The 72,089-nt window shown below is 42.2% G+C and overlaps 2 protein-coding genes across 9 annotated transcripts; one reads left to right on the top strand and one right to left on the bottom strand.

Moving 5' to 3' along the window:
* The first annotated feature begins 19,425 nt into the window (after positions 1–19,425).
* On the top strand, positions 19,426–59,776 carry SLC35B3 (solute carrier family 35 member B3). Of its 8 annotated transcripts, none has more exons than XR_010598740.1 (11): positions 19,426–19,586; positions 27,552–27,833; positions 30,363–30,484; positions 32,898–33,052; positions 35,637–35,744; positions 41,780–41,877; positions 52,100–52,192; positions 52,600–52,711; positions 52,868–53,023; positions 57,599–57,668; positions 59,118–59,776. XR_010598740.1 is itself a non-coding variant. In XM_065584939.1 (10 exons), exons 1-10 carry the CDS (start codon positions 19,464–19,466, stop codon positions 59,266–59,268), a joined length of 1,314 nt encoding a protein of 437 aa, XP_065441011.1. In that variant the 5' UTR covers positions 19,426–19,463; the 3' UTR covers positions 59,269–59,776. The 8 variants fall into 8 exon arrangements, 4 of the variants coding, with proteins under 4 accessions (XP_065441011.1, XP_065441012.1, XP_065441013.1 ...); XR_010598742.1 differs by having other exon boundaries at positions 52,580–52,711; XR_010598741.1 differs by lacking the exon at positions 52,868–53,023 and having other exon boundaries at positions 52,580–52,711.
* LOC135981625 (uncharacterized) lies at positions 46,657–48,808 on the bottom strand. Its single transcript, XM_065584943.1, has 2 exons — positions 47,877–48,808; positions 46,657–47,281 (listed from the first exon to the last, which is right to left on the bottom strand). Exons 1-2 carry the CDS (start codon positions 48,418–48,420, stop codon positions 46,779–46,781), a joined length of 1,047 nt encoding a protein of 348 aa, XP_065441015.1. The 5' UTR covers positions 48,421–48,808; the 3' UTR covers positions 46,657–46,778.
* Positions 59,777–72,089: the final 12,313 nt, after the last annotated feature.

Below are 72,089 nucleotides of genomic sequence, written 5' to 3'. Positions count from 1 at the left end.
CCAGGGCGCCAGTATAGGGCTTCATGAGCCAGGGCATTAGCGGGTAGGCTGGGTCCCCGAGGATGACTATAGGCATCTCCACATCCCCAACAGTTATTTTGTGGTCCGGGAAGTAAATACCTTGTTGCAGCCGTCTAAACAGACCAGAGTTCCTGAAAACACGAGCGTCATGAACCTTGCCCGGCCATCCCACGTAGATGTTGGTAAAACGTCCCCTGTGGTCCACCAGTGCTTGCAGCACCATGGAAAAGTATCCCTTTCGGTTAATGTACTGGGTGGCCTGGTGGTCCGGTGCCAGGATAGGGATGTGAGTTCCATCTATGGCCCCACCGCAGTTTGGGAATCCCATCGCTGCGAAGCCATCTATGATCGCCTCCATGTTTCCCAGGGTCACTACCTTTGGCAGCAGTACATCAACGATTGCCTTCGCTACTTGCATCACAACAACCCCCACGGTAGATTTGCCCACCCCAAACTGGTTCGCAACTGACCGGTAGCTGTCTGGCGTTGCAAGCTTCCAGAGGGCTATGGCCACTCGCTTCTGTACACTCAGTGCAGCTCGCAACCGGGTGTCACTGCGCTTCAGGGCAGGGGACAGCAACTCACAAAGTTCCAGGAAAGTTCCCTTCCGCATGCGAAAGTTTCACAGCCACTGGGATTCATCCCAGACCTGCAGCACTATGCGGTCCCACCACTCAGTGCTTGTTTCCCGTGCCCAGAATCGCCGTTCCACGGCATCAACATGACCCATTGCCACCGTGATGTCCTCAGCGCTGGGTCCCCTGCTTTCTGAGAGGTCTGTGCTACTCTCAGACTTCAGGACATCACCGCGGTGCCGTAGCCTCCTCGCCTGACTTTTCTGCATCTGCCTCAGGGAAACCTGTATGATAAGCTGCGAGGCGTTGAGAGCGGCCACAACTGCAGCGATGGTCGCAGCATGCTCCATGCTCGCAGTGCTGTGGCGTCCGCGCTGTCAATGACTGGAAAAGTGCGCGAAATGATTTCCCGCCGGCGCTTTCAGGGAGGGAGGGCGGGAGTGATGGACGGATGACGACAGTTACCCAAAAGCACCCTCGACACATTTTGTTACCCAGAAGGCATTGCTGGCTACACCCAGAATTCCAATGGGCAGAGGGGACTGCGGGAACTGTGGGATAGCTGACCACGGCGCACCGCTTCGAATGTCGATGCTTTCACCGTTAGTGTGGACGCACAAAGTCGAATTACTGTCCTTAGTGTGGACACACACGTTCGACTTTGCAATATCGATTCCAAAAATTCGATGCAAGTAAAATCGAACTACTCTCGTAGTGTAGACAAGGCCTCAGTGAGATGGTAATCCCTGAAAATTTTGTTTCAGAAACACTGACATAAGGTTATCCTGAAAAAAGGTGAAATTGACATTCATTGAACAGGAGCCTGAAACTGAGAATGTCAGTTTCACTTAGTTTCTTCCCAGCTCTCAGGCTGCTAGGTTCCCTGCTTCAGCAAGGGCTCCAGGGATTGGCAAGAGCCCTTCTCAGAAGCAGGGAGTCTACCAGGCTCTAGAGATCTGGCGCCAGCCATTGCTCTTCCTGTGGAGCAGAACCCTGCTGTGACATCGTGGTCAGGACACCCAGAATTCATTCTTTGCCTCAGCAACTGAGCTCCCTGACACACCAGCCTGTCTGCCTTGCCAGCAAACTCTTCTGAACCCTAAAGCTTGCCTTACAGGTTGTTATACGGCCCGGTGTGAATCACACAGAGAGCCAATTTCAGACTGACAAAAACTGGGCAGACACTCCCACACTAGTGGTTTGTTCTATAATCAGATTTAACCAAACCAGTCACAAATGTGTGCTCCTGGATCGCTATACTAGCTTAACACAGAGCCACAGGCAGTCTCCTTAGACCCTCCAGCCCATATTACCATCCAGACTAACTGGACTTTATGATGAAAGATTATTAAAAACCAAACACATTAGGTTCTTCCAGTCCCAAAAGACCAGTCACTTACCCCAGGTCAAAATATACCTCATATCTCACCAAAGACAACGCTGTAGTCAGTCCTTTATAAACTAACTAAAGGTTTATTAACTAAGAAAAAGAAATTAGTGTTATTAAATCGTTAAAGCAGATAAAATACATTACAGTTGGATCACAGCATATAGTCCAAAATAATAACAGGGATGTTAAATCTGCTAGTTTTCTATGCGTTTCTCTGGATTGTTCAAATAGTTTGGGGACCTCAGTCATTTTGTTCATAATCTCCCCTTGTTAGAATTCACCAGTCCAGAGATGCATAGGAAAGAGGTGGCCAGGAGCCTTTGCTCTTCCCGTTTATGTTGTGACCCTCCCCCACCCCCACCCTTCCTGGCATGCTCAGAGTTGGCTCCTGTCCCCAGAAGCTGAGCCTGGGCAAGCAACGGTGGCAGTGGCAGCCCGCTCCTTGCCCAGGCTCAGCTTTGGGGGACCAGAGCCAACTCTGAGCATGCCAGAGGGGCGGGCGGGGGGAGGGCTCCAGCTTGTTCAGCCACTGTTCCCAGAAGCTGAGCGAGGGCGGGGGACAACCTGCTGCTCTCTCAGTCAGCCACTGCGCTCACCGAGCAGCGTCCCAGGCAGCGTGGCTGAAAGAGGAGAGGTTCTGGCCCCACCTCTTCCCTTCTGGCTCTGGCTCCGCCCCTTCCTCTCCCTGCCCAGGCCAGCTGCGAGGGGCACTTGACCCTGCTGGAGCTGCATTTGGCCATTCGTGCAGCTACCATGAGTCGCCCCTTGCAAATCTTTGCTTGCACCCATCTGCAACTTGCCATTTGAGGTGTCGTCATCCTTGTTTACCATTTGTGATCTCTGAAGAGTTAACCTGTGGGCATTCCTCAACCTCACAACATTTTTGAGATACGAAACACATAGCGAAGTTTCATAACTTCATATAAAATGATGATCCACACATTCAAACAGCATACTACTACTTAGCAGATTACAACCTTTCCAGTGATACTTCACAAGGTATACTTTGTACAAGGTTTCACAATTTTGTAACAATGGTGACAATATTAGTGAAGACAGTCACCTTCCCCTTTAGTCTGCATCACACAAGTAAAAATTGGTGAACACCAATTCCCTAGTTCCCCAGAGATGTCTCTCTGCAATGTCCAGTCTCTCTCACTGACACACAGAAACAATCAAGATCGGTGCCTCCAAAGAGAGAGAACACACACAAGCCTGTTGGTTTAGCAGAGGACTCTCACTCCACTTAAATACATAGCACCGAGATGGTTTGTAAATAAAACCAGAATAAGTTTACTAACAAAGAACAGAGATTTGAGTGATACTAAGCAAGAATAACAAACAAAAAACAAAACAAAACATGCTTTTAGGTGACTACAACTTAATTTTTAAGCTAGTTACAATCTTTATTTAAGCAGGTTTCTCACTTCCATCAAGTTCCCGACAGTTCTTGCCTTTCTGGCCAATAGACTCCAGGTTTCATAGGTTCAAAGGATGCTGTACTCTCTTGTGACCACAGTGATGGATAACTACAAAGTCTTTTTGCTCCCCTTTTATCACTCAAAGTTTATTGTCTCTGCCTCAAGAGCCAGGGAGGTTTCTTGGGGTGCAGATTCTGTTCCCTGGGTCAGAACCTCACTTCTTCTTGCATCTGAAGAAGTGAGGTTCTTACCCACGAAAGCTTATGCTCCCAATACTTCTGTTAGTCTTAAAGGTGCCACAGGACCCTCTGTTGCTTTTTACAGATTCAGTCTAACACGGCTACCCCTCTGATACTTGTTCCCTGGGGTGACTGTTAAACAGTTATCTCCACCGCTCGTTTAGCTTGGTGGCTTAGTTTACCTTAAATGTAAGGATACAATTTAGTCACAGAGGTCACTGATTCCGTGACTTTAACAAACCTCTGTGACTTCTTCAACTTCAGCCCCCACCACAGCAGCAGAGTCAGGCGCTGAAGATGGAGCTGTCAGCCCCCATGGTGGCAGGGTCTAGAGCCCCCCACTGCAGTGCTCAGGCTTCGGTTTCCCCTCCCCCAGCAATCAGCAGCCCCCACCCCATTATTTTCAGTAAAAGTCAGGGACAGATCATGGGCTTCTGTGAATTTTTGTTTATTGCCCGCGACCTGTCCGTGACTTTACTAAAAATAACCATGACAAAATCTTAACCTTACTTATACATAAATGTACTTCCATTGTATTCTGCCAGTGACCAAAATGCTCAAACAGGTACATGGACATTCCTTTGTCTTGGGCAGATTGGGTTTTATGCTCTGCCTTCCAAACACATTTTAAGAACATATTTCCCGCACACATCTGTATCTCTCTGTACATAACTCGGACATACATCATGCAATGATTTTTGGTACCAGTGTGTCACCAGTTTACATATGATACTTTACATGATATCTCTGAGATATATATTATAACAACAGTGCGTTGGGGCAATGAGTGTGTCAGGCCTGATGTGAGTTACAGTATGGGGGCCCCTCTGCCAGTTGGCCTGAAGAGGCTTTTGGGGTCACAACTGCCTGTTCCAGCCAGGGATCCAGGAGCTGGCAGGCTGCCACGGAGGCTAGCAGCCCCTATAGTCCCAGCTCCAACCAGGGATCTCAGTGCTCGTGTCACAGAATGGGGAGTCTGCCAGCCATCAGTCCTGGCTCAGCTGTGGGTCCGGAAGCTGGAAAGTTTCCTACCTCAGCCATGGACCACCTGTGTTTTGGGGAAAGTTTTGTTAAATCTGCAATAGTTCAGCTAGACAAAGGTGGGTGAAGTAATATCTTTTATTGGACCAACTACTGTTGGTGAGAGAGACAAGCTTTCGAGCTTATACAGAACTCTTCTGAGAAACATACTCGGAAGGTATGTCTACACTTGAGTAAAAGACTCGCAGCACAGCCACAGCTGGCCCAGCTCCGCTGATTTGGGTTCGGGCTGCGGGGCTAAAAATTGCTCCCTAGATGCTCAGGCTTAGGCTGGTGTCTGGGTTCTGTGATCCTCCCCCTCGCATGGTCCCAGAACCCAGGCTTCAGCTCCAGCCCCAGCCCAAATGTCTACACTGCAATTGAACAGCCCCGAAGCCTGAGCCTTGCAAGCCTGAGTCAGCTAACACAGGCCAGCCACAGGTGTTTAATTGTAGTGTAGACATACCCAGAGAGTCACAGCTAAATACAAGGTGGAGCTGGTTGTTTAGCATAAGTAGTTAACACACATTTCAAGGGACCATTCAAGGTGAAATGGACCTTTTACACTTCTCCAGTCCTAGGGGAGAAAGGAAAGTAGAGGGGAAGGCAGCTGGGAGATGGGGTTGTTAGTTGGTTATAGATTGTTGGAATAAGCTATACATCTCTGTTCAGTCCATGATTTTTGGTGTCTAGCAAAGTTGTCCAATAAAAGATATTACCTCACCCACCTTTTTTCTCTAGTACCCTGAGAACCAACAAGGCTACATAACAACACTGTATACATAGATTCAACTAAACATGTAGTTGGCACCACACCATTACAAAGGGTACGACTATAGCCATGTGAGATTTTTTAAAGGAGAAGCCGGTCTACCTAACTATCAGCTTTTATACTGCTCTCATCCCCAAGGTACCAGAGTACCTCAAGATCCATGCTAAACAACCAGTTTCCATTAGTTCTGATGGACTTACTCTGGATTTTCACTGGGGTAACAGAGCCAAATCTAGGCCATAGTCCCTGCCCAGAAGAGCTTACAAATAAACACAGCTGACTTAAAGGTCAAATTTGGAAATGAAACTGATTGATAATGTCTCTTTAAACACTAGGCCATATTTTCAAAGTGATCTCAATTTGGCCTCTCTTTATACATGGCAATTTTACTTATGCAAATCATTGTGAGTTCAAATTTTCCCACACAATTATTGCACATAAATGACCAAATGTGCATGTGCAATCCCACTCTGTGAAAAAACTATGCTGTTTGTGCAAAAAGATTGGTCTTTATATTTGTATGGCCTATCATTTGTGTGCACAAGTGACAGTGTACAGACAATGTAGGTGTAATTTTGGAGAGCCATCAAAATTTAGTAAATTATCTGGCTAGGTACTCCTTTACATGTTTATAAATCAGTTTAAAATCAGTGTTAGTGTACTTCGTAAAGTCTGAGTGCCAGAACTTTAAATTCAAGGAAAGGCTAATGCATTTAGAACTGTAAAGTTAAATTAAAGTGCTTTATGATACATTTTAAACAAAATACTATATAATCATATCGCTTTTTGTACTATTAAAACTGTAATTTGGTTTCTAATACAGCCAAAGTCAGTATTATAAGGAACACATTTTAAATGTTAAAAAATAGGCTGAGAAAAATGGTTCAAGGACAGAGTGAAAAACTGTTAGAAACAGATTAAGCATATATTATACACTACAGAAGCCTAAAAAATAGGTGTTTTGCAGCCTATTTTTAATTGAATAATACTGTGATATCTAATTAGCATGAGTAAGCATGTGTTCCTAATTTAATAGACATTACTAGCAAAAATTGTCACCAAATATGTTTTATATGTGCTTTACCTATTTTGTTTTCAGTTCTGCAGTACCCACTTCCAACGCTAACATTAGTAAATATTTTTGTAAGTTTGTAGGAAAAACAGAATGTGAATGGTACTGCATTAAATAATCTTCAATAACATCATGATATTATTTCATAGATATTAAAAGTAGGTCCTGTGCTCCCTTGCTATGTATTGTGGCAAATTTCCTTCTTGTGCTGTCTAACCAGTTTCTGGGCTCAATCCATCTGACACTGAATCCAACAGAAACTGGATCAGACCAAAATTAGCATTTTTATCAACCTGTAAATTAACAGTTGCATAAAAGCCAGTCTTCTTGCATTCAGTCTAAAACTACAGTACAAATTATATAAAGATTGCATGCTTAATATGTTGTATCCCATAAATTTCTTCTAGAGAGAACAATGTGGTAAATTAAATTGTGTTTACGCTTATTAAGCCTCCCAGTCTCCATCCTTATTTATGCACATCAATTCTTAACCAACACTGTAGATTTTGAAATAACATAAATATTAAGAGTTGACAAACACAATATTGAGTTTAAGGATCAGCCTAATTACAGTGATGTTACTTTGTGCTTTAAACTGAAAGACAACAAAAGATATCAAATATTTCTCCCTGACTGGCATTGCAGATATTATAGATGAACCAGTAGGACAACTTTGTTGCTACTTTTATCAGGCCCACTTTTTTATTAGACAAGAAAAAAAACTGTATTAAATGGATAACTTTTGCAGGCACAGAGTAGATATTTATATCCTTTAATGTTTAATAGAGACTTTATTCTGTATCCTGAGCATGTTATGTTACTCATAGTCTACCAAACAATGGGATTCATTTGCCCTCTTTGAATATTTCAGATATGCCTATGGTTGAGAAAATCAACAAACTAGAGCTGTCGATTAATCACAGTTTTAATCGCACTGTTAAACAACAGAATACCAATTGAAATGTATTAAATATTTTGAATGTTTTTCTACATTTTCATATTATTATATTCTGTGTGGTAATTGAAATCAAAGTGTATATTATTTTTGTTTATCATTTTACAGTGCAAATATTTGTAAACAAAATAAATAGTATTTTTCAATTCACCTCATACAAGTACTGTAGTACAATCTCTTTGTGTGAAAGTGCAACTTACAAATATAGATTTTTTTTGTTACATAACTGCACACAAAAACAAAACAATGTAAAACTTCAGAGCCTACAAGTCCACTCAGTCCTACTTCTTGTTAAGCCAATCTCTAAAACAAACAAGTTTGTTTACATTTACAGGAGATAATGCTGCCCTCTTCTTATTTACAATGTCACCAGAAAGTGAGAACAGGCATTTGCATGGCACTTTTGTAGCCGGCTGTCAAGGCTGAATCCCCACTCTGTCACTACCCGCAAGGATTTTAAAAAATAATACTTGCCACTCCAGGCTTGTATTAAACTCCCAAGGTTACAGCTTTTCTCTGACCTTGACCTGGTAAACACTGCCATCACCCAAATGCAAAAAAACCCGTTTGGACCGAGGAAGGAGCACTTGGGAATTATTCCCTGTGAGGTACCCTCAAGCCCTTTCACCCTCCCTCCGGGGATGAGCTGAGAAAGAAAACAAAGGAAATTAGCTGTGACTATCAGCTAATCAAACAACAAGCACAAACCTCTGAGGACACCAAAAACCCAATCCTGTTTTTAAAAAGGTAAATTTTATTAAAAACAAAAAGGAAGAAAATACATCTCAAACTTAGGCTTTTTGCTAGATTTTAAAAGAGCAATTCCAAAAATTAAGCACCCAAAATAGCTTTCTTGGGGTTTCAGTTTAAGGGTTATAAGCAAACAAAACCATCTGGGGTTAGCACTGAGGAGATTCACAAACCAAAATAAGAAATAAACCTGATTGTGTCTAACTAAACATTCCCTATCCAAATAATTTCTTCTAGGTATGGAAGATACTTTTTCATACCTGGTTCAAACCTTACATTGCATTCCTGCTTATAGCATTGCTGCTCCGTGTCCCTGCAGCCCAGAGAACAACAGACAAAGGGAAAGTTTCTTTCCCCATTTTAAAAAGTTCTACCTTCCCATTGGCTCTTTTGGTCAGATGCCCACTCCTTTTCTTTTACCTGTGGGCTTGTTAACCCTTTACAGGTAAAGCAAGCAAAGCACAGACACCAAGAGGGATTTTACAGCTAATTGGCTGGCTGGGTGTCCATAAGGTATTTATGTGCCAGATATGCTAAACATTTGTATACCACTTCATGCTTCAGCCACCATGCCAGAGGACATGCTTCCATGCTGATGACTTTCGTTAAAAAAATAATGCATTAATTAAATTTGTGACTGAACTCCTGGGGGGGGGAGGAATTGCATGTCCCCTGCTCTGTATTATCCACATTCTGCCATATAGTTCATGTTATAGCAGTCTCAGATGATGACCCAGCACACGTTGTTCATTTTAAGAACACTTTCACTACAGATTTCACAAAAGGCAAAGAAGGTATCAATGTGAGATTTCTAAAGATAGCTACAGCACTCGACCCAAGGTTTAAGAATCTGAAGTGCTTTCCAAAATCTGAGGGATGAGGTTTGAAGCATGCTTTCAGAAGTCTTAAAAGAGCAACACTCTGATGCGGAAATTACTGAACCCAAACCACCAAAACAGAATATCAACCTTCTGCTGGTAGCATCTAACTCAGATAATGAAAATGAACATGCATCGCTCCGCACTGCTTCGGATTGTTATCGAACAGAACCCATCATCAGCATGGAACCATGTCCCCTGGAATGGTGGTTGAAGCATGAAGGAACATATGAATCTTTAGCACATCTGGCAGGTAAATATCTTGCAACGCCAACTACAACAGTGCCATGAGAATGCCTGTTCTCACTTTCATGTGACATTAGAAACAAGAAATGGGTAGCATTATCTCCTGCAAATGTAAACAAACTTGTTTGTCTGAGAGATTGGCTTAACAAGAAGTAGGACTGAGTGGTCTTTGTTTTATTTTTGAATGCAGTATTTTTTGTACATGATTGTACATTTGTAAGTTCAATTCATGATATAGAGATTGCACTACAGTACTTTTTGTTTTTTTACAGTGCATATAAATATAAAGTAAGCACTGTACACCGTATTCTGTGTTGTAATTGAAATCAATATATTTCAAAATGTAGAAAACATCCAAAATATTTAAATAAATGGTATTCTATTATTGTTTAATGGTGCAATTAATCGCATGATTAATCGCAATTAATTTTTTTAATCGCTTGACTACCCTACAATAAACCAATAATAGCTTTGCTTTGGCTAATTTGCTACCAGTTGAATACGGTGTGTGCAGTTGATGAGTTTATACCATTTTATAACTGAGGAATTAGAAACACACAAGCAATGAGAAGCATGAGTGAATGGTTTTGAATCTCAGTACTCTGTCATTTAGTCCATTGTAAATTACATTTTAGGTATCAATTTCTCTCCTTAAATGCAAGTAATTTATAAACATATTTCATTCAGAAACATTCACTCACACTTTTCATTGCTTGTCTGTTTCTAATTCCTTGGTTGTAACGTGGTATGAACCCATCAACTGCACACACCGTATTCAATGGGTAGCAAATTAACTAAAGCAAAGCTATTATTGGTTCATTGGTTTTCTCAACCATAGACATATACGGAATGTTCATATCAAGACTATGATATGCACAAGTTAAGATCTGGCCCAGGCCATGTGAATTTGGTGCACTCTATCCTAATCCTAGTGGACCAAAATTCATATCACTAATGCCACCTTCTCCGTTGGAACCCTTGCTAGCAATTTTAGCAGGGAGACCAAGAAACGAACGTGTGCAGAGACTGAGCTACCCGCTTATCTCTTGAGTTGGCATTTCCAAGCCAAGAATGAGGCACACTGGTTGACAGTGTGGGAACTTGCAGAGCTTTAATACTTCCACTGCCGCTGCTTGTGCTGTACAATATCCATTTTATGGATAAAAAGAGAACTTTGCTCTCCAGAGGTGTGAATACAGTGACTTTCATAAACCCTAACTTCATTTTAAAAAAACTATAAGAGAAAATGTAATTTGCTTTCTGGCGTTATCAGTACTCTATATCTGTGTTCATACTGCAGATAGCAAAAACATCTGTGAGATCAATAACAAACATCCTACTTGTGGTTCATATTTAGACTCCATTTAACGAGAACGTCCTCCAGCATATGTCTATTTTACCTTACAATTTCCAGTTTGGGTGAAATGTTAGAGTGAAAAAATAGCATGTTCCTAAAAGATAGACAGGGCACCGAAGGTTTGTTCTTATATGACAATGAACAAGCAGCCTAATTTGTACATTTTGGTCTAAAATCTACATTAAAAGAATGTTAAGATGGCAAAATCAAACACTCAAAAGTTAGGAAATACCAGAATTTAGTTTACTTGGGCATCCCTCCTCATCCCAATCTCCCCCTTCTGCACCAGGCTCCTAGTTCCAATCCAAGCCTCCTGGCCTAACCAGTCCCAGTCTCCAGCCCCGTCAAGGCTTCTCAGCCCAGCCCAGCCACTCCCAGTTTTTCCCCCACAACCTGCTCCACCAGCTCCCAGGCTGCCCCCTACAGCTTTCTTCTCCCAATCTGTCACTCATCCTAGGTCTGGCTCTTGTCCCCTCTGCAAGTGAGTGAGAGTTTCCTCTCCCATGCTGCATGAGTGGCAAAGACGGGAGAATTGAGAGCATAGATCAGTCTCCTTGCTCAGCACCCGCGCCCCCTGGATAAAGCATGATCAATAAAGATTAAATCTATGGAGTCTTATAGCACAAAGTGTGAGGCAACCGTAACTAAGGGGGGCACTACCAATTCCACATCAAATACGCATTGATTTATTAGACCTGTTTGATTCAAAGAAAAAAAAAGCCTTTAAAATAACATTTTAAATATAAAAAATTAGAAAAATATTTCCAAGCAGTTACAGCAGTTAGCTACATAATTTCTAAAAACAAATTAATTTCACACATTTGAAAATGTATACCTCATCTCTTCTCAAATCAGTTTGCTATTGTAGATTGACAGCTCAGAGACTTATTCCATGCAACACTGCAGCAACTAGTAAACTAGCAAACAAAAGCCTCTATACTACTACTATATCACTTTAATAACAGTTAAGGTTGAGTCAGGTCACACAGCATCCACCCAATATCTGAAAAGCATAGAAATAAGTAAAGGGGAAAGACTTGTGCGCTCTCTTACATTTTCATATCACCTACAACGCTTTTAATAATGTTCTTCAATCCTCCATAAGGCTTTTGCTTCCATCTCCAGCAATACATACCCCAATTTCATCAATCGTGCACTTTGTTGCAAATCCTTAACAGTTCTCATGTGCTTAAATTAATTATATCAGATCAGCACATTTGTTAGACAGTCCATGCATTTGGGAAGTTCTTCTGTTTTAACACTGCTGAAGTCACTTAACCTTCCCCCAGGCTACAAGGGTATTTGGCTAGAGTCCACCTCTCTCTCTTATTGTGAGTTCATCTTGGTGCCCAACCTTGCAATTATAGCTAAAAGGTCATAAAATACTCTATAGACAAAGAATCCCTACATATACCTGATATTTGAGCAATCAGCACACAAGAAGTAACAATGTGGACAAAGCACAGATCCTAGAGTGTTTTAGGTTTCTTCCAAAGGGGTTACAAAAAAATAAAATAAATAAAATAAAATAAAAATAAAAGAGACAATCCCATTAAAAATTGCAAAATGGGGGGATTTTGTAACTCTTATTAATCTCTCTCTATCTTTTCATTTTTCATTAAATTTGTTTTTAAAAAACTGATTATTCTGGTTGTAGTAAGGCTAGCCAGCAAGGGTTTGTGCAGCTTTGAATCCCAAATTGGATAAACAACTAAGGTGAAAGAGAAATGAAGATGTTAAGTCAGATGCCTGATCCTTGTTTCTTGAATGGTGCATAGCTTTCTATGGCAAAGGAGAAGACTATGTGATCCTCTGTAAAACAATTACTAATAAACACTGTTTAAACACAGATTCAGTAATAACTTTATATGGATATTTGCTATTCATGTATTTTGTAATTCCCTGCTCTTTACCATGTTACCAACTCTCTTAAGGTTATCACAAGTCTTGTGATTTTGGGAGTTTGCTGGAATTAGCTTAACTGGGAATCTCGCCTTTCATTAAAATAAATAAGCCCTCTTGCTTACAGAGAAAAGATTGAAAAAGTAAACCCTAAATGCTCCAACACTAGCAAACAAATAAAAAAATCCAGAATTTATTATTTTTAAATCTAATGATTTTCAAGTCAATTTTAGTATTTTTTTTTAATGCCTAGGGTTACCAATACTGTCTTCATGAAACTTTTAGGACTCCCTCCTGTGAATCATTAATAACTTTGGGCACAGCATTAATTAAAACATTGTATTTAACATGAACAACACCCAAATTACCTTGTATTCTCCTTAACTCCCTGGTTCCTATTAATCTATGCCCAAAACAGGCTTGCCTTATAATAACTTTTTTTTCCCCTTCATGCTTTCTGGAGCTAATCCTTTAAATTTGGCATAGCTCAACAACTTCAGCCTAAACGTAGCTACAGGTGAGTCGCATCTTACACGCATTTAACTTACGCAAATTCAACTATACGTGCTCGGCAAAAAGAAAGAAAAACAACAAGATACCTGTAAATAGTGCAGGCAATTCCACCCATCATTCCACTCAATGAGCATATGCTCCAGAGTGAGCGTGAGATGGGACACGTGAATCTGCTGTTCCCTCAGTCGGTCTCAGTTCCCGCGTGCCTCTCATAGTGTGAGCATCTCGCCGCACTGACTGTGATTCTAGTGTTTAAAGATACGTATTTTTCGTACAACATGGCCCCTAAACGCAAGCCAACTACTTTATCTGGTGCTCAACCGAAGAAACAGCGATCTGTTCCAACGCTGGAGGCAGGGCTGGCTTTAGGAAGTGTGAGGCCCGATTCGACGGGGCCCCGGCAGGGATGACTCACCCGGCGGCGCTCCTGGTCTTCGCTCCGGGTCTTCCGCCGCCGAAGGACCTGGTAGGGAAGGACCCACCGCCGAAGACCCGAAGACCCCGGTAGGGAACCACCCAGTGAGTACATCTCCCCACCCCGATCCGACCCCCACCCATGTCCTGCCCCCGACTGCCCCCCTCAGAAACCGCAACCCATCAACCCCACCCCCGCTCCTTGTCCCCTGACCACTCCTTCCCAAGACTCCCCAACCTAACTGCCCCCCAGGACCCCACCCCCTACCCAACTCGCCCCGCTCCCTGTCCCCTGACTGCTCCGACCCCATCCACCACCACCCCGACAGATCCCCGGAACTCCCACACCTACCCAACCCCCCCTTCCACATCCCCTGACCGCCCCCCAGAACCTCTGCCCGATCCAATCCCCCCACACCCGCTCCCTATCCCCGGGACTCCCTGCCCCTGCCTTATCCAACCCCTCCCACCCCCCCGGCCCCGGTCTCTTACCATGCAGCTTACCCCTGACGGAGCCGCGCCGGGGCCGGGGCCGGGCCCGGACCGGAGCCGCACCGCCCGGCTGGGGCCGGGGCCATGCCGCCCAGCCGGGGCCGGAGCCGTGCCACCCAGAGCTGGAGCCACGCCGCCCGGCCAGAGTCGGGGCCAGGGCCAGGGCCGGGCCGGAGCCGCGCCACCCGGCCAGAGTCGGGGCCGGAGCTGGAGCCGGGGCCGGGGCGCTTGGCCAGGGCCGGGGCCGGAGGGAGCCTCTCGCCCGGGGCTGGGGCCGGAGGGAGCCGCCGAGCCAGGGCCAGGCCCGGGCCAGAGCCGCTGGGCCGGACTGGGCCGCGCCGTGCCTCCCTGGAGCCCTCATGACCCCCCGCCCCAGCTTACCTGCCGCTGCTTGTTTCCAGGCTTCCCGCGCGAACATCTGATTCACAGGAAGCAGGGGAGGGGAAGGAAAAGGAGGTGGAGTGTTCAGGGGAGGAGGGGGAGGTGAGCTGGGGTTGGGGACGGGGCGGAGGAAATGTCGGTCTCCAACGTGGCGCATAAATATGGCCGCAACAAATCTAGCATCTGTGCCATCAAGATTCGAGAGAGAGAAATTCGTCAAGCTGTGGTATCAAGTGCTCCAATAACTGCTAAGGTGACGAGCCAGGTACGTGATAAGACTTTAGTGAAGACTGAAAAGGCATTGAACTTATGGCTGGAAGACATGAACCATAAACGTGTGCCTATCAATGGCAACACGTTGCGAGAAAAGGCTCTTAGTCTCTACGCACTGTTCAAACCTCCTGCCGAAGAGGGACAACCTTCTGATGAGAAGGAATTCAAAGCCAGCCAAGGTTGGCTTAACAGTTTTAGGAACCGCTTCAACCTCAAAAACGTGCAGACTATTGGTGAAGCTGCATCTGCCAATGAAGAGGCAGCAAAAGCCTATCCCGAACAATTAAAGAAAATCATAGAAGAAAAGGGCTATCTTCTGGAACAAGTTTTTAATGCTGATGAGACTGGGCTCTTCTGGAAAAAAATAGCCAACCGCACGTACGTTTCGAAATCAGAAAGACAAACCCCTGGCTTCAAAGCAGCCATGTGACTGTGTTGTTTTGTGGCAATGCAGCTGGGCATTTAATAAAGCCAGGCTTGCTCTACAGGGCTGCAAATCCCCGTGCCCTAAAAGGCAAGAACAAAAATCTCCTGCCTGTGTTCTGGCAATCAAATAAAAAGGCTTGGGTGATGGCAGCATTATTTCTGGATTGGTTCCACAAGTGTTTCATTCTGGAGGTCAAGCAGTACCTCAAAGAGAAAGGACTCGACTTTAAAGTGTTGCTGATCGTAGACATGCTCCTGGCCACCCTGCGGCACTCCGGTTTGTGCATAATGAAGTTAAAGTCGTCTTTCTCCCCCCGGATACCACCTCCATCCTCCAACCTCTCAACCAAGGCGTGATTCGCTGGTTCAAGGCCACATACACGAGGCTTATGTTCTCACGGATACGTAGCGCTATGGATGCTGATCCCAATCTTAATGTGAGGGAGTGTTGGAAGTCCTTCAACATTGCCGATTGCATCATTTATATTAAACAGGCAATGAATGCAATCAAGCCTGAAACAGTCAATGCATGTTGGCAAAACCTATGGAAAGAATGTGTGAATGATTTTAAGGGTTTCCCGACCATTGACAAAGAAGTGAAATGCATTGTTCAGGTGGCCAGGCAAGTGGGTGGTAATGGCTCCGTCGACATCCTTGAGGAAGAAATTGAGGAATTAATTGAGGGCCATAGAGAAACATTGAATAACGAAGAGTTAGAGGAACTGATAAAATCGTCTACAGAAGACGAAGATGATGACGATGAACAGGAAGAGCCAGCAAGTTCGAATTTTCATAAATTTGCTGAAGTGTTCCAAGCAGCAAAACACTTGAATGATTTAATTTCTGAATACGATCCCTCTATGGAACGAAGCCTCAAACTCACATATAGTATTACGGACGATTTGAGACCGTATCAAGAAATGTTTGAACAGCTCGAGAGACAACAACGACAGTTGCCGATCACCATGTTTTTCAAGGAAAAACAACCAGCAGCAGATGAGCCTACGCATTCAACTTCTCGAGCTGAACCAGAGCCAACCACTTTGTCTACAACTCGCTCTCCGTCACCCAAGCTCTCCGTCACCTCCGTCTCCTGGATCAACATCAAGCCCTGACGACCCCCTGTAATTACCCCCTGTAATTAAAAATACAGTACTGTAAAATTATATTTTGCATATGTACTCTGTATTACATACTGTACATTACTGTATACATTATACATATTACTGTACAGAGTTGTACACTGTACACAAAACCATGTACAGTATACTGTACTTTATGGGTGATTTAAGGGATTTTGAAGGGTAATTTTGACTATACACAATTTTCGCCTTACATGCTGACTTTAAAACCTAACCCCCGCATAAGATGCGACTCCACTGTATTGTGTAACTAGCAACAATTCTTTCTTTCATCCAGTAAAAACCAGCCTTGTTTGTTTTTAAGATAAAATAGCACATTGTCACAGACCTCCTGCAGAATCCCATCTTGATATGGATTATTAATATTTACTTTGTGTATTAATTTTAAAGTAATACTGTGTATCCATATTTCCCTGTGACAGTGTTTCTAGCTATCTTGTTTTGCTTTTTTGTGACTAAGGTCATTCTTCTAAGCAGGTATTTATTTGTTGTTGTTTTTTTTTAGGATGCTGTATCCTCAAATGTATGTGCTCATTTGTTTGCCTTTTGGTACCTTCATTAAACTGCTTTTCAAAGTTTTTGTTGCTTTATTGTTTTTTGTTTCATGTAATAGCAGAGAAGTCTGATGCTCTCTGAACAGCTAATTACATCTTGTGACTTTTGTAAAAACAGCCTCAAGTTGGTGATCTGTAATAGAATCCTCTGCCCCTCTTCAATGTATTCAGATCTCAAGGGGGGGGGGGAAATCTTTTTAATAATAACAAAATACTGCTTTAACTTTCCTGAAAAACAGCTGTCCTGTGGCACCTTTGAGACTAACAGAAGTATTGGGAGCATAAGCTTTCGTGGGTAAGAACCTCACTTCTTCAGATGCAAGTAATGGAAATCTCCAGAGGCAGGTATAAATCAGTATGGAGATAACGAGGTTAGTTCAATCAGGGAGGGTGAGGTGCTCTGCTAGCAGTTGAGGTCAACTGCTTTTTACAGATTCAGACTAACACGGCTACCCCTCTGATAGCTGAGCCTGTGACAGTTTGGTAGTAAGTAACTTAACATTTTCCCTCATCCTCACCTTCAAAGCTCTGTAGGAGTCTCAGAGCTATTATTTATTTCTGGTGGCATCCACAGCATATTTACACACAATAAGACAAGACCCAGTCTCACCATCAGGAGCTCACCGTTTAAAGCCAGGCAAATAGAGGAAAAGAGGCACAAGATGAGATCACAAGATGAGATGACTAGCTATTTTAGTGATAAATGATGTTATGTTAACACAACTTTTCAATCAGGAGATATAATCTATTCCCCATTAGCTTTAAAAAGCCACCGCTGAGGCTTCTTTCCTCCTCCAACACCTCTCAGCTACTGAGCCTGGCTGTCTTGACTTTTTTTTTCTATGTTGTTGTAGCCATGTTGATCTCGGGATATGAGAGAGACAAGGTGGATGAGATAATATCTTTATTGGGTTAACGTCTGTTGGTGACCTGAAGAGCTCCGGGGAGCTTGAAAGCTTGTCTTTGACTAGTAAGAAGATGGTCCAATAAAAGATATTAAGTATCAGAGGGGTAGCCGTGTTAGTCTGAAGATGAAGAAGTGAGGTTCTTACCCACGAAAGCTTATGCTCCCAATACTTCTGTTAGTCTCAAAGGTGCCACAGGACCCTCTGTTGCTTTTTAAAAGATATTACTTCACCCACCTTTTCTTTCTAGGAAAAGTAGCTAAATTTAGGTAGGTCTTAGCTAAAGTGCTAGCGAAATCTGAGCTTAAACTAGACATTTTTTCTACCATAGGTGCAGGGTTAACACCTGCTTATCTTGTATGCTAGAACTGATCTGAAGATGTTACTCTGCACCTATGCTAGAGGTATGTCTTTGCCAGAAAAGGGAGGTTTTACACTAGCTATAGTCAAATCCTAGTCTAGAGAAGGAAACATGGATGTAATGGTAGTTTTACAGCAGACCCTCTATTTCAAGGGCTCTCAAACTGGGGTCGGGACCCCTCAGGGGATCGTGAGGTTATTGCATAGGGGGTCACAAGCTATCAGCCTCCACCCCAAACCCCGCTTTGCCTCCAGCATGTATAATGGTGTTAAATATATAAACAAGTATTTTTAATTTATAAGGGGGGGGTCACACTCAGAGGCTTGCTATGTGAAAGGGGTCACCAGTACCAAACTTTGAGAACCACTGCTCTATTTTATGAACTAATTGGGGATCGAGAAATTCATAAAAGTGAAAATTACAGTAGGTACAGTGCAGAACTTGCAGTACGGTACCCAGCATTGCATAATTTTCATCCTGCACACCACTGCGAAGCAATTTCTGATGCACTGAAGGAATCAGAAGGTAAAGGGCTGTCAACGTGTTCCTCATTGACATCATTTTTGTTATGAGATATTCCCCCTCCTGCAGTTTGGAAAAATGGTTCATCTAGTTGGTGGTTTGTAAGACTGGTGTTTGTAAACTCAATACCTAACTGGGTGTGGTAAACCCTAGGCCTCCCCATCATATATATTCACCTCGACTCGGTACACTAAACTGAACCTACGTTGGGATTATACAAGGAGGTGGATCTCAGTTGAAAAACAAAAACAAGTGAACCACCCCTTGCCTTCCTAGTTGAAAGCTGGGGGGAGCCTTGCCTGCACTGGAGGCACAGCCAGAGCAAGGGTCTGGGGGTCCTGCACAGATAGGGTGATCAGATGTCCCGATTTGATAGGGACAATCCTGATATTTGGGACTTTATCTTATATAGGTGCCTATTACCCCCCACCCCGTCCCAATTTTTCACACTTGCTGTCTGGTCACTCTGTGCACAATTAACACTGTGCGGAGCAGCCAACCACCAGGCTGTGTGTCCAGGTACAGTGCAAGGGCACCCCCCCCCCCGTGTGTGTGTGTGTGGGAGGGGGTCTCCTCAACTGGTGAGTGTTCCTATATAGGGTTCCCCCATTTGTGGGGTCACCTCTCTAGGGGGTTCCTATCTGGGGTTCCCCCCAGGTGTAAGGGTCTCCTCTTCTAGGGGGTGTTCTTATACAGGGTGCCCCGGGTGGGGCCTCCTCTCTTGGGTTTCCTCTATGGGAGCGCCCCTGTGCGTGGGTCTCCTCTGCTGGAGGGTCCCCCGACTCCCCCCGCGTGCGGGCGGGGGCTCCACTCCTGCGCTCGCTGGAGGCTCTTCGCTGCGCCGGCTGGGGCGGGGACAAGGACACGGGGCCCATTGGCTCGATGCGCTCGGCGCTCGCACACAGATGCCAGCCCCCGCCATTTTCGGCGCCGAGGGGAGAGCGGCGGCAGGCGGAAGAAGAGACGAGCAGCCGCCGGCCCCCCCCCTGCACGGGGCGCGAGCAGGTATTGGTCCGCTCCCCCCGGGGCGTGGGCGGGGCCAGGCCGCTTCCCGGAAGGCGGCGTGGGCCGGGGCCGGGGCCATGAGCGGAGCGGTGAGACGCGGCGGGGGAAGGGGCGCGGGCGCGGCCCCGCTGGGGGCGGGGGGTCCGCTGGGCCGTTGCCCCCCGGAGCGCCGGGGGCGGGGCGGGACGAGCCCGAGCGCAGTGAGACGCGGCCGGTCCGGTGGCCTTGGGCCTCCCCGCGCCGGGCCCCCGCAGCAGCGTTCCCAGGCGACACCTCCCACCCCACCGAGGTGGCGCTGCTGGTGTCCGGCGAATTGCGGAGCTTCCTGCCGGGGCGGGGGCCTCTCGGTACAGGCATTGCACCGCTTCTGTAAAGGCTTCATCTAGTCGTGTGCCACAAGTGCCGCCTTCCTTTCTTGTCTCCCCCCCCCCCCCCCCCCCCAGTACTGGAACTAAAAGAAATTGGAGGCAATAAGTGTTTTTGTTTCCTCGGGTACTTTCTGGATTTGACTCCACTTTGCATATGAGTTTCAGTGTTTCCCCTATAAAGTCAGGCAGTTTCTTCTGCTCTGTGTACATCTGTCACATAACAGCAAGGGAGAGAAAAAAACATTTTGAAGAATGAGGAACCTGTGACTTAAAACATACACAGACAGGAGGGGAAGGGGGGGCAGGTATATTACCTGAATCTGCTTCCCAGTGTTTTTCTGTAATTCACTACGGCTGTGTCTACACTAGAGACCTTACAGCTGGACCTATGCAGCTGGACCACTGTAAGATCTCTCCTGTAGCTGCTCTATGCCAATGGGAGAGTGCTCTCCCATTGACATCATTAATCCACCCCCAATGAGCAGCAGTAGCTATGTCGGTGGGTATGGCTCACCTGCCGACAGAGCGCTGTGCACACTAGCACTTGTGCTGGTGTAATTTATGTTGCTCAAGGGGGTGTTGTATTCACGCACATGAGTGGCATAAGTGGTGGTGTAGACCTAGCCTAAAGTTTATAGTGTCCTTTTAATGCAGCGGTGTTATAGCCAAGTCGGTCACAGGATTAGAGAGAGACAAGGTGGGTGAGGTATGTCTTTTGTTGGACCAACTTCTGTTGGCGAGAGAGACAAGCTTTTGAGCCACAGAGCTAAAGAAGAGCTCTTAAGTGTCTTAAAAGCTTCTCTCTCTCACCAACAGAATCATAGGGTCAGAAGGGACCACAAGAGTAAACAGAAGATGGTCCAATAAGAGATATTACCTCACCCAACTTGTGTGTCTACTGTCCCTTTAAGATAGACACTTTCAAAAACGGGATGCTGCCCCCCCTCTCCGATCCACCAAGACACAGAGAAGATAAAAAATATCTTCTGCCCTCCTGCCTGCATAGATAGAGGGGAAAAAACATCATTTCTGTTTTGATTTTGATTTTCAATAGGTGCTCCAGACATGTGATTAACAGTTGCTAATATTAATTATGCACTGGAGTTTAGTTTAAAGTCTCTCTTATTTTTAGATTTAGCTCAGCTTTGCTCCTGGCAAAAACTTGCTTGAGGATATTTTATTTTAGCAAACCATTTTTGCAAGAGGAAGCATTTCAAGTCATTTTAAATAAAATGAAGAGTCAAAAAATGGAATGTTGAACATGTGGTTTGGGAAAGCTTTTACTCTTGAGAGAATTCTGTGCCAAAAAAATTAAAATTCTGCACACAATATTTTAAAATTCTGCATATTTTATTTTACAATAAATGTGGAGACTCCAGCATGGCAATGGCACAGGCCCCCACAGACGTAGGAGACCACCTTACAGCCCCCCGCCTTCCACCCTGAGGACACGGACTCAACGGTGAGGCTGCACCAGACCCTGACACAGCCCAAGGGCCAGTCCTGCCCCTCTGTGCTGGGTGCACCAAGATAGTGAGCGAGAGGGACAGAGTCTCGCAGGCATGCCTAGCCCTGGTCCCTGATCCAGGTGTGGGGCAAGTAGGCTCAGCCTGGTAGGATCTAAGTGTGGAGGGGCTGGGGTGTGGAAATCCAGGTATGGATGAGAGGGTTCTGTGTGGACTGTCTGGGTGTGGGTGGCTCTGCGGGGGGGGGGATCTGGATGCTCAGGAGCTTGGTGGGGGTTCCAGGTGCAGGGGGAATGGGACTCTGTGAGGGGGTCCAGGTGAAGGTGGTTTGGGCTCAGTAAGGAGGGTCAAGGTGTGAGGGTCTGCATGCAGCTTGTTGAGGCTCAGTGGGGTAAAGGGGTGGTCTGGGGGCTGGGGTGAGGGTTGGGATGCAGGGGGAAGGGCTTGGCAGGGGGTGAGACTTGATGGGGTGGGAGTCCAGATGCCCAGGGATTGGGCAGATGGGGGAGCAGCTCCCTGTACAGTGACCCTTCCCTCCAGAGCTGAGGAGCAATGGGGGTGGGGAACAGAGCTTCCTGCAGCAGGGAGAGGTTTCTCCTGGCCCCAACCACTCTTTGCAGGGGAAGAGGAAGTCCCATCCTTCCCTGCCCAGTTGTGACTAGCAGCTGAGCCTAGCACAGGGTAAAAACCATTGGCCGTGGCGTCCACAGCCTGGCACCTGCCCTCCCCCTCCCACTCCCATGGAGTGATTTACCTCTCGGTCGGCTGTGCTGGGCACCCAAAACAACATGCCCGTGCTGCTGAGGAGGGGTGCGTGACCGTTCTTGCGGCTTTCCTTTGCTTCCCCATCAGAAGTCATTTTTCTGTAAAGAAGCAAAGAATTCTGCAGGGGACATGAATCCTGTGTGCACGCAGGGGTGCAGATTTCCCCCAGGAGTAAGCACCTCTTAAGCTTGTAAGTGGCATTTGTAAAATTGCAGTTCATAAGGTCGATCAATTACTTTGAGTATTTTGAGTAGATGATGAAGAATGACACCTGATATTTTGCTTAGAAAAACAGTTGCTCTGCATGCTTTCAGAGAAATATATTTCAGAAGAGTCCCGTTGTCTATAATAATAGTATTTGGTGGAGAATGTTTCAAATATTTACTGCATTTACTGTTTCTCTGCTTAATGTTAGGCACTGTAGAATATGCCTTTATGAAAACATGTTCTCAAACAAACAACACAGAAAAGGGAGTTTTACACAATCTTCTTTTAACTAATACTGTATGTGAGCAGAACAAACACTTTCTCACTGTAACTCTGGTATCCTTCATGAAAGTGTGTTCTATCCAGGTACTAACATTATGGTTGATTAATACTATTTTAAAATAGTATCAATCTTTAAATCCAAGCTCAGTAACAGAATACTGCCTTAAATTATTAGAAAATAAAATATTTTAAAATCAGCTCCTCTTCTATTTACTTTTTGTGACCTAATTTCAGGGTTCTGTTTCTCTGCTAGTGTAATTGCTGTTAATATCTAAAGCAGTGGTAAAGGATGTAGTTTCTGTATTGTTATAAACTTTATAGCTAGCAAGAGATTTGCAGAAAATCATCTTTCTTATGGTCCCTCCTGCACTTCTGAAATTCTCCTAAGGCAAAACCATGCTTGTTCTGGTCCTCTTTAACATATTGCGGCACATGCCTGAATAGTAGCAGTAAGTGTGATTAGTCATGGCTCTGTTTGGATTGGGCCAGAAAGGAATCTTTCTGTACAAAACTAGACATTTATGCAGTCCTCCACTGCTTGCTGAGAGACTTAGGGAAAAGAGACATAAATTGAAAATTGGACTCCTTGAACTAGTCTAGTATCCTGGCTCTGTCTGGACATATCACATCCTCTGTGGTCCAGTTTGTGGCGGGGAGTGAAACCAGGTGGGATTAGTTTGGCAGCTCTTGCTGGGCAAGGGCTATGTACACATATTGAATCCATAGAAATGTAGGACTGGAAGAGATCTCAATAGGTCATCTAGTCCAGTTCCTACACTGAGGCAGAACTAATTATCTAAATCATCCCTAACAGGTGTTTGTCTAACCTGTTCTTAAAAACCTCAAGTGACAGAGATTCCACAACCTCCAGGTCAGCAGTTCTCAAACTTCATTGCTCTGCAACTCCCTTCTGACAATAAAAATTACTACACAACCCCAGGAGGCGGGACTGAAGCCTCAGCCCGCCTGAGCATTGCCACCCTGGGTGGAGGGGGCCGAAGCCCAAGCCTCACCACCCCATGCAGGGGCTGGGGGGATAAAGCCGAAGCCCAGGGCTTCAGCCCCAGACAGGGGGCCTGCAATCTGAGCCCCACCGCCCAGGGCTGAAGCTGAAACCAAAGCCTGAGCCCCGCAGCCCAGGGCCGAAGCCCTTGGCTTGGCTTCGGCCCCAGGTGGTAGGGCTCGGGCTTTGGCCCCGGGCTCCAGCAAGTCTAACACCAGCCCTGGCGACCCCATTAAAACAGGGTCGTGACCCACTTTGGGGTCCCAACCCACAGTTTGAGAACCCCTGCTCTAGGTAATTTGTTCCAGTGCTTAACTACCCTTATAGTTATCAAGTTTTTCCTAATATCTAACCTAAATCTTCCTTTTTTCAATTTAAGCCCATTACTTCTTTTCCTGTCTTCCGTGGATAAGAACAATTGTTACCCTCCTCTTTATAATAACCTTGTACATACTTGAAGACTGTTACCTCCCACCTCAGTATTCTCATCCCCAGACTAAGCAAACCCAATTTTTCAATATTTTCTTGTAGGTCATGTTTTCTTGACTTTGAATCATTTTTGTTGCTCTCCTCTTGACTTCCTCCAATTCATCCACATCTTACCTAAAGTGTGGTGCCCAGAACTGGACCCAGTACTCCAGTTGAGGCCTTATCAATGCTGAGTAGAGTAGAAGAATTACTTCTTGTGTCTTGCTTACAAAACTCCTACTAATGCATCCCCGAATAATGTTTGCGCTTTATTTTGTGTGTGTGTGTGTGTGTGTGTGTGTGTGTGTGCGCGCGCGCGCAATGGTATTACATTGGTGACTCATTTAGTTTGTGATCCACGTTAACCTCCAAGACCCTTTTCCTAGGCAATCATTTCCCATTTTGTAAATGAGTATTTCTTCTTAAGTGTAGTATTTTGCATTTGTCCTTATTGAATTCCATCCTATATATTTCAGACCATTTCTCAAGTTTGTCAAGATCATTTTGGATTCTAATCCTGTCCTCCACAGTGCTTGCATCCCCTCCCCACTTGGTATCATCTGCAAATTTTATACGTGTACACTCTATGCCATTATCCAAATCATTTGTGAAGATATTGCAGAGAACCAGACAGAGGACTGATCCCACTCAATATGCCCTTCCAGCTTGACTGAACCATTGATGACTACTCTGAGTACAATTTTCCAAGCGTTTGTGTACCCACCTTATAGTAGGTTCATCTAGGCTATAATTCCCTAGTTTGTTTATAAGATCTTATGAGACAGTATCATAAACCATACTAAAGTTGAGATATCTCACATTGTTACCCGCACAATCTAGGGCACCCACCCCTACCCTTCTGTGGGCTCAGGGCGTAACCCTCTTCAGGTTGGCCGGACCTTTTCCCAACAAAAGAGCCTTTACACAGTAAATCCTTAACTTGAATTTATTAGCAGTTGATGAACAGAACACACACTCCAAGTATACAGTGCTCACCACTCCTGATAAAGCTGGTGATCTCTTCCCGATGGTCAGTCAGAATTGGATAGTCTGTGGCTCCAACTTCTGCACAGAATGATCATGCAGGGTATTGAGTTTTGGCAGCTTTGATCTTGGGCTGTGTCCCAGAATTAGGTTCCAAAGAATTTCTTTTTGGAGCCCAGTTTATATAGTCAAACTTAAGTTCTGCTTATGTATACCTTAACCAATCATTTAAACTAAAGTATTACGAAATCATGTTCTTCGCCAGTCTTAGCACACTACCTTTTACATACTAGAGTCAATTTAAATTTTGCTAAATCAGTTACGCAACTAACAAAGGACAGAACCAATTAAAGGTCAAACAAAAGGGAAGTATAGATTTCCCAACTGCAACTGCTAAGTGGTTCTGCCAGACAGTATGTTATCTTGAAAAGTTTTCCTTTAAACATCTTAATGTCTATCTGTTTCTCTGGTCACTGTTTGTGCTATATGCTTCCTTAGGGCTAGAATGCTTTCTTAACAACCTATTATATTATATTATATTGTTTTGGCGTCGTTTAGATGGAACATGACTCCCTACTTTTAGCTAATGGCTGCTGCTCCTTACTGCAGAAAGGCTTCCCCCTGATCCACAAGGCATGTTATACTGTACTGGTGTTGGAGGGGGAAAAAGCAAGAGAGATCTGCAATAGGGGGAAGAGAGATTGACAAAAAGACACCAACTAAGACAGTGGCAGTGCATATTAGTTTATAAATGCCTTCACACTAAATTGCTGTCTGGGCCTGAAGTTTAGACTGAGTACTACAATCTAGCACGCTAGTTCTCTTCTGGTGAAGATAGTAGCTCTCATAACACTTTAATTATTGGTCTATGTTGTTAAATGAGCAGCATTGACTGACTCCTGGAGGGAGTCTCATTCAGTTTCCTTTAGCAGGATAAATGATTGCCATAAAGGATCATTGGGATGATGGCTTTTGGTAGATACTCCGGTGAGAAAAAATACCGTTGGGCTGGAATAACCAAAACACCAGTCTAGATAAATAAAAATTTAATTACTGACTGTGGGCTGAACTAGCTGTGACCTGCCCTTAAAAAGTGCAGCAATTGACTGGGAGCAGCAGTTGACCAATGGAGTTTGCCTGAGGCTGAAAAATGCAAAATTAGCCTCAAACATCAGTTATCACATACTTCACTGAAGTGAAAAAATGGATGACTTGCCTGCCCACTCCCATACTCTGCTAAATTCCTTCTCTTTAGCTGTACTCATCCAGTTATACCTCATCCTACAATTGGAGATGAATGCATGTGACTGATAATGGTTATAAAACTTTGGGACCACCATATTCTTGTCATGTGATCAGATTTGAGACCTTGGTGTTCCTGGACAGTCACTAAGATTTTTTTCCTAGTCTGCACATCCTTTTTCCTGAACATCCAACAGGTAATCTCAAGCAAAAGTGAGAGCTGGAAACAAAGGGTAGAGGGGAAAATTCTTTCCAGTTTCCCAGTTAGGCTCTGCATATAGGAATAGATGTATTGACTGTGGTGCACCTTGCCATGCAAATAAAGTAGTCTGGCCATAATCATAGTACCTCTGCACCAGTACTTTCAGTGTGATAGCAGTAATGGGATCATCCCATGACAACATATTCTGTTTTCATGCCTGTGAACATTGGTATAAGAGGGCTGGGTTTGGCCCTGTGCTGAATGCTTAACCATAGCACTGTGACACTGATGTGACAGGTTTGTGCACCATTGCTTTTTGTAGGCAATAGAAGGATCAATCCCCACTTTAATCAAACTATTTTTGAAGGATTTTAAAGGGTCTTAAACTTTTTTATGTTTCAGTAAAGAAGTAAAATATACTAATAAAAAGTCAGACTTAATATTTGTCCAGATCAGGTTTTCCATCTCTGTGTATGTCTGAACTATGGAGGCTATACTAACATAGCCCCATAGTGTACACACAACCTACACTGACAGAAGGGTATTTTGTCAGTGCAGAAACACCGCCTCCCCAAATGACAGTAGCTAGGTCAAGAGAAGCATTCTTCCGTCAACATAATCCCGAGCGTAGACACAGCTATATCAGCATAGCTACATTGGTCAGGGGTATGCCAACAGCATTTGCCTCCTTATAAAGTACTCATGCACTAATTCTTAGCACTAGTGCCATAATGTTATCACTGATTTGACCTCTTGCATTACATCTGTTATGCAGGAAGTAGTATCATAGGGGAAATACATGTACTGCACTGTTGTGATTTTTAGGAATTCCCAATAAGTATTGAAGTTGAGTTGGAAAATATTTCCATGGGCAATTTATTGTGTGAAGCAATTTTATTAAGTTTCCTATTTGTACACGGTTTTGAGTTTGGAATTCCATACTCATGTGGCCTCTCTCACTTTTACGGTTTCTTTCAGCTTCCAAGCAAAGGACACAAAAAGAGAGAGGAAGAAAAAGGAGAAGATTCCATTGACACCGAATGCAGCGAACTAGGAAACATGGATCTGAAATTCAACTCCTCAAGGAAATATATTTCGATCAGCGTACCTTCCAAATCGCAAGCCATGTCACCTCATATCAAATCAGTAGATGACATAATCGTTCTCGGCATGAATCTCAGCAAATTTAACAAACCCACTCAGTTTTTTATTTGTGTTTCTGGAGTTTTTATGTTTTATCTAATCTATGGATATTTACAGGTAAATTCTGTATTTGCATTTTATGCTAGTACCTCTGTTTATTTTGTTGAACAGTATTGGACAATGTGTAGCTTGATTGGTCTAAAAATCTGTCCTAATCTATACATTTTAAAAAAAACTACATTAAAAGAACATTAAGATCACACAATGTCAAACACTGAAGTTAGGGAAAAAATAGTACATGACCATATCATTAAAAACTATATCATAATGCAGCTACAGAAGAGGACCTAATTAAGGATGCTTGTACTACCTTAATTCTTTTCTTTCCTTATCTTTTGAGTGCATGACTTTGCATCTTTAATGTTATTTTTATGTGATTTTTTTTTTAAGTTTTTACAAAAACAAATTGAAAAAACAAAAGTTACATTGTATGGGACCATAATGACCTCCACATGGGTCATCATCAGGGTTGAAACATTTAGGTCTACAGTATGGACTTCTGCCACTTCAGCTAACTATTAGTAGACTGTTATCCTTTCTGCACATTCACTAGAGGGGGATGAGATGCATGCTGTGGCAGTGGGCTTCACAGCTGTTTTCTAGACAGCAGAGGAATTTTATGACTCCTGTATCCTGGGTTTTCTTCCAGCTTCTGTAGATGAATGTTCTCCAGTGGTTACATACCTTTCCGCTCCTGTCCTCCATCTGCCAACCTGACCCCAGGGAGGAGGGTTTTTTGTTTGTTTTTTAAATCTCCTTCCTCTGAAGCATCAGGAATGGCCACAGCTGGAGATAGGACATTGGGCAAGCTGAAACTGGGCTCTGAGGTGACACCAACCATTCTCTTTTAGGGTAGGTCTACACTTACCTGGTAGTTCAGCGGCAAGCGATCGAATTTCTGAGTTTGATTTATCGCGTCTTGTCTGGACGCGATAAGTCGAACCCGGAAGTGCTCGCCGTCGACTGCGGTACTCCAGCTAGACGAGAGGAGTACCGCGGAGTCGATGGGGGAGCCTGCCTGCCGTGTGTGGACCGAGGTAAGTTCGAACTAAGGTACTTCGAACTTCAGCTACGTTATTCACGTAGCTGAAGTTGCGTACCTTAGTTCGAATTAGGGGGTTAGTGTAGCCCTGGCCTTAGATGCTTGCCTGGCTGGTTCTTGTTCATATGCTCAGGGTCTAAATCAGTGGTCCCCAACCTTTTTTGTTTGGCAGGCGCCAGACGACGAGCCACGGAGGACCATGGAGGCGGACGAGCATCCCCCGAAATGCTGCCGACAAGCGGCAACATCAATAGGCGTCGTCGCCGAAATGCTGCCAACAAGCAGCGTCATCCATAGGCGGCATCTCGGCGGATGCTCGTCCACCAGCCAGTACGCGGGCGCACTTAGATGCCCCGGCAGGCGCCATGGCGGGGACCCCTGGTCTAACTGGTTGCCATATGTGGGGTTGGGAAGGAATTTTTCCCCAGGTCAGATTGGCAGTGACCTTAGGGGTCTCTTGCCGTCCCCTGCAGTGTGGGGGTTTGGGTTAATTGCCAGGATTCTCTCCTATATCTATCTTCATTTCCCTGCCATTATGGGGGGCTCAGGTATTTGTGCTCCCTTGTCCCTCCTGTTTTCTGCCTGTGGCACATAATAGTCTAGTGTTCTATAGGCTGTAATACTTCGGTCTCATTTCAGTTGTTGTATTTAGTATGCGGGTGCTGGGGATGGTGTAGGTGGCCTGTGATATACTCTAGGTCAGACTGATGATCTGGTGGTCCCTCCTGGCCTTAAACTCTGACTACATATTTTTAATTCCTGCTCCAAAGTGTGGAGGTGCTAGAGCTTCTCACCAAAATAATAGTTTTGGGTTTTTTTAAACATTGGCAAAACATTTTTCCCAACCTTGTTCTCAGAGATAATAGGAAAACTTTTGCTGAAATTTAAAAACAGTCTGAGGCAACACCTGACATGGAAAGTTGCAGCCCAAATAGTTAAATTTGGCAAAGTTATTAGTAATTGAAAACAGGGTCTTATAATGGAACGTATCAGTCTTAACTATCAGTCTTGCTGCTAGCTCTGGCTAAAATGGATACATCTGCATAATTCTTTAGACAGTGTGTATGTTTTTCCATAACACATTACTCTCTTGTTTTAAATGTCTGTAGATTCCTAAGAAATTAGAATTACTATTTAAAAGAGAAATTTACTAAGTTAATGTTAACAATTTGTACTTAATCTTTTATGAGTCATTTGAGAGTGCTGTCTAGAAACTGTCAAATACTGAGTAAAATGAATTGAAAACCAAGTTAAAAGCAGCCATGAAGCCCTCTCAATTTGAGATGAATGTTTATGGGCCAAATGCCAATCACTGATGAATCACTTTAATTCAGTGGAATTACGACAGCAATAAATGTGGCCCTCTTTTTTCAGTCTTTAAATGCTGCCTCTCCAATAGTTGGAAGCTATGTATACTGCATGTCCTCTCTGCTTATTGCTTTGTAACTTAAAAGCATGATAATTGCATATTCACCTTGAGAAAATAGGTCTCCTAATTAAGTTTTATTTAACAGTTGGTATGTGTCTGTTTTTTGTTTTTATAGGAACTGATATTTTCAGTGGAGGGTTTTAAGCCCTTTGGTTGGTACCTTACTTTAGTGCAATTTGGGTTTTATTCCATTTTTGGACTAATAGAACTGCAGCTTATTCAGGATAAAAGGAGACGGTATGTATTTTTAAGTGATGTATCCTTTAACACATTTAAGTTATGCTAAGTTAAAAAGTTTTGATGAGGCAATCAGTTTGATAAATCTGGGAGCATAAGCTTTCGTGGGTAAGAACCTCACTTCTTCAGATGCAAGATGTGTCTTATGCTCCCAATACTTCTGTTAGTCTTAAAGGTACCACAGGACCCTCTGTTGTTTTTTTACAGATTCAGACTAACACAGCTACCCCTCTGATATTTGATAAATCTGACTTCCATAATTTGTGTATGAATATTTGCTGTTATTTCACAGATAATTGAGTAGATTTGTATGGATAGTGATAAGATAAAATGTAGTATGATTTGATGAGTGGATTTGCAATTGAAGATATACATCACTGTTTGTTTTCAACCATATACTCGTGTCCTTTGTTCCTATTTATTATGCCTGACTTCTGTTGCAATAGTGAAATGGAACACTGGCACCAATGGTTGACTTAAAAAAAAATAAAAAATACACACACACAAGTTGAAAAGTTTTAAGTATCATTAATTCTTGATGATTTGTTAGGAACCTTTTAAATTGACACTCCCATGTTAATGAATATCAAGATATGATGCTACATATTTGAGTGTACAGGTTAATATATTTTGTTATTGTGCTTATACATTTATTTCAGAGGTTGCAGAACAGGTACATTAGTATTATATTGTATGTACTGTACTATGTAAGCAAAAGGCTAGTGTTTCAGATTTAGGTCTTGATGCTGCAAAAAAATATGGACATGCACATGCTTAATTTTAAGAACTATAAGTAGTCCTATTGAAGTCAGTGGGAGAACACACAATGCTTAAAGCTAAGCAGATGCGTAAGTCTCTATGGGATCAGGACCTTAGGAACTTTGAGGTTGGTTGGAGATGCAGCTGTTTAGGCCAGACCCTTTCATTTACTTTAATTTTTTTCATTGTATTTTTCAGTTTTATTTCATTGTTTTCAGATTCACATTACACAAATTATTTCCAATAATTTATGAAATATGATTTATGGAAGCACTGATAGTGACTCCATAGTTAGTTATGTTGAAATTTGCACTTACAGCAGGACTGAAATCTGTTTCACAATTTTCTGATTCAACTGAGTCTCCAAATTTGGCGCGCGCGCGCGCACACACACACACACACACACACACACGCTAACATCTCAGAACAGTCGGCTTTTTGACTTTTAAAATTAAACATGAGTTATTTTCCTCCCCAGTTCTTCCCACCAATAGTGATCCTCAGCTGAGATCCTATAAAATTTTTGTTCACGGTACACTTTTCAGTTAAACATGCATTATATTTTCAACGCTGACATTCTAAATTAGAGGTATTTCTAAAATGAAGTCAGATTTATCAGGTTACACAGAACTTTTAATTTGTTAAGCTTATTTTTAAAGAGAATAATATCTTTGACAAAAAAAGTAACCACCGGTAAAAACTGGTGGAATGTCCGTATAACTGTGGTACAGAATGTATTGTGAATAAGGCATGGGTTCCAGCAAGACTACTCCTTATTCACTGATCCTCTTTACTGAATTTTTTGTATGCAGCTAAGTTAGCTGCATGTGTATGTGCACAATGGCCTTTAGGTGCTCACTTCAAACTTAGTGCTATAATGGTTTAAAATGTACATGTGCAAAGTGTAATTGTCAGCAGGTGATAACACGCCACATCAAAAGCAGTATTCACCCCAATACTCAAAGTTCTCAATATTTCTCAGTTAGGGTATTTCAAGGCCAAATCTCAACTTTCTGTCTTCATCCATTTCTCCAAAGTTATAAAAACGCACCAGCATTACTTTAGAAATGGGCTATGTATTTTTTCCCCATTTTCTGCACACACACAGAAATGGGAAAGCTTTTTGTTTAAACTTCACAAAGAAATTCATAGTCAAACAGAGAGATTTCAAAAAGTTACAAGCAACTAAAAATGGAGGTGATTGCTAGAATTGTTACACAGTTATGAGAGAAAGGTAGTTAAAGAACAAACAGATTCAGGAGACATAATATTGTTCCCAGCTTCCGGTGTGTTCTTTTATAAGTCACTTAACCCCTTTGTGACTTTCTTTTCTGTGAAATAGGGATAATTCCTGACGGGCTGTGTTAAGTCCTTTAACAGTTGTGATATGCTTTGTAATCCTTAAATAGAAGGCACTATAGAAGACTAAAGCATTATTCATTAGACCCAGTTGAAAATATGGAAAACTTCAACAGTTTTTATAGTAATTGTTAATTTCATTGAAGAGATGAAATTTTTAGTGAGTTTGACCCATTTTTCAACTAGTTCTATTATTAGTGTATCCTTTCTTCTAGCTTCTCCCATTATGAAAGTCTCACCTATTAAAAATACAATATGCTCATAATACCAAGATTCATACATTTATATTTTGCAGAATCCCAGGCAAAACCTACATGATAATAGCCTTTCTAACTGTAGGGACTATGGGTTTATCAAATACCTCCTTAGGATATCTGAATTATCCTACTCAAGTCATCTTTAAGTGCTGTAAACTGATTCCTGTTATGATAGGAGGAGTCTTTATACAAGGTATGCACTGTTCTTACTATTAAATGTTTTTCTTATTAGAAGATAACCACATAAGGGCCAAATCCTGTATTCCATTGATTTTAATGGAAGTTTTGGGTAGAGCTGGGCAGGAAACAGTTTTCCTGTCCGGGGCGGGGGGGGGGGGGGGGAGGGAATGCCCATAAAACATGGCTTGGATCAAAATGGTTTATTTCAATATTGACCTTTTTAAACAAAACAGTTTACTATAAATTAACTTAAGTTTCTAAACAATGTAATTTTGAACCCAAAAACCAGAACTACTCATGTTGAAAATGTCTAAATAGGATATTTTGACAAATTTCAAAAATGTTTTGAAATGGGAAATTTGTCAAAAGAGACCTTTTCCTGCAGAAAGTTTTGGTTTCAACAAATCAACAATTTTGACCAAAAAAAAAAAAAAAATTCCCAACCAGCACTGGTTTGGGTTGCTCAGAGAATACAGGATTAGCCTCTAAAATTGTATTTCATGCTATGATATACCAGAAGAGGTTCTGGATGATGAATCTGACTGAAGCTCATAACTCTGAGCATGTAAATAAAATACATAACATATTTCAATATTTTGATAATCCTCATAATATATATCATGAAAAATTCTCACTTGTATCTGTAGATTTGTTGCTACTCAAAGTTAGTAAGGGTACATCTGTATAGCAAGTGCCAGCAAGCCTGAGTCAACAGATTCAGGCCCACACTATGGTACTAAAACAGCTGTGTAGATGTTGTGGCTCAGGCTCTGATGGCTTGGGAGAAGGGTTTCTGCACAGCTATTTTTAGTGCTGCTATGCGAACCCGAATCTGTCGACTCAGGCCCTGACACTTGCTGGCACTCACAGTGTAGATGTACCCTAAGATTCTCCACATGGCAAAGGACTACAGAACTGAGCCCAGAATGTAGTATTCCTATTACTGTAGTTCTGTCTTGTAGTTACAGTGGAACATTTACACGTTTCAGTATTGAGACTGAAGCAATAATAATAAAAAACAGTTTTTAAAGAAGAAAATCAAATATGCAAATTTATACTAAAAAGTAAATATTGTATGTGCAATTAACAGCTCAGGTCTGTCGCACAATTAAATCTTCTTGTCATTTAAATTTGGAGCATTCGGGTCTCTGTAGGTAATGTTTTTATAATGCCTTTGGATTATATAGTGCTAGGTTCTTGAAAGCTGAGAACATAGTTTAAAAATGTAGGTGTTAAACAATTTTTTCTGGCAGCTTACATGGTATACACAGCCCCCTGGGAAGGAATGGAATCTGTTATTCAAATGATATTCTCAGGACCCCCAAAAATACAGCTGGCTGCATTGCTAAGTTCTAGAACAACAGTTCCCGAATCATAGAAGATTAGGGTTGGAAGAGACCTCAGGAGGTCATCTAGTCCAACCGCCTGCTCAAAGCAGAACCAACCCCAACTAAATCATCCCAGCCAAGGCTTTGTCAAGCCAGGCCTTAAAAACCTCTAAGGATGGAGATTCCGCCACCTCCCTAGGTAACCCATTCCAGTGCTTCACCACCCTCCTAGTGAAATAGTGTCTGTTGAGCCTTTTCTGGTGCTTTACAGATAACTGGCTGACCAAACGGTACTGGCTCTCCTTGTTTCCCTCTGTGATGTTACATTTACAGATTATTTTAGTTATCTTTAATCTATTTTTCCATGTAAGTAATTGCTGTACAGTAACTCCTCACTTAATGTTGTAGTTATATTTCTGAAAAATGTGACTTTAAGCGAAATGATGTTAAGCGAATCCAATTTCCCCATAAGAATTAATGTAAATTGGGGGAGGGATTAAGTTCCAGGGAATTTTTTTTTTTTTGCCAGACAAAAGGCATTATATACATTTTAAACAAGCAATTTAATACAGGTATTAGGCTGGCAGCCCCCTCCCCCCAGTGCCTCCTGCTTGCCAGCGGACCCTGCAGATCAGCGCCTTCCCCCTGCTCCTCCCGCCTCCTGCGGCATTCAGGAGGCAGGGGAGGAAGGGGGAGCTTGCGTGCCACATCCTCGCTTTCCCTCCCTCCCCCAGCCTCCTAAATGCCGCAAACCAGCTGATTGCCACTGGCAGGAGGCGCTGGGGGTAGGGGAGTAGGGAAGCTGTTGGGGGGGCTGCCAGCTGTGGACAAAGCAGGCGGCCAAACGACATAGCGGAGCATTGCACAACTTTAAACGAGCATGTTCTGTAATGGAGCATGGACGCAAGATTGAAATAACTTTAAGCGAGACGACGTTAAGTGGGGAGTTGCCAAAGAGATGTGTAATCACTCTATGGGAGGAGATGTGGCCTGTGCCATTGTAAATGGTAACAGCTATTGCCCACAAGATTTCTCAGTGGAGATGTGGTATGTACTATGAAAAAGTTTTTGAGAACTGCTGTCGTAGAGAGTTGCAGTCAGGCCTTCTACTCAGATATTGGGAGGGAGAACATTGGGTCCATTTGTTTTGGTGGCGTACTGAATGGGAGTTTTTCTCCTTTGTCTGCCATTCCCCCCTAAATAAAGGGGAGTTAAAATTAAGACTATTACATAGCCTTATTTTTTGTTGTTGTTTGTATTTTTGTATAGGAAAACGTTATAATATTGCAGATGTGTCTGCTGCAATGTGTATGAGTCTTGGCCTAATATGGTTTACTTTAGCTGACAGCACAATCGCACCAAATTTCAACTTGACAGGTAAAGAAGCATTTTACTTTATGGTTTAATAATTCTTATTTTGCCTAGAATGAGCATTGCATAAAAGTGGGAGCCTTTGGTGGTAGATTTTGTTATATCATTTTACCAGCAGCACTACAGCTATAATAGAAGAGACACTATCATTCTAAGCCTTAGTTCTCAAGCACTTAAAACTTCCCCAGATATTACCCTTGGATCTGAAATATCTCTGGTGGATCTCAGTACAGAAGTAAATATATCTTGAGAAGTTTGATAAAATTCCATTTGACCAGTTTTGAAATATTTTAAATAGAATAAAAAGTGGGTTTTGTTAACTTTCAGACTTATTTCTTGCAGCTGGTAACTGAAACTTTTTTCTTTACCTCATCTTTGCTATAGATTTAATCCTCAGTGAGAACTAGTGTTCTTGACATAATTTCTTCATGTAAGTTAGAAATAGTAGAAGATATTTTAACTGATGTGATACTTCATAAATTCCTATCTAAAATTAAAAGGAAAAAAAACACTTATGCATTCATTTTTGTATAAATTAGCGAGATCAAAAGGAACTTTCGCTGGACCACCAAAAAGCACAGCAGGTCTAACCTTGGGATTAATTTCAAGTTTCTGCCTCTTTCCCCTGAGGTACTAGAACTGTCCAAAAAATTCAGTTTTTTAAAATAAAGACAAATTGCTTATTTTCATTAAGTTCTTACTCAAAAAGGGCTTAACCATTTTTGCACTGACACTCAAACTGGAAAATTTCACCCTGAAAGTTGAAAGTTTGACCAAGTTATAAGTGACTGAAAAAAGCTCTTTAAATGGAAACAGTCAACTTTAATTCAGTGCTTCATCTACAATATCTCAAATATATGTATTTGAATAAGCAATCATTTCAGTTTGCACCTGGTGTATTACAGGGCTTCAAACTTTGAAATCAGCATTACCAATCTCCAACAGAAAGGTAGGGCCTCTTCAGATTCCATCTTAAAGCGGATGGGACTATAGACTTTGATATCCATCACCATTAAAATCCCTTGAGTCCAGCAAGTCTGTCAGCCTTTCTGTTACGCTCCATGCTGCTACCTTAGAACTGCACATGCTTTCTAGAGAGTACAGCTCTGAAAAGCATACCTCACAGTGGAACTGCACATATGTTCTCAGGATTATGTAAACACAGTGCTTCATATTTTACTAATTTAACAATTACATTAAAACAATTCTAGTGCAAGATTGTTTGGTGTTACACATACTTAATGCCCACATCATGAAATTTCAAGTTGTTTCATGCAGTAACCATGAGTTATGTGCTATATAATAAGGCATTGGAGTTAATGTAAGAGTAACATGTATGTACAATGTAGAAATTTAGGGCTGTCCATTTTGAAGCTGTTTTTCTTTCAGGAGATTCAGATGAGACATAGTATAATTGTTTGACAATTCATTGTGGAACCTTCATTCATACCAGCATTGGTTAATCCTAAAACAAAATGATCCCTTTTTTAGGGAAGAAACCTTACCTTTTCAGAAAGGTTATCCATCTAGTGTTGAGCGGTGCTCAAAAAGTAATGATTTATGATGATGTCTGAACTCAGATGGTTATTTAGTCTTGTCCTAGTTTTGCTATGTTGGCTTTATAATGTGTGTCACTTTAGTGGTATTACAACTGGAAAAAATGCTACCTATCGAAATTATAGGCTCTACCTGTATACATCTACATAGTGGAACAAGAGACAAGATGTGTAGTTGAACAGAGAGACATGTATTTTGGGTACAACATGTGGGTATGTTCTTTTTTGCACCCACCAAATAAGTATATCCCAGGAAAAACACATGTAGGCACATGTTCTTACTGAGGTTTTAATAGTTAAAAGCTATTTTTAAGTGGCATTCTTTAAAATCAGATTTTAAAATGTCAGATTTTTATTTCTGAATTTGTGTGAAAATATCTCTCTACAAACTGAAGGACTGAAGACCATGTTGGTCCTAACACCTTCAGTAATTTGATGTAAATATGTCTTCCGTATGTAGTCTTTGAGTATTGTCAATATAAGACAACAAACAGCACTACTTTTTTCCTTTTTAAGGCATTTAGGACCCATTTCAACCAAAGATCTATCTTGACACACAATACAAAAGGATAAAGAAAGACAGAGTTGAAGGGCTAGGGCACAGGACTGGAGCTCAAAAGAGAGTCTTCTTTCAGAAGACTGGGTCTGAGTTTTTTCCTGCTTTGCTGTTTACCTGCTGTGTAAGTTGAGCAAGTTACCTCTCTGCACCTTCCTCCCACCCTGTATCTGTCCAGGTCATAAAATCTAGTGTGAACTGGGGTTTCCGTAGTTTAGAAGCTGGATATTTTATTTTATTAGCTGAATGATGGAGGTAGGAGGCAGCTTAGTATAGTTCCTAAAAAGTGGGCTTACTTTTGACATTACATCAGTATAAATCAAGAGTAACTCCACGGAAGCCAGTGGAATTAACCTAAGAATTTTCTCACTGTGTAATTTGATGTACCTTGTCCTTGAATAATTTTTTTTTTTTCCTCTGCAAAGGGACAGCAAACTGAAGAAAAGCACCGTCAAGGTGCCTCTATGAAACAGACTATATATTGACATTTGAAATGTATGTAATCAGAGTAAAAAGAAAAGTGAACTATAGACTTAAGTCTCTTGAGGCTTTCAAAATAATGTTAACTTTTTACTCTGCAGTGTAACTTTAAAATGACAAATTCCTAAGAATTCATTTGTCTTATGACATCACCTAGTTGCTAGTCACTAAATAATAATGTCACATTTCCTCCTGGTGGTTTATAAGAATGCATTTGTTAGAAGCATTTACACACAAACTAGTATGATTCTGGCTGGAGCTTTTTTTTTTTTTTTTTTAACATATTCATGATTTAATCAAAATTCTTTAAACGTGCGCATTGTCAAGGGCAAATCTATTTACATGTCACAGTTTTGCCTAAGGAAGCAAAACTATGCTGAGAGGTTAAATGGAACAAATAATCTTTGCTGTCTGATATGAATGTTACAAACACAAACCTGAGTGGATTTAAAGCATCAGCTGGATGAACAGTTTTGCCCGTATTGTGCCATCAGAATTTTGTAAATCAGATTTAAGGCTCTTTAATAGCAGTGGAGTCCAGGAGAAGCATTGCTGTGCAAAAGCAGCAAATAGACTTAATGAAACATACCCCACTCAGTGTTCCATTTGTGCACTAAAGATGTTAGCAAAGGAAACAGATGTTGACTTTTGCCGATGCAGTCTTGTACCAAGGAAGGAATACATTTTAAAAGTAGAATTGATATTTAGTGCTCAGTAATGGCTCTTGGCATTGTCTGACTGAGTAGCGCTTGGAAGTATAATGCCTTTTAAAGGCCTAATCCAGGGGTCGGCAATGTTCGGCACGCGGCTCGCCAGGGTAAGCACCCTGGCGGGCCGGGCCAGTTTTATTTACCTGCTGACGTGGCAGGTTCGGCCGATTGCGGGCCCCCACTGGCCATGGTTCGCCGTCTCGGGCCAATGGGGGCGGCGAGAAGCCATGGCCAGCACATCACTCGCCCGCGCCGCTTCTCGCTGCCCCCATTGGCCCGGGACGGCGAACCACGGCCAGTGGGGGCCGTGATCGGCCGAACCTGCCACGTCAACAGGTAAATAAAACTGGCCCAGCCCGCCAAGGTGCTTACCCTGGCGAGCCGTATGCCGAACGTTGCCGACCCCTGACCTAATCTCTAGAGTGACTGGCTGGGAGGATGCATGGAAGAGGCACATCATGATACATCTATGCAACAGAAACTCTTCCTCCTCTGGCCACTCTACTGGCAGTACTATCTATCCACTCTCCAGTGATGGGAACCTTATCATGGTTGGTCCATGCATGGAAGGAATATAGGATAAAAATTTCCTACACGCACATCCCCTCAAGCCTACATCTGCAGCGGGAGACACAGTTTAGCCCATAGCTTAATTAATGTTACAGTAATTGTGTTTGGCTGAGTAACTTTAGTGTGTTCTGCTAATCACCTGCAGTGTGGACTTTTAAAATACATTATAAAGCATTTGAATTGGGAGATAATTTTGTTATTCAAAAACTTTAAATAATCTATTTTGGAAGAGAGTGTTTTTTCTTAAATGCAAGGTGTGTGGTTTAGAAACTTTGTATGGACTGAAACTTTGCATGGACTAAAACTTTCCATTATCTTAACATAGCAAAGAAATGTTTATTTGTGTGTGTGCACAAAATTTTCCCTCCCCCAAAAAACCTGTGAGGTACAAAGAAAGTGGTCCATTTGATTCAAATTGTGTGTGCCCTGCTGTGTCTTAAATTTTTGGACCAGGTTCAGATCTTACTGTTTACCATCATTGATTTCCGTTACTGCTGATTTATATTGATGTAAAGTGAGATCAAAATCAGGCCCTTTGTGGTGTTCTGGGTTTTTTTAAGAAAACTTTTTTCAGATTCTGCCAGTAGTATGGATTGGACTTTTGTGCCTTTAAATAAAACTCTTGAATTATGAGATTAAACTGGCTAATGTGCACTATCATCTTATTTTATAGTGGTACACCCATATTGCATTGTAATGGATTCAAGCTACAGACTGATACAGTATGTGAATAAGTATAGTTTAAAAGTCTCATAATGGATAGTGATGTAAAAATGTAGGAAATATGACTGACTCAAAACTTCCTTGACCAGATACTATGTGCTCCTCTCGCTAAGGGAGAAAGAAGTGGTTTTTATTAAAAAAAAAAAAAAAAAAAAAAAAAAAAACACACACCATAAGTTATAAACACACTAATGAAGTCCCATAGGGCCTGTTTTTCCATCAATGCATTTCACTCAGGCATCAGATGTTTCTTCAGGCTTATTACTCCTGTTCTGGCTTCTGCTGCTAATTATAAAGAAGTTTTTTGGCATATACAATGCCATTGTTGTAATAGTGCCCCTAGATACCTGATTGAATAGATTATAGATTCATCTCCCTCTGCTTGCTTCCTGGTGGTTAGAAAATGGCAAAGGCCCAAAATGGTAGCATGGAGGCAACTTTATAACGAAATTTTTCAGGAAATTAGTAACTTAAAGTTTTCCAATTCAAACAGTCCCAAGGATCAATAATTTTTCTGATAGGAAAAGTTTATTCCTTCCTTAAAGTATTTGTACTGGTCCTACAAAATATCTACCAGTGAAATATGAAATCTTAAGTAATGTCATGCTGATTAACCTACTTGTTTCCTGTTTTTGCCCTCACCATTTAATTATGATGGTCATGGTATAAGAAACAATACAAAATAGACATTACTAACTGTTGACATCTTGTGTGCTGCTAGTTAATTTAATGTTATATTTTTATGAAAGCTGGGATTCCAACATGTTTTCATACAATATCCAGCATTAATCCTAACTCTTGAAATGTCAGAGATATTGGTTGGTTGGTAAAATAGTGAAAGAATCAAAGTTTGGAAATTAGTTGACTTGTGATGGATAAAGAATCACTAATTTTTGTTATTGTTAAGCTGATAACATTACCTGCCATGCAGTGAGTTTGTTGTGGCCAAGTAGTGCAGCATATACATAAACGCACACATTCATCTTGCACCTGAACAGCACGTAGGCAAATAAAGTACCGTAAGTTCAGAAAACTGAAAACCTTTCACTGTGAATCCTCTTGCTTTTGTTGTTTGGTCAGTATTTCCATGTTTTTCCTTTTTTGTGTGTTTGTTAAATATACTGGAATTGCTTTTTCTTTTCTTTCCAACAGGACATACTATATTTTATATGAATAATATTCAGAATTAATTTGATCTGAAAGCTTAATCATTATTACTTATTTGTAATGCATGAGAGCCCAGATGCCTATATCAGGGTTTGGTGCCCCATGGTGCTGGTCTGTGTAAAATAAGACCATTCCTGCCTTCCAAAACTTATGGTCTAAACCAGTATAAGCAAAGTGAAAATTGTTTGAATTAGCATCTTGCAGTACACGGTGAGTATAGAATGGCATTTGTCTTATTAATTAATACTGTTTGTTCTTCCCGTTTTCTTTTCTTTGAAGGTGTGGTCCTTATATCCCTTGCTCTCTGTGCAGATGCAGTTATAGGAAATGTGCAGGAAAAAGCTATGAAGTTACACAATGGTTCCAATTCAGAAATGGTAAATACCTGACTCTTTAATCTAGTGTTCTGTCACGCAGACCAGTGGCTCTCAACTTTCCCAGACTACTGTACTCCTTTCAGGAGTCTGATTTGTCTTGCTTATCTCCCAAGTTTCACCTCACTTAAAAACTACTTGCTTACAAAATGTGAGATAAAAATACAAAGGTTTCTCAGCACACTATTACTGAAAAATTGTGTACTTTCCCATTTTTACCATATAATTATAATATATATCAATTGGAATATAAATATTGCATTTATACACTGAAATGTATTATATAGATCAGTATAAACAAGTTGTATGAAATTTTAGTTTGTACTGACTTCGCTAGTGCTTTTTATGTAACCTGTTGTAAAACTAGGCAGCTATCTAGATGAGTTGATGTACCCTCTGGAAGACCTCTGCATACCCCCAGGAGTACACTTACCCCTGGTTGAGAGCCACTGACATAGACTATACCAATACATATGGAGTTGGAATTTTCTCCTATTTTTAAGAGATATTCTACATAAGTCAAGATATACTGATCATGTAATGGCAAACCAAAACTTAATCTGTTTATCATGCATATAAAAAGAAAGTGCTTGTGCTGCTGTACTCACTTTTTACCTTCAAAGGTACACATTTGTGTACATTATTAAATGAAACAAAGTTTTGAAGTTACAATAATTCCATCCTATTTTTGTCTAATAGTTGTATAGACAGGAAGTATATCCTTTGTTTATGCATCCTTCCTGTATAACTGAAATCAATGGAGGGTTTTCCATATAATTAATGTACTCCAGGTTTAATAAAAATATAATATGTTCCCTTAGTTTGAATTATTTTGTATTTTGTCTATTGATTTAAATGTTTTTAAAAATCCCATTCAGCACCTAAGTACCTTTAAAAATCTGGCCATCCATATTATAGTGCTGTAGATATAACTAAGAAAAACACAACTGTGGGACTAGTAGCATAACAGTGAAATCTGAAGTTGTATTGGCAAATTACATTTATAGGGGAGAGCAAGTAGACAGGGGAGATCAAACCCAAAAAAACAGTAGGCAGTGAGTTGACACTACCGCATAATTGCCCCAGATAATATGGGAAAGTAATCCAACAATTGATGTTTGTATCGCATATATACACATGCAGTTTCTAACACCTGTTGTAGTCAATTTGGTCCAGAGCTGCTGAAAAAACTGACAGAATTTTAATGGACTTATCATTGTAATTGATTTAAAAAAAAAATCCAGAACTTTGAGTTAAACTACCTTTTCCATAAGCAGTGTAAAAAACCAGACTAAACATCAAAAGTGACTGATTGCTGTTAAAGTGAAACCACAAAGGTACTGCAAAAAGAACAGGAGTACTTGTGGCACCTTAGGGTACGTCTACACTACGAAATTAGTTCGAATTTATAGAAGCCGGTTTTATTGAAATCGGTTGTATACAGCCGATTGTGTGTGTCCACACAATAAAATGCTCTAGGTGCTCTAGTCGGCGGACCGCGTCCACAGTACAAGGCTAGCGTCGACTTCCAGAGCATTGCACTATGGGTAGCTATCCCACAGCTATCCCACAGTTCCCGCAGTCTCCGCCGCCCCTTTGAATTCTGGGTTGAGATCCCAATGCCCGGATGATGCAAAACAGTGTCGCGGGCGGTTCTGGGTACATGTCGTCAGGCCCCTCCCTCCCCCGTCACAGCAACGGCAGACAATAGATTCGCGCCTCTTTACCTGGGTTACCTGAGTTACCTGTGCAGACAACATGGAGCCCGCTCAGCTGAGCTCACCGTCACCATATGTCCTCTGGGTGTCGGCAGACGTGGGACTGCATTGCTGCACAGCAGCAGCTGCTAACTGCCTTTTGGCGGTAGACGGTGCAGTAGACTGGTAGCCTTCATCGGCGATCTGGGTGCTGGCAGCCGTGGGGCTTGCCTTTTGGCAGTAAATGGTGTATTACGACTATTAGCCGTCCTATTACAAGTCGGGTCATCGCACATTAGCAGAGTCTTCCCCGAGCAGCCGATTGTGCAATAGGCCTGAAGACCATCGTCATACGCCGCCCCGTATTTGCTGCCAAGCACCCAGAAAGATGCCGAGGGCTATCAGTCACGCTGCACCGTCGTCTTAAGATGTAAAAAATAGATTTGCTCTGTATTCATTTGCTTCCCCCTCCCTCCGTCAAATCAACGGCCTGCTAAGCCCAGGGTTTTCAGTTTAATCTTTGGGGGGGAACATTCTGTGTGACAGTTGTTTGTGTTTCTCCCTGATGCACAGCCACCGTTCTTGATTTTAATTCCCTGTGCCTGTACGCCATGTCGTCACTCGGCCCCCCTCCCTCCTTCCCCTAGTCCGTCAGATACTACGTTTGCGCCACAGCTCAGAGAGCCGAGAAGCGGTTCGCGCCTTTTCTTTGAATTCTGGGTTGAGATCCCAATGCCCGGATGATGCAAAACAGTGTCGCGGGCGGTTCTGGGTACATGTCGTCAGGCCCCTCCCCCCTCGTCACAGCAACGCAGACAATAGATTCGCGCCTTTTTACCTGGGTTACCTGTGCAGACAACATATCACGGCAAGCATGGAGCCCGCTCAGCTCAGCTGAGCTCACCGTCACCATATGTCCTCTGGGTGCTGGCAGACGTGGGACTGCATTGCTACACAGCAGCAGCTGCTAACTGCCTTTTGGCGGTAGACGGTGTAGCATGAGTGATAGCCATGGGGCTGGCAGCCGTAGGGCTGCATTGCACCAGCCCCTTGCCAGGCGATGGTATATTATGACTGGTATCCGTCGTCATCGTATTGGTGTGGCTGTCAATCATGGCCACCTGGGCAGACATGCTACTGTTTCGATGATGATGGCTACCAGTCGTAATATACTATTTTCTGCCAATTGCCCAGTATTGTCTGCTAAGCACCCAGAAGAGGCCGAGGGCGATGCTGGGTGCTGGCGGACGTGGGGCTGGCAGACGTGGGGCTGCATTGCTACACAGCAGCAGCCCCTTGCCTTTTGGCAGATGATGGTATTTTATGATTGGTATCCGTCATCGTCGTACTGGTATGGCTGTCACTCATGCTGCACCGTCGGCTGCCACCTTAAGATGTAAAAAATAGATTTGTTCTGTATTCATATGCTTCCCCTTCCTCCGTGAAATCAATGGCCTGCTAAGCCCAGGGTTTTCATTTTAATCTTTGGGGGGACCATTCTGTGTGACAGTTGTTTGTGTTTCTCCCTGTTCCTGTACCTGTACGCCATGTCGTCACTCGGCCCTCCCTCCCTCCCGCCCTCCCTCCTTCTCCTGGTCCATCAGATACTACTTTCGCGCCTTTTTTCTGACCAGGCGCCATAGCTAGCACTGGGATCATGGAGCCCGCTCAGATCACCGCGGCAATTATGAGCACTATGAACACCACGCGCATTGTCCTGGAGTATATGCAGAGCCAGGACATGCCAAGGCGAAACCCGGACCAGGCGAGGAGGCGATTGCAGCGCGGCGACGAGAGTGATGAGGAAATTGACATGGACATAGACCTCTCACAAGGCACAGGCACCAGCAATGTGGAAATCATGGTGTCACTGGGGCAGGTTGATGCCGTGGAACGCCGATTCTGGGCCCGGGAAACAAGCACAGACTGGTGGGACCGCATCGTGCTGCAGGTATGGGACGATTCCCAGTGGCTGCGAAACTTTCGCATGCGTAAGGGCACTTTCATGGAACTTTGTGACTTGCTTTCCCCTGCCCTGAAACGCCAGGATACCAAGATGAGAGCAGCCCTCACAGTTGAGAAGCGAGTGGCGATAGCCCTGTGGAAGCTTGCAACGCCAGACAGCTACCGGTCAGTCGGGAATCAATTTGGAGTGGGCAAATCTACAGTGGGGGCTGCTGTGATCCAATTTGCCAGGGCAATGAAAGACCTGGTGATAGCAAGGGTAGTGACTCTGGGCAACGTGCAGTCAATAGTGGATGGTTTTGCTGAAATGGGATTCCCAAACTGTGGCGGGGCCATAGACGGAACCCATATCCCTATCTTGTCACCGGAGCACCAAGCCACCGACTACATAAACCGCAAGGGGTACTTTTCAATGCTGCTGCAAGCCCTGGTGGATCACAAGGGACGTTTCACCAACATCAACGTGGGATGGCCGGGAAAGGTACATGATGCTCGCGTCTTCAGGAACTCTGCTCTGTTTCGAAAGCTGGAGGAAGGGACTTTCTTCCCGGACCAGAAAGTGACCATTGGGGATGTTGAAATGCCTATCGTGATCCTTGGGGACCCAGCCTACCCCTTAATGCCATGGCTCATGAAGCCGTACACAGGCAGCCTGGACAGGAGTCAGGACCTGTTCAACTACAGGCTGAGCAAGTGCCGAATGGTGGTGGAATGTGCATTTGGACGTTTAAAAGCGCGCTGGCGCAGCTTACTGACTCGCTCAGACCTCAGCGAAAAGAATATCCCCATTGTTATTGCTACTTGCTGTGCGCTCCACAATATCTGTGAGAGTAAGGGGGAGACCTTTATGGCGGGATGGGAGGTTGAGGCAACTCGCCTGGCCGCTGATTACGCGCAGCCAGACACCAGGGCGGTTAGAGGAGCACAGCAGGGCGCGGTGCGCATCAGAGAAGCTTTGAAAACGAGTTTTGTGACTGGCCAGGCTACTGTGTGAAACTTCTGTTTGTTTCTCCTTGATGAACCCTCCAAACCCCCCCCACCGACCCGGTTCACTCTACTTCCCTGTAAACCAACCACCCCACCCCACCCTCCCCTCCCGCTTGCAGAGGCAATAAAGTCATTTTTTTTTAACATTCATGCATTCTTTATTAGTTCCTTACAGAGGTAGGGGGATAATTGCCAAGGTAGCCTGGGATGGGTGGGGGAGGAGGGATGGAAAAGGACACACTGCATTTTAAAACTTTAACTCTTATTGAAGGCCAGCCTTCTGATGCTTGGGCGATCATCTGGGGTGGAGTGACTGGGTGGACGGAGGCCCCCCCACCGTGTTCTTGGGCGTCTGGGTGAGGAGGCTATGGAACTTGGGGAGGAGGGCTGTTGGTTACACAGGGGCTGTAGCGGCGGTCTCTGCTCCTGCTGCCTTTCCTGCAACTCAACCATACGCTCGAGCATATCAGTTTGATGCTCCAGCAGACGGAGCATTGCCTCTTGCCGTCTGTCTGCAAGCTGACGCCACCTATCGTCTTCAGCCCGCCACTTGCTCTGTTCTTCCCGCGATTCAGCCCGCCACCTCTCCTCTCGTTCATATTGGGCTTTTCTCATCTCCGTCATTGACTGCCTCCACGCATTCTGCTGTGCTCTATCAGCCTGGGCGGACATCTGCAGCTCCGTGAACATCTCGTCCCTCGTCCTACGTTTTCTCTTTCTAATGTTCACGAGCCTCTGCGAAGGAGAAACATTTGCAGCTGGCGGAGGAGAAGGGAGAGGTGGTTAAAAAAGACACATTTTAGAGAACAATGGGTACACTCTTTCATTACAAGGTCGCATATTTCGGCTTGCAGGCAGCCATCGTAGGCCACAGTGTTTTGGCTTTTTTAACCTTCTTAACATGCGGGAAAGGTTGCAAACAGCAGCGCATTTCCCATATCAAGGATGAATTGGGTTGTCCATTTAAAATGGGGTTTCAATGTAAAAGGAGTGGCTGCGGTTTCCCGGTTAACATGCGGCACAAACACAAGTAAACCCCCCCGCCCCACACACACACACGATTCTCTGGGATGATCACTTCACCCCTCCCCCCACCGCGTGGTTAACAGCGGGGAACATTTCTGGTCAGAAGAGCAGGAACGGGCGCCTCTGAATGTCCCCTTAATAAAATCACCCCATTTCAACCAGGAGAGCTTTCTGGAGATGTCCCTGGAGGATTTCCGCTCCATCCCCATACACGTTAACAGACTTTTCCAGTAGATGTACTGGCCGCGATTGCCAGGGCAAAGTAATCATTAAACACGCTTGCTTTTTTTTTGTAATGTTTACAAATAGTTACAAAGTTACACTCACCAGAGGTCTCCTGTGTGCCCTGAGGGTCTTGGGTGAGTTCGGGGGTTACTGGTTCCAGGTCCAGGGTCACAAACATATCCTGGCTGTTGGGGAAACCGGTTTCTCCGCTTCCTTGCTGCTGTGAGCTACCTACAGTACCTCCATCGTCATCATCCTCCTCGTTCCCCGAACCGTCTTCCCTGTGTGTTTCTCCAGTGAGAGAGTCATAGCACACGGTTGGGGTAGTGGTGGCTGCACCCCCTAGGATCGCATGCAGCTCCGCGTAGTAGCGGCAAGTTTGCGGCTCTGCCCCGGACCTTCCGTTTGCTTCTCTGGCTTTGTGGTAAGCTTGCCGTAGCTCCTTAATTTTCACGCGGCACTGCTGTGTGTCCCTGTTATGGCCTCGGTCCTTCATGGCCTTGGAGATCTTTTCTAATACTTTTCCATTTCTTTTACTGCTACGGAGTTCAGCTATCACTGCTTCATCTCCCCATATGGCGAGCAGATCTCGTACCTCCCGTTCGGTCCATGCTGGAGCTCTTTTGCGATCCTGGGAGGACTCCATCACGGTTACCTGTGCTGATGAGCTCTGCGGGGTCACCTGTGCTCTCCACGCTGGGCAAACAGGAAATGAAATTCAAACCTTCGCGGGTCTTTTCCTGTCTACCTGGTCAGTGCATCTGAGTTGAGAGTGCTGTCCAGAGCGGTCACAATGAAGCACTGTGGGATAGCTCCCGGAGGCCAATAACGTCGAATTCCGTCCACACTACCCCAATTCCGACCCGCAAAGACCGGTTTTATCGCTAATCCCCTCGTCAGAGGTGGTGTAAAGAAACCGGTTTAAAGGACCCTTTAAGTCGAAAGAAAGGGCTTCGTTGTGTGGACGTGTCCAGGCTTAATTCGGTTTAACGCCGCTAAAGTCGACCTAAACCCGTAGTGTAGACCAGGCCTTAGAGACTAACAAATTTATTTGAGCATAATCTTTCGTGGGCTATAGCCCACTTCATGCTCAAATAAATTTGTTAGTCTCTAAGGTGCCACAAGTACTCCTGTTCTTTTTTGGATACAGACTAACACGATTGCTACTCTGAAACCTGTCACAAAGGTACTGACACCCTTTTTAGAGTTAATTTTCTAAAGAGCAGTGACAAAATCTTCAGATTGACTTGACAAATGTTATTCAGTCCCAAAAGATACAAAATGTGATGCACAAAGCTTAGAATAAAAGAACCAGCAGATGCGGCTGAAAAGTTTAAAATGATTGGAGAACTCCTCTAAACTTTGGTAAAACTTACATTATATACAGATATCAATAGAAGCACATCCATTAAAACTTTACCTCATCGGAGTTTAGTAGTCTATCCTCAGTACAGAACAGAGGCACTGTGACTAACCCCATTAGAAATTACTTTAGAAAATAATCAGAGCTTGAAAATTAAGTGCCTTTATAATAATGAGCAGTATGGGATTTCGAAATTCATATGAAGCCCAGAAGCTCTTCATCGCTTTTTGAAGCAGTAATCAGCTCTTTTTAAAATCCTTGTCCTCCTAAGTGCCAACATGATTTGAGGAAAGAATGATTCTCAATACAAAACATTGGTAAAGATTAAATAATGTTGGTAATTTTACCATTTTATACACTTAATGTCTTATTGCTAAATAGGAAGACCATAGCAGAAAGGGGGAAATAAAATCACCAGGGATATGGACGAGTCTAGCAAGTGAAAGAATCTGCAGCTAATCAAAACAACAAATGTCTAGTACTAGTAAAGTGAAAGTGTGAAGTGACTTCAATGCCCGTGAGCTCAAAAAAAGAGTTGATGTTCGTTGGCAATAACTACACATTAATAGCCAACCCATTAATCTGTAAATCAAATTGAAAGTGTTAATTAAATATGGTTCTGAGAACTCTTGTAGGCTTTCTTCCCTTAGTGGAATTAATGAAATTTTCATAGTAGACAACAAGGCCAGAGTAAGTGGAAACTTTTTTTGGAGTTAACCTAATAAAAAAAATATTGCTATTGCTGGATTTTATTCAAACTGATAATTAAAATTTTGTGACTTTGGCATTGTAATTAGTATACTTATCGGTTTCCTTCAATAGCATATTGCCGTACATATTTTATAAAGCAAAACCTTTTTTCTTCAATTACATTTGTTTTTTCAAATTGTATTCAGTGAAGGTAATGATGCCTATAATTAAGATTCCCTACTACTTTGTCATAGGAACAGTGGCAGAAAGATCTGATTACTAGAGCACACTCCCCTACAAAGTCTGGACTAGAACCTATTATTCCATAGTCTTCACATTGCTTTGCTGTCTAACAAATAGCTGTGAAACCCACTGGCAAAATATGTCTATAGATGCTTGTAGTGGCAGGTCTACATACAAAATAACAGCCTTCTACTGCCACCAGTTACTCAATTAGCTACAGTGGTAGAGGATTGTGCTGATGTCTTACTGTGGGGAAGGGGTCAATATGGTTGTACATGACGATGAAATTTGTTTTTCTAATGTTTTAAGTTTTTAAAGAATTTAGGAAGAGGCATCCAAAAAAGATGTTAAAAGAACATTAAGGTTGCAAAGTCAAGCACTCAAATATTAGGAAATGCAAGAATTAAGTTTACCTGACCCCTTTGTACATATGCATTATAATAAAATCTTTTTGATTGCATATTGTTTTTTCCACAGGACATCTGCCTTGTTCTATGCACACACTGGACGATGCTTTGGGAATTGTTCGAGATTGTGTAATGTATGAATTTGTTGTCTGTAGGACCTTTGCCTCATTCATTGAGGAAGTTGGAAAGTGTTTAGTGAGTGAAGCTGGGGATTATTGTGGGAAGAGAAAGGATTGTCTCATGGTCAAGACAGATTAATGCTGCCCTGGAGAATTGGATTCTGTCCCTACATCTGTCACCTGGTGGGCGGGGGCGTGGTAGGACAGGGAACGAGCAGGCTCCAGGTTGAGAATATGGATGCTGACAGTTCCTACCTGCTCCTTGGTGCCTATCCTGGGCACCACAGCCCCTCCAGTTTCTGCTGTTGCCTCTGCCCTCCCACACATACATGAGTTTATTGAAATATTTCCATTGTGGAGATGGTAACGCTCCCACTGCCCACCACCAGTTCCACCACATAGTTCCTATATGACGCTGGGCAAGTTGCTTAAACCAAACTATTCACAAGTGGCCACTAATTGTGTGTTACATGTTTTCTCGATGCCCAGCAGGAGACATGTAGGGCCAGATCTGAAGGAGTGTATAAGGGCTCACAACTGTAACAGAAGTAGAAGCTGTGCTATAAATGCATAAAATATTAAGTACTCTGAAAAAATCAGGACCTTGGTGTCTGAAATCCACCTCCCAAAATTAGTGGACACTTCTGATAATTTTGGTCTTTAGACTCAGTCTCTCATTTCCTGATCTGGACAATGAGGGGGGAAAGAGGGGGAAATGCCATCTCACCTCACAGGGTTGTTGTGAAGATAACTCAATGTCAGTAAATAACTGAGATACTATGAGATTATAGTAGAAAAGCCCATGAGGAAATTAATTCTGTATTCAGTGCAGTGTTCGGATGATGTGCAGTGAATACAAAGGGCTACACGCCAAATGATGAAGATAAAAAGAAACGTTAAATAGCTAACCATTTAGTGATCACTGTCTGTCCTTCTCACTGAATGAGGCATGGGTTCTGTGGAAAAAATAATATGTGGTCATGTAAATTAAAGACTGTCATGATGAACATGCTCAAATGGACTGAATTAAGGTTGCACAGGCAACCTTAATTCTGGGATTTCCAAATTTATGAATGCTTGGCTTTGCTAACAATGTAGTTTTGTTTATGTAATTTATAAGTGTATTTACTTGGAGTTTTGTAAATTAAAAATAGTTGAACAACTGCATGTATTTATAATTGTTCAAAGTTTTACTTAAGCAACAAAATCCTGAATTTGAAGTATCCACTTTCTCTTTTAGGTCTGGCCTGAGGATATTAGTAACTGACTTCCTGCATATGAAAGATTTTATTTTGTGTGGGGTAGTGGTAAAATGGAAGATCATGATCCTATTACCCACTCTCACTTTCCATATAGTTACTTAAATACTGATGTTTGAGGATGTTATGTGCTACATTTAAAATTAATTGAGTATATTAACACAGCCACATATTGGAAAGCATTTAATTTCCTACTTTAATTGTTTAGTAGAACTAGCTAATATTTTTATTTTAACTGTTCCAGGTTCTGTATTCCTATTCAATAGGTTTTGTGTACATTTTATTGGGATTAACATGCACTAGCGGATTAAGCCCTGCAGTAACATTTTGTTCAAAGGTAAACACTGATTAATCTCGTTTTAAAATTAAAATGTTTAAATTGTTTTCTGTGTACGGAGGCCTCCTCACTGTAAAGATTTTGTTAATATAGTGTGTCAAGTCTTGCTGTTCTCTTAACATAACTTTCTGATCTGGAGTACAGGTAAACTTGTGCTATTTACAAATTAATCCTTTTTTAGTCCTTGATCAATAAAGTAGCTGAATTTTAAAAAGTGCCATAGCAGAGTTCATAATTTTATTTTTCCATTATTTAATGAAAATTAAATAAGAACCTTTGCATGAATGCATTGTTGAACAGTTTATTATTGCTCACACAGTTGATTAAAGTCTGTAGTTTTATTTCATTTTGCAACACCTCAGGGTTTGTTTTGCATTTTCCTAACAGGTTTTTTGTTGTTGTTGCAGCATCCAGTTCAGACTTATGGTTATGCATTCTTTTTTTCCCTGACTGGATATTTTGGAATATCCTTTGTTCTAGCGTTGATTAAAATCTTCGGTGCCCTTCTAGCTGTAACAGGTATGAACAAATTACATATTTAGTATATTAATATAAAAACAATCTACTCCTATTTTCCCATTTAGGACAAAGCTTGTGAGAATTGTTCTTGCTCTCTCTTGCTTCTACTCTGAGCTGATTTACCTGAGTTCATATAGCATGACTTCTCTGTTGCAGTATATTTGGAAACCAAGGTTCTTTCTAACCCAGTGCCTTCACCTAGAAGGGCTTTGTGCACAAATATATGAATACCAGGAACCCTGCTAGATACATAAACAATACACTTGACAGATCTGTGGAATCAGAAATACACACCAAAATATAAGCAAAAAGGTAAGACTTATTTGGGACAGGGAGGAAAAAGTGTTAAAATAAAATGGGGCATAGATGTGCAAAAGGCAGTATCATGCTTCCCAGACATAAAATCACAGCCTCTGAGAAATTCCAGGAAGCCTTTCTACATTTATTCTCAATAGACTTATGTAGTGCACTCTGTTTAAGGCCTTGAACCTGCAGACATTTATAATTAGATGCTGCTAAGGCAATAGTAAATGTACATTGCAGGTTTGGTGCAAAAAAAAAAAAAATCAAGAAGAGCAAATTGTCTTTTTAACCCCTGAAATCTTGCTTGGTCATCTGACTAGGATAACAAGATATGTTGAATTGTACATGTCAGGACTTAGATCAGAGATACAGGACATCTTATCCTATCTAACTTTTATTATATTAGTTTTGATTTGTAGCTTTTTTTATAAATACAAAATAAGTGCTGGTCCTGTGCTCTAGGCACCCTTGACAGCCATTAAAAATACCATCTATAAATATAATTCCAACAGTCCATCTCCTTCATTCAGAAGTTTAAACAACAAGCAGTCAGGTAGAAGCAAAAGTCAGAACAATACTCTTCCCTCCCCACAACACCAACTCAACTTTCAACCTTCACCAGTTCCATCTTACTACATCCACCACAAAAGCCTGTGTAAACAGATGCGCTTTGTAGCATGCCCTGCTGGTCAACAGATAAAAGCTATTTTAAACCAAGGGAGTGTGTGAATTCCAAAGCTGAATACCCTGCCACCAGTTCACTCTTTTCCAAACTAAGGAAGTTGCTATTTGATTTCTTAATAGCAGATGGAAATCTTACTGTATATTTAGAATGCAACCTGTGTTGGGAGGTATCAGACAACACCTTCTATCAAAGATGCAAATAAACTTTGTCTAATCTTCCAGATGCTTTGCCCAACCTTACAGTGTTACTCCCATCTTGTTCCAGATAGTCCTTATATATGCTCCATTTTCTACCAGATGCTTAGTATGGCACATGACTATACCAGGTACATCAGAAGACATAGTTATACTGTGCTGTGTCATCAATATATTGAAAGTACTTAAGTAATTACTAATGCTTCTAAGAGCAACATATATGCAAAGAACAAGAGAGGTGACAAGATGGAATCCTGTGGGACTCAAGAAGGGAGTATTCTAAGGAAAGAAGATACCCAATACCATTCTCTGAATGCTCCACAAGAAAGGAAAAAAGCCACCCTAAGGCCCCCTTGTCCTGTTGGGGTACAAAGGCACAACATCTTATGATCTGTAGCATCAACAGTATTAATCAGTAGTATTGACAGTATCGTCTATAGATGGCATGGACACTTGACTTCCACTCATTGGCAGGAGAAGATATACTAGCACTACCCATGCAGTCTGTATCCATACACAGGTCAGTACCCAGATTGACAAGTATCAAGGGGATCTGTGGCAATGAGACATCCATGACCTAGATAGAAATTCCAGTCTCCCAACCACTGATTTCATCCCAGTAATATATCAAGAATATGCCCAGCTACATATGCTGAGTAGTCAACCATCTGGGATAGTTGTGTGGTGAGCATGAAAAGCTTGAGCCAGCTCAGAAGATTTGCCATCTACATAAATGTTGAAGTTACTAAGCCCTTAGTGCCACAGCAGCAAGGAACCTTACCTGCTTATGCATGAACTTTGCAGAGGAACAGGGTGATGTGCACACAAAAAACAGTTCAGTCTTAACTCAGTCTTGGAACCGACATATGGAATGTGCTAGCAATGAATTTTTTTCCTCCCCTTGCTCGGAGAAGAGGAACTGCAGTTTAAAGTAACGAAAAATGATCAGTGCTAAACAGATCCTATATGAAATACTGGATCCCAGTACTTTTTCCAACAGGGCAATATTAATTTAGTCCAGTGATTTTCAACCTGTGGTCCACAGAGTATGTTTAAGATTTCCAAAGGGGTCCTCACCTCCATTTGAAATTTTTTTAGGGGTCTGCAAATGAAAAAAAGATTGAAAACCACTGATTTAGTCTATTAATGTTTTGTCTGTCTAACATACTTAATGGAGGATGATTCCACTGTCAGGAGTAGTATATTTACTTATCAATAATTTGTTTAAGCTTTAAATTGTTTCTAAAATCAAATGTATTACCAGAATGGCAAGTATGACAAACCATGATTTAGGGATTATCTGTACTAATTTACTGTGGTTTACATCTGTATTCACTCAGCCATCATCATGGAGCTGGTCATAATATTTTAGCACATAGTGTTACTTTAATGTAGTAAAACTAGCTACAGCAAAATTACATCGCTAAGTGAACATTATTAATCTGTATGATCGTGACCTTGCAAGTCAGCAATCATAGAAGCTGCTTGCATATCAAGGTTATCTCTGGTTTTGAATGGGAAGGGTGTCTCGAAATGACTTTATCAAGTTGTCTCCAACACAAACAAGAAGTCAGGAAAGATTCAGGGTTTTTTCTTTCTATATCCCTATTTCCAAAATCCTTTTTAAATTAATGCTCCGTGTCATAGTCAACTATGACACAGTCACACCCAGAGCTGTTTAAAACAAGGGAATTGTTAGACTTCGAGAGGGTAAAATTTCATTTGGATATATTTCACAAGACTAAATTGTGTCCCTGATCCTCCTCCATTTTATATAGATGTAATAGCTGTGTGTCGAAAACGGTTACGTCAGGCTCATTTCTTCCTTAGGTTACCCCTTTTGATAAATACAAACATCAGTCACAGGGATTGGGGGTTAGGGTGGGGGGAAGCAGGAAGATGCCAGGGAACTTCTTACTTCCCTTCCCTCTGCCCCAAAAGCTGGTTTCTGTAAGGTAATGTTCTTCTTCATTTACCATAGTGGAAGGGAGAATATGGACAGTTTTGACCCAAAATATTAATGGTCTAATTTATTATAAAGCATTTTAATCAAGTTTGCCACTGTCATAGTTTGAGTTTTGCTTTTTTAACCAAGTTCACTATATGCATTGATTTCAAATGAGCACAGATGAGAAGAGTTGTTTCATGCCTTAAAACAGTTTTTAAAAAGTGTATTTTACTGTGTTAAAGAATGCTGTGGAATAGTAAAACCTTCCCAGGAATTCTGTGCCTTGACCTTGACAGTCTTAGCACTCTAGCCCTTTCTACTTTGCCTGTAGCAATGGGGAAATGTTTACCATGCCTTGGAAGAGCATCACATTCATTACTGCCCCCCGACTACCCCCATATTGAGCAAGAGGGGGAAGAGAATTTAATGAAAATTGTATTTCTATTAGCAGAATGAGAAATTATCAGACTTAATTGGAAAAAAGGGAAAGCACTTAATTTAGAAGGAAATGGTTACATAAATATTTTAATTAATAACTAATTTGGTGAAAGAACAGAAATAATAGTACTTAGAAAAACTCATGTAATTTAACCATTTTTAAATTATTCATCTAAACTCTTTTCTAATTAAAACTCAATTTTCTTTTTTATTCCCTTCATTTTTCATTAATTGAAAATGATTTTATTTGATATGCATAAACTTCTTAAAATGTAAAGATAATTACTAAAAAAGTTGAGATCAGGTGAAGATAAAGCAAAGGTACAAGAGAATACTTCTGCCCATGTTAATCCTAGTTTTAAGAGAACACTTGTGGAAAAATGTAAGATTCACCTGACCATCTATGAGTGTTATTGTTGAGTAGTTTCCTATTTGACTACTATATAAACAGTTATGCAGTCAGAACATGACCATGTAGACTAGATAATTCATATGATATTTCAATGCAATTTATGGAAGTTGTGGTTAATTTTGGCATAATCCAGCAGGTTATAGCTTTACCTAAATCTGTCCTCATAAACAACAATTCAGATTTTCTTTAGTGACAAGATCGCAGGTAGGCAGAGATTAGTGAAATAGTACATGTGGCCTTCTGAAATCCATTGTCCCGTTCAGTGTCCTGACCAGAGTTATTTCTCTGTACTGAGGCCTGCTGTTATGTAAATAAAACTTTAAATACCTTCAAAAAAGTTAAGATGCAAATACCTATCCCCTTCAAAATAAAACCAAAAGCAAGGATCTATGCCGGTAGATTCTGACCAAAATAAAGTAAGATTGTAATAGTAAGTATTACAGTATATCTAAATTTTATTAACATTTTTAAACTCTTCATTTTGTTTTTAAAATGTACATAATCTAGTTCACAATTTCTACCGGCAACGGTTTCAAAGATGGTTTATCACATTCCGATGATACCTGTGATCTGGTGAGAGTAAAGTGAGCATTGGGATAACTGAATCTGGTTACTTTGAGAGTGTCTGTACTAGGATTATCTTTACTGGTTTTGCTACATCGATGCAAACCTCACTGTGGATGTGGTGCACCAGTTTCAAACCAGGAGAAGCCACACCCCCAGTGCAAACCTTATTTGACACTGGTCGAGTCATCTACCAGTTTGCACTGGTGAAGCTCACCAATACAAATATCCCTGCTATAGATAGGCCCTTAATTACCTAGTTTATTAATATCTCCTAATAACCGCTTTCGTTGGATTATAACGAGATCTAAATTATAGTTAACCATTGTTTTTCCTTCTGCAGTAACAACAGGAAGAAAAGCAATGACCATTGTGCTTTCTTTTTTGTTCTTTGCAAAGCCATTCACATTCCAGTAAGTATCTACTTGTCCTTTTATGGCTTGTGTATTTCATAAAATCAGGTTCTTGATTACTGAAATTAAATAATATTACCAGTTAACCATCAAAATGTTTGAGTAAGATTTTCTTCTCATTTCTACTACAAATGTTTGAAAGTTGTTGTAAATATTGACTGGTTTGTTGATTGTTATGCCAGAGAGAATAATTTCATTTTTTCCCAAAAACATTAGAAGACAAATCCATTGTACATATTGGGAGTGGGCGGAAGGTGATGGTTTTTTGTTGTTGTTTTTGGGCGGGGGGGGGGGGGGGAATTTGGTAGTCTAAGAAAATCTTATGTAACATCTAGCATTTACTTGTTAATTAGCTGCTTGGGGGCTTACTCTGTAGAGAAAACTTTGGCTAAAGAACTGTACTCTTTCCAATAAAATGATGTAGTTTTCTCCTGGTATAGGGCTCAACTTTGAAATCTTACTCAATATACTTTTTTATAACTAACCTTCTATTATCTTGACCATTAACTTGTAAGTTTGTTGGCAGTATTGACATAGCTTTTATTAAGGGTTTTAGAACACTTTCCAAAGGGTTTACATTGATAAATAAGGCTAAATGATTTACATCAAGTCTAATTATTTCTGGATTGAAACAAAATAGCATTTAACTTTATTGCCATTGTACTTTGTAACAAGTTGTATTGGAGGAATGTAAGCAAAGAATGCCCAAAATACTTACATGTAATTTAGTCCTTCTGAAAAAGGTGAAGTCTTTTTTTTATATACACACCTCTACCCCTATATAACGCTGTCCTCGGGAGCCAAAAAATCTTACCGCATTATAGGTGAAACCGCATTATATCGAACTTGCTTTGATCCGCCGGAGTGTGCAGCCCCACCCCCCCGGAGCGCTGCTTTACCGCGTTATATCCGAATTCGTGTTATCTCGGGTCACGTTATATTGGGGTAGAGGTGTGTATAAACATATAAACACAAAGCCTAATGGTAAACAAACAATTTTGATGAGTGCAACAACAACAAAAAAGGTGCTGAAATTAGGCAATCCAAAGTAATGATGGAGAAAAGAGCCCTATGTAGGAGCAGTAGTCATAAAATATAGCTCCTATAAACATAGGAACGTACTGCAGATTGAGGGTATTTTATTCATACAGCTAAGAACCATTACACTTAATTATAGCTTAGTATATGTGGACAGGCTATGTCAAATCAATTTCCTTCTCCAGGCTACTTACCTAAGAGGAAGGAGAGAGGATAATAAAAATTAAAGATCTAAGCTAATACCTTGGCTGGGTCCTACCACTTGCTTCTCTCTCACTGGAGACCATCTTTTAGATTGTCAACTTCTTGAGGCAGAGACTTTATTTTTGTCTTGTAGAATATGAGGCACATCATTGGCACATTACAAAAACTGTTAATACTATGATTATTTTCCTCTTTTTCCCCCTTCAGGTACGTGTGGTCAGGTTTATTAGTTGTCCTGGGTATATTTCTGAATGTTTACAGTAAGAATATGGATAAAATCAAGCTGCCTTCGCTACGAGGTCTTTGGAACAAAACTGCGGAAGAAAGAAAGACACGGACGTTGTCACAAACTGTGTAGACAATGGTTTTATGCCATGTCTTGAATCTGACTTATTTTATTGGAACAGTCTTCAACTGGTTCACTTTCCACAGGGAACATTATTAAAACCAAAGGAGCTGAAGGCATATTGTCTGCTTGCAGATGATTTGACATGAACAGTTTTATGTGAGCCTTCTCTTCAGAGCACTTGAATTCGTCATAGGTGTTATATACCATTGTCAGAAGGCATTATCAAGCCAATGAAGGAAAGCAACTCCTGGCAGACTGCTGAAAAACTGTGCTCCAAATGGGGGACAGTAAAATATTAATTTGAGCGTTTTTATCATATCAGATGTGGCTGATTTGAGATGAGTGGTTGTTTGTTTTTATTGTTGGGTTGGGATTATTTAAAAGTAATATTGTATTAACACTTAATGGAAGCTAATCAGCTACTGATTGACCAAATTGAAATTTTAAAGTTGGAAGAGGTAGAATACGGTATGTCATGATTTTTCATTTTAAATAAAAATTCAGTTTAAGTTCTTGATGAGCTTCTCAACATTGTACATTTGTTAATATAATTGGCATTTCTGTTGAAATCAGAATCTGATTGATGTAAATTTGAGATTGAAAGAATCATGATTTTTTTTTCCATTCCCCCCCCCCCATCCAGCTTTTAAAAATTATTAAAAAGTGCACATAGACATTGCTGTTAAACCTAATGTGGGGGGAAAAAGTACCAAGATCTGTATCTGCTTGCAATACTATCTCACCATCAGAGGAGTTGTCTGCTGCTTACTGTACTGGTGTAAAACAGTGAAAGTTCTCAGCACACAGGTTAATATATTAAACATTATTTCTCTTCACTGTCCTCAAATTAAAGCTTTAACTCCAAACATGAGTGGATGACAGAGAGATTTTTCTTCCAGTGGATAGAGTGCACACACAGGATCTTACTGATCAGGAGGTGTGGGTAAATGAGAGACACAGGGATGGATTCCAGGGCTGCCCAGAGGATTCAGGGGGCCCGGGGCAAAGCAATTTCAGGGGCCCCTTCCATTAAAAAAAAGTTGCAATACTATAGAATACTATATTCTCATGGGGGCCCCTGTGGGGCCCGGGGCAAATTGCCCCACTTGTTCCCCCCCCCCCCCCCCCCCCGTGGGCAGCCCTGATGGATTCAAGGGGCAAGCTACAAACTTAACTAACACCACCCCTCCCCGTTGCTATCTGCCCATCCTCTCTCTCATAGCAGGTATTTAATTGGGTCCAGTGTGGAGTTAAAAGGATCCCACCATAAAACCAATAATTCAGCTCACTTCTGAATCCTCTCACCTCTCTTCCTCCCTCCAACACCCCCCCTCCCCCAGTAAAGACTTCAAGTCTCTCTTTCTCCTTACAGCAAAAGGTTCTTACCAGTCATATGTTGCAATAAGTTAAAAATTCCTATTCTTATTCCTTTATGCTGCACTGCGCCTCCACAAAGCTATGAGTGGCAAAAAAAAAAAAAAAAACCCTTTGTACCCCTCCAGTTCGGCCCAATAGGAAAAATTCCTTCCTGATCTCCAAAATAGGTGATGTGTTAGACCAGGGGTCTCAAACACATGGCCCGGAGTTATTTCCTGCGGCCTGCCATAGGCACCAACTCCACCTGCAGCCAAACTCCTCTTCCTCCCCCCCTCCCCACCCAAGCACGCCACGTCCCCGCTCCTCCGCCTACCTCCCAGCGCTTCCCGCCATCGCTCTTTAGTGGCACTTAGGACTTTCCAGGAGGGAGTGGGGAGGAACGGGGAGGTGGCGCACTCAGGGGAGGAGGCGGAGAAGAGGCAGGGGTGGGGATTTGGGGAAGGAGTTGGAATAGGGGTGGGAAGAGGCAGGGCCTCATGGACAAGCAGTCTGAGGTGTGAAGGTATGAAGGTCAGCATGTATGATTCTTTGCAGTGAGTAGTTGGGAAGCATGTTTGTTAAAAGTGGCAACATATTTTGTATGAATAGTTAAAAAGTTCCTGCCATTACAGCTATGTTGATAGACTGTTAGTGTAGATCATCATCAGTGTTATTGACCACATAAGGAATAGTTACAGGTGTTTATATTTTATTAAAACCCCTCTTCGCATTACAGTTTTTAAAAAGTTAATACATTGACTTTTAAAGCATACTATTACTCTTAATTTTTTTTCATTTTTGACTATACTTTTATATGGTTATATGAAAAGGTTTCAGTTATGTGGCCCTCGGGCCAATGTACTAGTCCTCATGTGGCCCTTGTGGTGATTTGAGTTTGAGATCCCTGTGTTAAACCCACAGCATCTTGGAAACACATCTCAGTATATACCTCAAGTAGAGGGAAGAAATATGGGGCAGCATTCACAGCAAGATGGCCCCTGGATGTCTGGAGAGGCTTTAAATTAATGTCTAATGTCCCATCAACTCCCCTGTCTTCCCCAAATGGCCAATGCATGGCAGAGAAGTCCCTTTCCTGAGGCACTCCCCCACATGCACTTGAAGGCACAAGGCAGGGCTAAGCTCCAGCATTTGAGGGCATCAGCTGTCCCCTCCCTCTCCCAGGAGCTGGCCATCCCCTTGCTATGGTCCTATCATTTCCTTCTGCTCCCTGCCCCCCCGACTCTGAGACAGGGAGGGGCATTTTCAAGCTATGTCTCCATTTTTTGCATGCACATTCACTTGCAAACTTGCACACACAAAAATTGAATGCAGTCATGTAAAAATCACACCCTCAAATTTTGCTGTCTGGAAAGTCTTTTCAGCAGTTAAGCATGCCCTTGCTCTGCACTGGCTACTCTCATAATTTGTGATGGAAAAATATATTGGATGGAAAAAAAAATTTGGGCAGAGATTGAACTATTCCAAAATCTTTTGGGTTTGTGATGTAAACATTAGTACATCGTGAAATAGCAATCATTGCTGTACATTAGTTCTCACCATGGAACTACTATCATGATTTGCTGCAACTCTGCTAATCGGACTATACTGAGATATAAACATTTTATTAAAGTTAATGTTAAAATTATATAATACTGTTTTCTTAACCTGTGTCTCTGTACATCTGGGTATAGTGCTTAGATTATCCATAATGCAACGTTTGTTTTAAGAGTCATAAGATACATATAGTACATAATCAGCAATAACCCAAATTTAGGTGAATAAATTTAACACTAGTTTAGATATTAGCCTCCAGTTACTAATGAAAAGTTAAACAGAGTTGGTTGTGGAAAGCAAATATATCAATGAGTAAAGATTGTCCCTCAGTAATTGAGAATTTAGGGTAGATTGTCCGTTAGAAAATACAATCCATCAGGGAAGTATTTGAGTTACTTTCCCGATTGCGCTTCTCATCAGCACTCCAGCTCATCTCTCCTGGTATTGCCTACGTCCAGTGATACGTTCTAGGTAGATGTCCCTCGACCACCTGATGGCGTCCGACATCATGGGTTGCCCCATCAGCTGAGCGTAGCGTTAACCAATTCCACAGTCTCTCAACACTGACTCCTTACTGGGGTCCAATGCGCCCAGAGCTCCAATGATCAGCACATGAGTTTGAACCTCAAAGCCCCAGCTCTCAAGGTCTCATCCAGAGGAGCCTATATTTCCAGATTTCGAGATTAGGTGTCACAGAAGGCAGTGGTCCTGTTTTCAAAGGGAACTGTGACATCCACCATGATCTTCCAGTCCTTGTTGGTGATGATGATATCCTGTCGCAGTTGGCTGTCCGTTCCGGGGATGGCGGAGTTCACAGTGACTTCCCCTAAAGGTGGCAGGATGGCTCTGACCAGGCAATCTTGGATGGTGTTGTGGCACAGCTGCCAGGCTCTGGAATCGGGCTTGCAGCTACACAGGACATGGGGTAGTGTCTTGTTGACATAGCCACACTTCCTGCATCATTTGTCCCGATTCCTTTGGCGGACAGGTCCACTCAGCGGAATGCAATTGAGCTGGACCCTGTGGATGAACCTCCAGTCAGCAAATCGGGTGAAGCTGCCCCCGGGGAGGAAGTGGTTGCTGGCATCCCACTTGCATGTCACCTCAAAGGCCTTCCCATGATCTGGCTTCTGTTTCAGATTTTCTATGTCCTGACAGTGGATGGAATCTTTCACGGTCCTCCACAGCATGGATTCTAGCTCTTGGAGTGATCATTGTGTGCTCCGTGTTCTTCACCTGTGCCAGTGGCAGCAGGACTTTCAGCTCCTAGCATTCCTCACACTACATCCAGTGGCAGCCGATACGCTTCTCCAGTCGTTGCATAGCATTGCGGGCACGAGTCCCGAGCGAAGCAAAGTTCCCCATCCCCCCTTCCAAATTTGCCTTCCAGGGAGCCGCTTAGGTAGGAGGCGACATCTTGCTTGGAGGGGGTCCTTGCAATTCGCTTCTTGATGGCATCCTGCATAGCACTTTCCGCGGCATTCCTAACCGTTGGTGTCTGGGCACATCAGAAGGCGTGAGTGATCACTGCAGCGTCACACAGATCACCCATATGAGGGACGTTGGTGCCACCCTGCCTGTGTGAGATGTATACCAATTCATTGCTGGTCCTCTGAGGAAAAAATATCCACTTCTTCACTAGCTGCCTGATGGTGTTGTCTACTTTAAGAGGTACCTTCGCCATGGCAGATCCCCTTTAAGAATAATGAAATACGGGGAATCAGAAAGGTGTTCAAGGCATTGATCTTCTGCCATGGTGCCAGTAGGGAGGAGTCCATCCTTGCCACATCTCGTAGGATCTCTGCGATGGCATCCTCAGGTGTCTGCTGGACACAGAAACCCATGAGCATGCTGAGATGTTAGTATGCTTGCCCGTCCTTAAGGAAGATCATGGGTTCACCCTGGATCTGAAACGGTGTTGCCTGGACCGAGTCCCTTCTACGGTCATCAATATTCAGAAATGCACACTTCCTGGCATTGAAGCAGAATCTCATCCAGTTGGCAGCCTCGCTCATGACATTGCACATTTGTCGGAGACCTCTCAGGGTCGTCTGCAATCAGGATCAGATTGTCTGCATAGGCCAGGATATTCACTCTATTGCCATAGGAGGTCAAAACCACCTAGACCGCTATAGATAGCCATGGAGCTGCTAATTCGAGCTAAGTTGAAAATGATGGAGCTGAGGGGACAGCCTTGCCTGAAATTCCTATCTATAGTGGCATGAAGCATCTCTACTTCCATGGAGCAGATGGTGGTGGTGCAGCCATCATAAAGTTCCCGGACTGGTTGGCAAAAGTTTTGAGGGCATCCCGAACTCACAGCATGGCAAAAATGTGCTGGTGGGGCATCGATCCGAAAGCATTAGCCAGGTTGAGCTATGCTATGGCACATTGCTTCCGTGCCCTCTTGGCCATGTGAATGGCAGTCTGAAGGACAAAGTTGTGTTCATAACAGCCTTCGCATGAGCTGAAGGCTTTCTGGATGGAGCTGATGACTCCTCCATTCACTGACCAGTCTGTGATCCTAGCCGCTAGGCAGCTGGTTGGTGTACAGTTTGTACATGGTGGAACAGAGAGAAATGGGTCTCCAGTTGCTGGGGTCGTCTTGCTCACCTTTCTTGTAGGCGAGCACCATCATAGACTTCTTCCAGGAGCTGGAAGTACAGCAGAACTGTTTGCATTTGTTGAAAATGGCATTAATACCAGGCAACTGGGGTCTCATTTTTTCAGGAAGTAATAGCAAATGCCATCTTTTTCTGGGGCCGTTTTTGATCTTTGTAAGTCTGGTCATTACTTCCTGTGATGTAAAGTCTTGTTCCAGGTCCCCTGTATAGCCAACTCAGGGTAGAGGATGAAGGCACCCTGGACACTGCACTTCGTTCTGAGCTACACGGTCAAACACACCCTTGAAGTATGAGAATAGTCTCTCGGATGGGATTCCGCAGCAAGATGAGGACTCATCTCGAGGATCTCTCATAACCTTAGGGCAGTTTGACCGGTAGAGCTTCTGGATCCTGGATGCTGCTGCTTGATCGTAGCAGCAACTGATGTTCCTTCTCCTGGCTTCTCTGATGATGATGTGATGGCCCAACGCAGGAGTTCTGTGAGAAGTCAGTGTGTTTTCCTGAATTCCCTTCCTCGTAGATACAATTTCTGCAGACAGGTCTTTAGTGAGTTGGTCTACAAGGAGGTCTAAGTCAAAGGAGGCTGTCTTCGCCAACTCCTCCATCCAAGTGGCTTGCCATGGTGTGGCAGCCCTTGCTAAAGGCTGAAAAATTGCTGTGGAATTAGCCTGTTGCCTCATTTCCTCCAGGTGTTGAGAACTCCTTTCAGCCAGATCTTGAGGCGTGATCTCCGGTATGACTACAGTGTCTTCCCTTACAAATTTTAGGGGAGCACTGGTCTTTTTAGGAAGGACAGTTTTGGAGGTACCAGTGCTGGCCTTTTTAGGGATGTGGTCTTGCGTGGGAGTTTCTGGGACTACGCTGGTCTTTCTGTGGATGAGTTCTGTCTGTTTTGTTTTTGTTTTGTTTTGGATGCAGTGAGAGACTACCTAGGGGCAAGGTCCCGTTGGGTGGTCTTGGAGGCCGTGCTGGTCCACCTAGGGTTGAAGTCCCATTGTAACTCTTCACAGTCAGCTTTGGACTTAGCTATCTTGAGTAATTTTATATCATCTGCAACCTTTGCCACTTCCCTGTTCATCCCCTTTCTCACATATTTTATGAATATGTTGAAGACCATAGGTCCCAGTACAGATCCTTGAGGGACTCTACTATTTACCTCTTTCCATTATGAAAACTGACCATTTATTCCTACACTTATCTTTTAACCAGTTACTGATCCATGAGAGGACCTTCCCTCTTATCCCATGACTGCTTACTTTTAATAAGAGCCTTTGGTGTGCGACCTTGTCAAAGGCTTTCTGAAAGTCTAAGTACACCATATCAACTGGATCAACCTTGTCCACGTGCTTGTTAACACTCTCAAAGAATTCAAGTATGTCACATTGTTGCTAATTCTCAATTTTATTGAGAGTCTCACAATACTTGATGTTTCTCTTAAACTCCCAGCTACTGGACTCACAACATTGACTGGTTATGCCATACATAGGGGGCTGGATGAAAGAAGTTATGGAGGTGACCATATGTGGGCTTGTCTACATGAACACTTAGTTTTTGGCAAGCTGGGATGTAAATCTGCCGGGCACTAAGTGTCCATGTGGACCCTGCTGCTGCACACTTATGGTTCCTTAGTGTGCTTTGATCTACCCCACTTTGATTTACATCACAGTTTGTCACAAACTAAGTGATTACGTAGACAAATCCTGAGGAGCTGACAAACAAGTGGATGAGACTGAAACAGTGGCAGAGAGGAGAGAGTGGAGGGCAACATGAAAATTGACAAGGGATCAGAGGATTTGAAATAAGTTCAGATGCATTTTTTCCCCGCAGTCACAGCTCTTGTTCCTTCCTCTCCACATCAGCCTTAAACAGCTATTTCCCAATGAGGGCAAGTCACATGCCAGGTTTGCAAAGGAGGGGGGAAGTTTCCAGGTATTTAATTTTTTACCGATTCTGAAAAAAAAAAGTTTTCAGTCTTCCTTAACTCAAGAACAGATTAATGGATTCCCCTCAGATTTGATGAAAATGTTTAGGTGGAGACCAAGAATGGAAGAGGTGAGTCCCAAAGGAATTTCTCAGGCAATTTTTGAGCAAGTGAAACCAGGGTAATAAAATCTTAACTGTAGTATTCTCTGCCTCACTATAATCTGGTGGTTAGTGTTACTGATTTACTGGGTTCTGTATCTGTGCCTCAGTTTTTCCATCTGTAAAATGGGAATAATAAAGAAATTTTTAACAAAGGTCAGAAGAGTCCTCAAATGAAAATTACTATAAAAGTATTAATTGTATCCTTAAAAACAACAAGGAGTCCGGTGGTACCTTAAAGACTAACAGATTTATTTGGGCATAAGCTTTCGTGGGTAAAAACCCACATATCATGTGCATCTGAAGAAGTGAGGTTTTTACCCACGAAAGCTTATGCCCAAATAAATCTGTTAGTCTTTAAGGTACCACCAGACTCCTTGTTGTTTTTGTAGATACAGACTAACAAGGCTACCCCCTGATAATTGTATCCTTGATACATTCATACATCTTAAATCAGTCCAATCACAATTTCTAACTGAAATTAAAAGATACAGATTGCAGTGACTAATGTTCTTATAATCAGCATTTTGTCTGAAATTTCACCATTTGGTAACTGTTTGTAGTGTTAATGGAATTAATCAAACTGAACAATTTTCTTCTCTATTTCATACAAGATTGAGCTAGTGGACCGCACATTAGAAAATGTCAATTTTTTAAAGAATTGCTTTATATTATAGGTGTTCTGGAATTTACAATACTTAGACTAATCTTGTTATGGCTTTAGAGTTTCTAGAGCAAGTTAAAGAGTTGGGGGTTTTTTTGGGGGGGGGGAGGGTATTTTCATAGGTGTGTTTTAATACTCACTAATCCCCTGTATATAACGGAGTTATGTAAGGGCAAACTTCACAAAAGTGAGAGAAACCCATAATTTGCCACCAATCATGGTCTGTTTCAATTTCATGGCTTGTAGTCAGAATGCTACTTATACTATGGTGTAGTGACATTAAGAGAATATTCACTTCAGTGAATTACTATTTTATAATGAGCTTTATAATGCAAGTGGATAAAATGTACACACCTTCAAGTGTTCTTTATTTAAGGCTTTTTTTTTTTTGAAGCATTCCCCCATATGTGCATGCTACTCATAAAATGGCATTTTACAACAGGTCAGTAAAGCTGATTATTATTTGTATTGCATTAGCACCTACCACCTTAGCCATGGTCCAGAACCTCATTGGGCTCCGCACTGTACAAACAGAACAAAGATGACCCCTATCTGAAAAAGCTTACAATCTAAGCATAAAATGAGTGAAACTATTTCCCACCTTCTCACCACAGAACTTCCCTGTAGAGGAGGTCTGAGACATGTGGACAAATCCTAAAAAACTACATCTAGAAACAATGGGATTAAAGTGAATTCTAAACCTCAGGTGGCCTGGGTTCCGCAATCAGATCTGATATGATTGTGCACAGTCCAGGCACACAAGTCCACTCAGACACCACTGCAGGACTGGGGCCCAATTCTCTCCAAAGAGATTACATCTGCTATGGCTTTCCCATGTGAGGTTGCACTATTGCATTTCCTGGGCACCTTCGTATGCCAAAAGTATTAAAGTAACTGATAACCATTAACTCGTTTCTTCTGTCATCTTCCTATGTCAGTTCTGCCAAGAGAGGAGGGGGGAAGCCGGTACAAATTACCGGGGCCCAGCAGTCCAGAAGGGGGCCCAGGGCCCGGCTTCCCCCCAGCTCTCGTTGGCCCTGTTTAGCCGATCTGCCCTTGCTGGGGGGCCCGAAACATTTTTTCGGGGCCTGAACCCGCTCTCGGCGGCCCTGCTGCCAAGGTATTAATAATTCTAACATTTGTGTGTGTATATAAACCTATAAAAGTTAACGTTCAAAATATCACACATTCAGCATTTTGTGACACCATCATAGATTTAGTCTGTCATCACCTACTGTGTTATCTACTTAGTCAGTGGCTAGATTTAATGTAAAATTTAGAGATACACCCTCATCTCTCCGATTGTTGCATTATCTCCCATCACTTCAGTGACGCCATGTCCTCCTCTTAAATCACTCTGCCATTGGGCTGCAAGTGTTAACTACTACTTGCCTCTTAGACCCTACCTCTAACTTTGACTTGGTGTCCTTTCACATTTTCTAGTCCATGTCAGTGACAGCAGCTTTGATGTCCCTTTCTTTCACTTTTCCCACAAGTGTTTCCATGCTCTCTTTCATAGAATCATAGGACTGGAAGGGACCATGAGACTATTACTTATCACCTTATTATCTTCTAGATGTTTGCAAATTGATTGCTTAAGTATTTGCTCCATTATCTTTCCTGGTACAGAAGTTAAGCTGACTGTTCTGTAATTCCCTGGGTTGTCCTTATTTCCCTTTTTATAGAGTGGCACTATATTTGCCACTATATTTTCCAAACTTCTGGAGTCTCTCCCATCTTCCATGACTTTTCAAAGATAATTGCTAATGGCTCAGATATCTCCTTAGTCAGCTCCTTGAGTATTCTAGGATGCATTTCATCAGGCCCTGGTGACTTGAAGGCACGTAATTTGTCTAAGTAAAGTAATTTCATGTTTTCCTTCATGCTTGGAATGCCCTCCCCAAACCTGTTCACCAATTCACATCCTTTGTCTCATTCAGTCTTTCCATAAAATCTCACTTCTGCGATTTTGCCTGAGACCTAAGGCAGAAAGCAATATTATCATTTTTAGTCTCACGGTGAGGCAGAAATATATCTTTATTTTACTGCTGAGGAGGAAGAGATGTCGTGACTTGCCTAAAGTTGCCTGTTCTAGGGTGAATTGGGACTAGAACTAATAGATGACTCCCTATTCCTATGACTTAACTCAAAGATTGGCCTTGGAGAGATTCAGACCCACAACCGAACATCACCATCATCAGCTCAAGCCTATTGTACCTAGATGTTAAAAGGATTTCTAAATTACATGTAACTTTTGAGTTCAAAGTGGAATAACAGCCTTAAGTTTTAGTTTCTATGCTTCTTGTCACAAACTTGGTTTTAGTATGGTTGCATTTATTTTAACACTATGGAAACAAAAAGAAAGGGGGGGGGGAGATACTGGCTGTCACAGGAGAAAGCACAGAACCTTTTGGCCCCTAAATAACCTAGCAAATCTGGCCCTTAGTGCCTCACTGGCTGTCACAGGAGAAAGCACAGAACCTTTTGGCCCCTAAATAACCTAGCAAATCTGGCCCTTAGTGCGTCACAGGAAGCGTTCAGGACTGAGTCCTATTGTTTTGTACAGCAAATGGATAGTGCACAAAAGTTATATTAAAGCTAAAAATGCAGATAGGGACTAGCAGGATTTTCATAAGCATGTTAGGCTCTTCTGAAAAAAATCCTCACTATATACCTTTAGGTGCTAATTACCTTTGAAAATCTCGCCTTAACACTCCTGATCGGGTCCACATAGAGGATGCCAGTTCTTGCTGCAAGAAATATACAATCCAAAATATATCAAAAGACACTGTTTTCCTCCTTCAACCTCCTAGAAAGGCACCAAATCTGGATCATTTATTTTTACATGGAAATTTTTTCATATTTAGAAAATGGAAAGTTTAGTTGAGGAAGTCTCTGGATGCCTTAATACACAATTCAAAATTAGCTCTCGGATAGAGTCAAATTCTGCTCTCAATCACACCTGTATAACCCCATTGTGTAGGTGTAATCCAGGGCAAAATCTGGATGTAAGGTGTTTGTGCTTGTTCATGGGAGGAAGTGTAAATTCACGGTTATGCTGCATCACCATTCATGATAAAAACCCTCACCTTTGGGAGCTCAATACATAGGGAACAGGCAATTTCAAAGGCAGCTAATCCCAGTTATGAATCATACCCAGTCCTCCTCCTGTCCACACCCTTAATAAGAGTGAGTCCTAGCTATACCAGCTCAATAATCAAACTCCATTTTTCCTGGGATTAAAACAACCTCAGATTAACAAATCAGACATGCCTCCTTGGGGTGAGAGCAGCTATTACTTAGTACTTTGGGCTCCCTAGGCAGATGGGTAAAGCAGAGCCGGATTAACAAAGTCTGAGATGGTTCCTACAGTGCAAGATTAACTATCCTTACATCACCTATTTCTTTGCAGATTTTTTAATAATTTGGAAAATGTACTCTGCACAAATGTTGTTTCTAAATAGCAGTGCTATTAGTAAATAGAGAAAACATTAGCTCTTTATACCTATGGGTTAAAATTATACAAAAGTGACTAGCATATGTGTATCAGAAAGAAAGACTGGTACAAGATGTTCTGCTGTTTCTTTTTTTTTTTTGCTGCACACGATGGAAAGAATGTCGTTTCTCCATAAGTAATATGACAGCTAAATTACAGTTATAAAGGCACTTCTCCAAATCCCTTTTTTTTTTTTAATCCATCAGGCTTGTAAGCTTGATTGGAAAATGTATTTAACATTCATCTATAGGGGTACCTAGAGCTTTGGTGGGAGGATGAAGATTCCAGGCCAATGGGGGTCAAGTTCCTAGCTTGGGGCTGGATCCCGCCCACTTGTTGTCAGTAGTAGAACCACAAAAATACATCAGTGGGAGCTCTGCTATGGATAGTGGCTCATATATAATCCTAAATATATACCCTGGCCCACAGTTAAAAATGGAATTTGGCCCTGAATGAGTTGGACCCTTCTGTTCTAGGCACACAGACTTCCCTAGGGAAAGCTGTGATGGTGCATACAAACAATCTTTGACTATATTTAGAGGAGGGAGGGAGAGGAAGAAACAGAACCACCATGAAGTATTACATAAATAATCCTCTTATTTTTATATGTCACATTTAGTACAGCTAAATGTTCGGTACAATCCCCTTTCCAAGCTAAGGGCAGCAAGTGGTGGCATCTTTGCTTCTTTCAGCTTATCCTCACTGCAAGAGGATACAATGTTATGCCTTTGGCATGCAGATATTAGAATGATGGGTCAGCATTTCATCACTGACATTTCGAGTATGTGGGGCAATAAGGAAGAGTTTTTGCCCTTTTGCATGAAGCGGGTCAGTTTCCTTCAGCCTTCCCACTCTGATTCAACTCAAATCTCACATCTTCCAGTGCTCGGTTTGTTTTGGCAATGCTTTAGATTTTTAAATTGTGGCTTTACTTACTGTCACTTTCATTCACAATTTTTTAAAAACTAATTGGGATTTGTGCAGACCAGGATTCTTAGTAAATCTTTGTAGTTATTAGCCTTTTATCCTCTCTTCTTGGTGTATTGTTGAGATG

This window comes from Chrysemys picta, chromosome 2 (assembly GCF_011386835.1).
Source record: "Chrysemys picta bellii isolate R12L10 chromosome 2, ASM1138683v2, whole genome shotgun sequence".
In the NCBI taxonomy this organism is placed as follows: domain Eukaryota; kingdom Metazoa; phylum Chordata; order Testudines; family Emydidae; genus Chrysemys; species Chrysemys picta.
The sequence above is the reverse complement of the archived record's forward strand: the minus strand, read 5'-3'. Positions and strand labels throughout refer to the sequence as shown.

What these genes read in the sequence shown, in the direction of transcription:
- SLC35B3 (XM_065584939.1), top strand. Translation starts at nt 19,464, where the DNA reads ATGCGCTCGGCGCTCGCACACAGATGCCAGCCCCCGCCATTTTCGGCG. An exon ending in CCTGCACGGGGCGCGAGCAG is followed by an intron (nt 19,587 to 27,551) that starts GTATTGGTCCGC and finishes GGTTTCTTTCAG; the next exon opens with CTTCCAAGCAAAGGACACAA. An exon ending in GCAAAGCCATTCACATTCCA is followed by an intron (nt 57,669 to 59,117) that starts GTAAGTATCTAC and finishes TTCCCCCTTCAG; the next exon opens with GTACGTGTGGTCAGGTTTAT.
- LOC135981625 (XM_065584943.1), bottom strand. Translation starts at nt 48,420, where the DNA reads ATGGAGTCCTCCCAGGATCGCAAAAGAGCTCCAGCATGGACCGAACGG. An exon ending in GGGCACACAGGAGACCTCTG is followed by an intron (nt 47,282 to 47,876) that starts GTGAGTGTAACT and finishes CTCCTCCGCCAG; the next exon opens with CTGCAAATGTTTCTCCTTCG.